Source organism: Daktulosphaira vitifoliae, unplaced genomic scaffold (assembly GCF_025091365.1).
Source record: "Daktulosphaira vitifoliae isolate Bord-2020 unplaced genomic scaffold, ASM2509136v1 Scaffold_5, whole genome shotgun sequence".
NCBI classification, from domain to species: Eukaryota; Metazoa; Arthropoda; class Insecta; order Hemiptera; family Phylloxeridae; genus Daktulosphaira; species Daktulosphaira vitifoliae.
This window is the reverse complement of record NW_026099576.1, coordinates 31,121,562-31,193,650: the sequence shown is the minus strand read 5'-3', so window position 1 is coordinate 31,193,650 and position 72,089 is coordinate 31,121,562. Positions and strand designations below refer to the sequence as shown.

Sequence of the window (72,089 nt, the reverse complement as noted above, 5' to 3'; positions counted from 1 at the left end):
AACTTCATGTAGAATGTGATATATCAAAGATAACTTATTTTTTAATATGCACATAAAACACCAAACTGTACAATCGTAATAGAACAATGACCGGGACAAATTTTCACAAAAATCATACCAAAAGAAAGCTTATTTTCATTAATTTGCTCTATAGAGACCAGTGTATTAACAAAAAAGATATATAAGTTTTAAAATGGAAAAAAAGTAACTTGGAAAATGCTTTTTTTTTACGGTATTGTAAAATTGTAAATATTTTCAATTATTTTTCGATGATATAATTATCAACTAGATTAAAATTAGGTCCTTTTTACATATTAACTATAAAAATCAATTTTGTAAGAATTAAAAAATTTCAGGAATTTTATAAGCTTCACATCGAAGCTAAAAATCAATATAACTTAAATTTTAAACTTATTGAAATTTTCTTTTTTTTTTCTCTCCATAAAAAAATAGAAGACTAGAAAAATATTGTTACAATTTATTGCTAATCATGAAGACTTTGTTATAAATGATATGTTCAACACTAAGAAAGTATTTTTAAGACTTTTATTTTTTACTTAAACTTCAAACTATGAGAAAATTCGCTCTGTCTCATTGTATGTGTACACAATTTACCCCGTATTCTTCTATAGTACATATTTAAACATATACTTAAAAAAAAAATTCATTCCTTGATGTCTGTACTATTTTTATTTAATCACGTTTTATAAAAAAAAAAATTAAAGTGTTAATTATAAATATTTTAAGGAAGGATTTTTGTAGTTTTTAATGTCTATCCAACAAGTATAATAAAAGGACGGGGGATTCACTTATCAAAAAATAGTTCTAGCTACCAATGACTTATGATAAATTAAAATTTCAATTTCACGATTGAAATAATGATTAACTAACGAAGGTTAAATAATGTAATTAAAAAAATTAACTTTCATTTTTTTTTTTGATAAATCCATATTTACAATTTTGATACATGTTTGCTTAGATGTAACGAATTATACAACTACTTAATAACTTTTTTTATTTTTTAGTAAAAACCACTGTACTACAATAAGATATTTGAAATCTGTATTAAATATCAATTTAATAGTAAATATAATATTTATAACTATTGATTTATTCTTGTATTTTAGTAATAAATCATAAAACTTGCATTCCTATTAAAGAGATAATTATTGATTTACATTGTGAAAAATCCAACAATGCTTTTTAAAAATTAACACTATTTACACATTTGCATTGTAGCGTTTTTTTATAATAATGATTGAATCACTGTCATCTATACTTGTCCCAACTATGCCGGGTCTCTTCCATTATGTCATGGCCCCACTTTGCTAGGGTGTTTAAACTTAAATTTTAATGTTTATTAAACTGTTTAAAATTGTAGCTATTATAGTAGATGAGCAAAAAATGAGGCCATGACGAAAAAATATTAGGTACGTTGAATTGATCTTTGGGTATCAAACAGGGGCGTCATATTAGTTTAATTTTTTTATAGGCATAGAGACTATTATATAGGCGGGACGTAGTGGATGGGTTTTTATCACTTATTTGGATGTTGAGAGACTGATGGGCTGTACTTTAAAGGTCAAATTGATAACACTGAATTTTAGGAACGTAAATGTACTCCGCAATCCTCAAATGACGCCCCTGGCTTAAAATAGTCTTAAACCAGTCTAATTAAGAAATATTTTGGATTAAGTAGGCGATTGTAAATACTTTTTTCGAAATATCAATTTTAATATTAAGTAATAATATTGTAATAATATATTAATGTTAAGTAATAATTTAAAAAAATGTTGTTTATAACAATAAAGATTTTATAGCAAATTTAATATTTTTGAAAAAAATACTGAAATAAGACACGTAGTTTTGATATTGAAAAGGTCATTTTGGGTCAAGTCGATAAACCGATAGTGTACACGTTTCTTTTATTATAGTGAATTTAATCGAATAAAGTCATCACTGAACTAGGAATGTTATAAAAAACGTTGTATTTATCACTGCGGCGTGTGAGACCGACTTGTAGGTTTCTTTGGAGCTGAGCAAAATATGCAGCACAATGCAATTTTTTCGAAATTCTTTATTAAAGATGACTAAGAAAAAAAAACGGCACCAAAAATGTGACTGGAAATTATTTTCCGGTACGTTCTGTTATACCGTATACAAACAATAAAAGATTATTTTTGGATGTACCTAACACTGAAAAAGAAAACCATTAACGGTTCAAATAATAAAAAAATGACGTTGGACCGTTTGTGGGGGAGCGCGACATCATTTAGGAAAGGTCGTGTAGGCGCCCGCAACGAGGGTCTTTCAGGATGGCTTTTTATTGTTGTTGATCATTTTACTAACGTTATCCCGCAGGTTGTCGTTGTGAAAATACTCGATCCAGAGTCTATCCAAATATTATAAATTTGGCGTATGTATTCCTGTCATTGTTTACACCGTTATAAGGAAATATGGCAGAGTTAGTCTTTTAGCAGGTAATCCAGGGTCAAGCCATTTCACAATGTTTAATCCTCCACCGCCAATCTCTCTCGACAACGGTCAATGCGTTTCATAATCTTCGATAATAATCGCAATGGAGTGTTTGGGGGAGAGGTTAATGCTTTTCCGGTTTTACAATGGAATTGACGAAGAAATGTTCACTAAAAATAAATAAAAATCCAGTACACGATAAGTTCTTGTGTGGCTGTTTTTTACGATGTGGTCGACAAATCTTTTAAAACGGCTAATGTCGCATAGCGTCGAAATCCATATCAAGACTTCCATGTACTATCTCTTCTAACACGTCGAAGCCAAATGGGGAGCACCCACGTGTTCAACACCCTTTCGACGCTTTCATAATTATACGAATGTGTACTAAACATTTTGATAACGAGGGACGAACGGGATCGTCTAATAAAAACGGACTCACTGCGGTAATTTCAAATATCGTGTAGGATGTAAAGTGTAAAGTTAAAAGAGCTGTTATTCATTCAAACTTTAGACTATTCTCATCAACACAAATTTTAAGAAATAATTGATTTAGGGAAATAACATGGACTTTATACACCGTAAAGCTAAAAATTCAGCGAAGAAGAAAAATCAAATCTAGTACAATGAAAAATTAATCTATAACCTTCAAAATAAAACTATTGACAGAAGATAGATTTTGAAACTTTATTAATACCAAAAAAAAAAAAAAGAAGATTGTTCTTTTATTAAAAAAACGGACTAATTACGCACAGGGAGTTCAGGGATTGTAGATTGTCAACCAATAACCTAATGTGATACATTATCTAAATATTAAATTGGTATCATATCATTTATAATAAAAATCGCCGGACATTATTGCGATTTTCTTGACGTCCGGGGTGAAATCGCCAGGCTCCCGCTGATACGACCACGTTTTATTACTATAACATTCACCGTTTTCTGTATGTTAAGTTTCTTGGACGTTTTTCACATTGGAATTTTTTAACGCTTCGTTCCTTATTGGTCACTTTGCCGCCGCGTGACCAGCGGGATATTTTTTAGACAGAATGCTTACACATATTGGTCGTGGTAAAAGTTACATTTTATACATCCGCCGACCGTCATGAGAACTCACACAGGTTATTCGTCACACGAACACAACTATCGACGATAAATGAAAGAAGCCTTGGGGACATCTACTATTCATAATTAGTGCTGGGGGTTCGAATAATTAATGCAATTTTTTGAAAGGGCGGGAAATCCTTTTGTATTTAATCTTTAATTTACAACCAGGAGAGAAACAAGGTGGACAAGTACATTTTTCCTTACCACTTGCTATAATCATAGACCGCCGAGCGGTAAAAAACGTCCATCGGAATCTCAACTGGATGTTATCAAGGCGAGAAAAGTAAAAACTACAAAGGAACCCTTGTACAGAGGTACTTTTAAAATGCCCAAGAACCGTTGAAGTTCGATTAAATAAATAAAACGAACTTATTCGTGGTTAGACTGAGACCGCCGTCGTAGTGTAAGGTTACAGTAAATTTCCATGAAAATCAATAGAGAAGAAAATCCTAATGTCGGCGTCGACAACGGCGGTGGTAAAGTATAATTTTATTACCAGTGCGTGTGTGCGCGCGTGCACTTAAAAATCGCCGCCGCCGTCGCCGCCTCCGCCGGTGTCAGTGACCGAAGCGTCGCGGCGCCCTGGGCTCGGTTCCAGAATGTCTATTTCCAAATGGTCGACGGCGGGGCACCGGCGCGAAATCGTAAATGTTAGATTTATTTTTAAAAGCTCTCGCCGTCTGACCCCCCCCATTACCCGCGTGTGCCCAAAAACGGCCACTAAAACACTGGCAGCCGGGCCGCCGAACTTGGTCGGCGGCGCCCGTCTTGCCATGTAGTCACACGTACATGTCGCCGCCGGTCGACGGTTAAATGTGTTACACGGCAACACCAATGAGGCTCATTTGGCACATAGGTGTATTGACCGTTGTAATTCACTTAAATGATGGGTTAACTTGAGACGCCAAAAGTGCTGTTAGAAGAAAACCTAATACATTTTGGATCCAACGACCCAACCCTACCCTTGCCATCCCTCTTGTGTAGATGTGTGTAGACTTTTGACTTAAATGGTCTCAGGATATTCACCGGCGGAAGGTTATACTTGATTGAACCAAAATAACCCTAACCTGGTTATGTCTTATCTTTTCATTAGAACGAATATTTTTTTCTTGGCAATTGTCATAGATGTTCAAGATGTGTAAACAATACACGAACTACATTACATGATAAATTGGTGAAATTATTCATTAAAAATTTTAATTAATTTTTTTAACTTTATATATGGTATAAAAAAGTTGATAAATATTTTTAGGTATTATACAATTCTAAAAACATTTTTAATTAAATTATAAAAAAATTAAAAATTGTTGGTAATAATTTTATATACAAGTTAATAAAATTGCTTAAAAGTAATTTGTAAGGTAAAAAAACGAGTCTTTTTTTCACTTCACACGAGAACTAAAAGAAACTTAAGATAAGTAACAGTACTCAGTTTCACAGTTGCTATATACTTAAGTTTGCATGTTAGAGAAATTTGTTCTGTTTGACTTAACAAAATTAAACATTTTCTTGTTGCTTGTTAAAATTCATAAGCTCTCAAAGTTTTTTTATGTTTTTTTGTGTTCAATAAAACAAATCCTTTTATTTAATTAAAAGAAATGAAATTTTAGTTTGTTCAATTCGAACGACTCAAGTAGAAAAGCTAAGAACTTATCAAGAAAAAAATATTTTTTATTGCAGTTAATGAATTAACAAATAACGCAACATTTATTGATGTTCTCAGTAATGAAATGCTGTTCATGGAATCAAAGCTAATTTTGAGATGTGCACTGAAACAACGTTTTAGGCGACTGACTTAGAATTAAATCTGGTTAGATAAAGAGATGACATTAACATTTTGGTTGAAATAACTAATCTTTTCTGAAATTTTTATACGACAGCCACTTTGCGGTACACCCATAGGAATTGTTAGAATCTTAATTACCAATTAGTGCTTAAATATAATTTAATTCAATCGTGGGAATAAAACTAGATGGACACACTGCGAATGACTCATGATTAACATTTAAAATAATTAGTGTAATTTATGCCCAAAACAAATATTTCCATGTTATCATAGCCAATTATTAACTTAAATCAGTTAATTTATTATACAGACTTCAATTTTACCAGAATCGTTGTAATTTCTACACACGTGAAACATTAATTTAGTTTTAAATAAAATCTAAGAATCTGATTGATAAATATGTGTTCAAAATATAATTCCATTCTGATTTCTCCTGTTTACGCCTCAGGCATTCCCGACTGAACACGATTACTTTATGAATAATTTTAGGATCATCAATGTATGAATTGCGTTCAAAGATTATGTGGAATTCATTTCACGTTTATTGAATTATCAAGTCTCTGTGTCGTCCCCTACTTTTTATCGTTAAAATGCGATGTTATTTAAAAAAATAAACTAACTAATTAAAGAACCTTTAAGATTGGATTGATTTACTCCGGACACAAGCAAGCTTTGGTCCTTCCTTTTAGTCAAACTAAGCATTCACTGAGTAAAAGTGAAGGTAAATATTGTTGACGATCCCCTCTGGCCTTGTTTTTCGTTGACAATGACGAATATCAAACACGAGACAATACTTGATAATGTAAATGACTTAAGACTAATGAATTTGAAAGCCTTAAACACATTTTCTGTTTCAGTTTCTCTCTTAAGATTCATTAAACAATATTTTTAGCCGTATATTCCTTTTTTAACTACACAATCATATGTTGGAAAATTATCTAATGAAACTTTAAAATATTTGCTTGTAGGAGATGGCATTTTTTGCAAATGCCATTTGCAAAAGTGACTTTGATGACTGTAAGTCACTGATAAGCACATTTAAACACTATTTGATTTGCTCATTAAATTTTTCAACTTAAAAAACAGTTGTTGTTTAAAACATAAAAATTGAACAAGTCGTTTAAATTGACATACTATTGCATAATGTAAACACGAATATAAAAGCAGTATCGATAGTATTTCTATTGACTAAAAGTCACTTTAGATCAGTAACAATAAATTAGGTTAATGAGTAGTCACATTGAACTGCAACAATAATCGTATACAATCGTGTAGCAATATTCATATTTCTTTGTGGTTAAACAAAGTTAACAGTAAGTGCTGATACGTTTATTGCTCAGTAGAAATGCACGTCATTTATCAGAATGATAGTAACTTCAAAAATAATTTCATAATATAATCGATAGGCTAAAAACAATAGAATAAAATGTGACTGAGGGCCTTTAAAATAAAAGTACACGTGCAAATCGGCTCGCTGTTGATAAATTGCTATTTTCGTGTTTTTGAGTAAATATTATAAAACATTATATTCGTGATAAACGCGCATTCGTCAAAATTGTTTAATTCATTATTTAAATTATTTTGTTTGGCTGTACACCGTTTAAGCAAAATATTAACAAACTGAATGTATTTGTAATTTAAATTCGCGAAATTTACATGCCACTAGGTTTTTATATTTATAGTCTAACTGTAATTCAAAATATATGATCATCGACTGTGCATACCTTCAATTAATATTTCGAAATTGGCATGACCTATGGCACCTATAGCTTGACTAACGTACACTTGTGATGATATAAACGACATGAAAGCGTCAGTGTCAAACTCGCTTCAAAAGTATCGAATAAAAATATTTCCGGACATTATAAAGTTTTGAAATTTCCTGATGAAATGCTCAATTCATTTCTATGTACGCTATTCAACGCTTTTAATTGTTGCACAGTATAGATTGATTTTTAGGAAGACACGTGGCTCAAAAGTCATATTATCTGCATATTTTCAGTAATTGAAAATAAATTATTGATATACAATGACTTATAAACTATAGTTAATTTGGTTGAATATTTTTGTATAACTGATATTTATTGTTAATTAATTTTTAAATCATAACTATTGATTCCATTGGTCATCATCATTTGACATCACAATCGATTCTGTTGTAGTTCGTACTAGACTGATATACAACAATGTTTTTATGTACATTTAATGCTAAACTTTTAAGCAGACAGCTGATTGTGTATATATTTTTTTTACAAATGTATAATGCTACATGGGTTTTTATGCATAAACAGGATGAGATTCCGTTGATATGTAACTACAACTATACGTTTTTGGAATAAATCGAAGATGTTTTATATTTGAGTCGTAATGATTTTTTTTTGAAAACTTTATACACGCGGTAGTTCATGTTAGTTGTGTATATTTAATTGAAATAGCGCGTATAAAAACTTGAACGTCACATTTGTACACGCGATAAGCTTAATTTTACCTACAAAAAGTTTGTTTTGCAATCGTTAAATTATCAAAATACAATTTGGAATGTAGGATGTTAATAACTGTATGGCAAAGCCTTAATAGAATCAGGGCGTTACATATTAAAACTAATGCAAAGCGTCAATCACTAAAATAAAATAGCAAGTGCGACTTTTTTTTCCCTGTATTTATTTATTACACGTGCCAAAATTCAGTCGACTAGGAAAACATTCAGGTTAAAATAATCCGAGGTCATTGTAGATCTACCCAACCAAATGTAATTAATTTGTATATGAAAAAAATGATTCATTTGAGGAAAATTAAAATAAATAAAAGACTAGGGGCAATGACCAACCTTCGGTCTTTTAGCGTTTTGACGTCTGACCTATCCTCGAAACGCACCTGCGCAATGGATTCGAGCGGTTTAGACGCGACAACCGCGTATACCTACACACCAGAGGGATAGACGGAGGGTAATATCAATATTTTCCCATGGCTTTAGCCCACGTTTTCTGCGACAGGGAACCTCGGGGGGGTCAACAAACCCTGCAGTACATGAAAGCCGGCGATTTTCACAATAGCAACAAAGCGTGGGACGAATTCAAAAATAATTTCTCAGATACATCCGCGCGCGTTGGGGCTTTTGGCTGGGGTACCTGCCTACTGTACCTACAGAATAAGAGCCGCGACAACAGATCGGCTTGCGAGTTTACGCTCCTCTACACATACGACAATTATTGTACTGGCATTATTATTACCAAGTCTACTGTCTACGGTGTGGTATAATCTTAAACGTCTCAAAATTATTGTGTCGACAACAGGTGAAATATTTCATCGCCCCACTCGTCGGATATTGTTTTTGTTATTATTTCAATTTGTGTAGAACTGAATGGCAGTTTGATCGATAACAACACAACGATCATATCAACAAATGCCGTAAAGTTTATTTAAACTTTTATTGCAGAGTTTTTTTTAAAAAGATTTTTTAATATAAACTTACACGCATAATTAGAGTAGACAAACTAATAACAAACAAACCGTTATTTATCTAAAAATAAGCGTGTATTAATCCGATTCATTTACACGTGTAATATAATGTAAAATGCAACACAGTCTCGTAATTTGACCTTTCCGTGCGCAGCGTTTGTGTTTTCTTATGATATTTGTTTATAAAAGTGGCGGTTGTTGTTACAATAACACATTTTTTCTGTCCACCTAGGGCGTTTCTGAAATCTATACGTACAATTTTTTTCCTTCTCTTTTTCCAGCCGCTCCCAGACGGATTCGTATGTCACAATGGATCCGCCGCTACCGCCAAGAAATTTACACGGAAATCATCGGCGGAGGTCCGTGTGCCGCAGTAAGCGAAAAACATTTTTTCTGTGCCGTCGTTTGTAGTCCATTATTGGTGAAAACAACACTTGCCTTCGTATTTTATCCGAGGCAAAGATTTTTGTCAAAAATTCAATCTGACCGAATTGTTTTTGAATTCACAAGAACGCTGATAGTCGGAAAAAATGGTTTTAATGTTATCTGCAGAACTACACGGATGTGGTTAAGACCGTTGCACCCTCTGATTAGTCGTATGGGGCGTCGAGTGAAATGAATTTATTTTTGAGTACCCCACAACCCGTTACAGCCGAGTAAAAATAAACCGCGTCTAGTCGTCATCCTACAGATCAAGGGTTACACCTCGAGCAAAGAAATATGACCATTGGGTGGGTGTAATACTAAAATAGACATCACTTCCGATCGGTTGAAACGCTTCCTATTCAAAAATAGAATGCGTTTGACAAAAAAATGATCACAGACCAAAAGTAATTTATGTGTTATTTTCCCATCTGTTATTTGAACGTAAATCAAATGTCGGTTGAAGCACGAGTGTTTTCACATACAGAATTAATAATAAGTGTATTACATTTCATTTACATCGTATTGCAATGGAACTTGAATGGTTTTTTTTATAACATTTGTATTTTTACGTCCACTTGACTTACATCGATAACTGAAAGTTGCAAACGCACAACCTTTGAATGTATTGACAACAAATGCGTTCGATGGTCTTTGTAAGTCTCATACGCAGCCACTATAGGTTAATGTGGTTACATGATCGATGTACGTGAACATAAGGTTTCTCTTAAAAATTTCGAGTGCAGACGACAGGCACTTTGTCTAAACCCTGCAATAATGTTTCTGGATATATTTTTATGCGTTTTCCGTTCAAACATCTTTCATGTAATTCATGTAGATCAGATTCTATTTTATTCTTCCTTGATTAAAAAAAAAACAACCCGACTGAACTCACAGTTTTTACAGTAATTTTATTCTCGTCGTAAACATATACATTGTAAATGAAATGAGAATGCAGTGTAATCTTTAATCGAGCCATTTATACCGATTAAAAAAAATCATTACTTTTGATGTTTTTACATTTTGGTGTAATACGCCAAAGTGATTCGTAACGTATTGAAATGTTGTACAGTGGAACAATTTAAGATGGACACGGGCACGTAACAAACATTAGTCAGCATAGCGGATAACTTTTTTTTATGTGTTCTTGAGAAAACGCGGAAAAAGCGTTTTTGTGATTAACATCGGATGTAATATCGTCAGGCGTAGGGGGCCCGTCACCGCGGCGTTTAACTAAAACGCACCGACGTTGTTTATTGAGAAAAACGTACATTGCGATATAGGTAAGGGTGTGTGTATTATAAAATTGTTTTTGTCGTCATGTCCGGATTCTTTCTGTGTTGTTTTCGAACCCTACTGTGCTGTTGTGGCTGCCGAAAAGAAGTCGAACTGGTTGGACGGGCAAGGGGGTGTGAGTGACATCAGAGGGGTGACATGCGACGCCGCACCGTGAGAACACACATATGCACTCACCGAACTACAGAAAAGACCTGGTTTGGGGTTGGTGTGAGAATATTATATTAAACACATACCGTTCTGGCACAGTGATACCTTTACGCGGTGTTGTTGCGGCAAGGTGCACGTGGTGGAGGATGAGGTGGTAGTGGTGATGACGGTGGTGGTAGCGGACGCCGCGATCTCTTCTTGGCGTTTCACACGGGAATTGGCTAGCTTTTATGCGGCGGATATTTTTTTCAATAGAACAATGTTGGAGAGTAGACATCTATTGTATTCTGGAATTATGTTAAAAATAGATAGTACACAGATTGCGAAATTTTGGATAACCATACCTTATGTGAACAGTGTATTTAAAAATCTGAAGAAATCAGTTTTTATTATTAATAATATGTTTTTAAATATTTGTTATTCTTAATATTGATTTGTTGGACTGCTCTAGATTATTGATTTAAAACCACCACCATATTCTATTCAAATGTGTATCGTTAAAATTGGATTTTTAAAATCTGGAAAAACTAAGTTATAAACTGTTGCAGTATATGTGTTTCTAGAATATATATTTTAACAAAGAAGTGCAAATAATGAATTTCTCATCCTAAATGATTATTTTTATAAAACAAAGTATAAAAATTTGGATAGACTTTTCAATAAGACTTTTTATAGACTTTGCATCATTAAGGTGAATTACACTTCGGGTCTTAGATTTTTATTTTTATAATCACACCATTATATTAAAGAATAAAACATTTATAAAAAATATTTTATCAAAATTTTCATTTAACATGCACAAAATCACGATTTCAATTAAATTTAGTTTATTTAAATATTTAAACGTAATAGTAAAAAACACTCAATGTTTTTATTTTTTATAAGATGACATAAAAGTTTTAATTTGGATGTTATTTTTTGCTCTTATGATATTACAAATTTATTGTAAAAAAATTAATCTAATCCAATGTAATTGAATAAAAAATGTATAGTAACTCAAAAGTATACCATAAAAATGTATCAAAACTAGTTATATTTTAATGACTATAGTTAAAGTGTAATTATTTTGTATAATAAATACAAATTCATCACTAATATAATTTCTTCTTTGACTATCATTAAACCATAGCTTTGTAAATCTGCTTAAACAAATAAATTATAATCAGATTCAACTTCGAGTTTAAAATGAATACGTATAATAAATATTAACCTTTCAATTTCTTTTGAAGTCACTAAAAATATACAATTTTCAGGTATTGAAAATTTTATATATAACGTACAAATTATTATAAATATTTTTTCTCAAAATTCACATTATTTTTGTGGTGTTCTTTCTTCAAAAATACAATCCTGTAAGCTATTACCTTTATTATCTGATTTAATAGTCTTTCTTCATTATTTTTTCCTTAATGTTCAGATTAACTTGATATGCTGTATAAATTTAAAGTAAAATATTATTTTCTAATTTATTTTTATATAATACTCTTAGGGAAAAGTTCATAGACTGTGATATACATAATTCTTAAAATATGCTATGAAGAATATTTTTTCTGTTTGATTTGTAGTTCAATATTCCTTAATGACAAACATTATGCGAGCAAAAAGACTAAAAAAATCGTCAAATGAAAAGTAATACAATTTATGTGAATGAGCCATTTAAATTAACAAGGGACATTTACTGATTGCTATCTCTTTTATGTGTACTCTAAAAATCAATTTAGTAAGTAGGGCTTTCTCCTAATCGACACAGCCGTATAATAAACAGCAATGAGGTAGTTTTTCTTCTGTCCGAAGCTATTTAAAAGCAGTGTACATATCTGCGCAGTGGTGTATTTAGAGGGAGGGGCACAGGGGCACGTGCCCCCCCATTGACTGAGTCATGTAAATATTTTATCAAGCAATGTAATAATGTATAATATCATTATAACATAATAACATGGACTTATGAAATGTTAGTCGATTTAGTTGTCTTGTGGAGCAAAATTTGACTCCCACACAGTTGTCTCGTTAATGTTATTACCTAATTTTGAAGTGTTTATTATGTAGAGATACAGACTGTATTAAAAGAAATATCTTATTATGTAATAGAACAAGGAAAAAACGTTTTTCTGGGAAAATTACTTAGCGTACTCGGATTTTCAAAAAAATTTTTTTTCAACGAAAATACTCGGTCAGTAGACTCTGGGAAAATTATTGGTGAAGGTCGGAAAATTTTTGTCGCTCGCCCGCAAGAGTTTTAATATTTCGACCGTTTTCAAGAAAAACGCTCGCTGATGCCATCGTTTTACGACTTAAGGTTTAAAATTTTCACCAGACCCACCTAATAATATTATTGAGATGTGATAAAAAAATCAAATCAATCCGTTCATTTTTCACCGTTTTATGACCTTTTTTTTTTATTAAGGACCTAATATCCTTTTTTTCTGATCATCACTTTGATTTTTAGCAAAGAAATTCTATAGCATTTTTAACAAAGTAAAAAAATATCAAATACCCTCCTAAAATAATTTCTGTATACGCCTAAGGGGAATACCTCATTAACAAAGACGAAGCCTAGTATTTATTAATAAAAATGGTTTCAAAACAAATAACAGTTTTTTTTTCAAAAAAATCTAAAATATGTGTCAACAAATTTTATGAGCAAAAAAGAAAAAAGTCGTTTTATGGTACCTTATTCATGAATATGTTTTGTGCCCCCCCCCATTATAAATTTCTAAATAAGTGTATGCATAAGAAAACGTAATTTTGTAATCACAACGTTCAAATAATAAACAATTATTGTATAAAATATTTAATTTGATGGCAAGTACTTTATGGCATATTACCAGCAAATGTATAATTTTTCTGTTACTCGAGTCTTGATTTTTCATCACACACATAAGGACATCTGAAAAGTACAGTAAATAAGATTTACCGTCACAACTAAAGAGTCCCCTAATAAGTAGCGGTTTAAATACATCAAAAAGTACTATTTTATTAATCGAAAAAGAGTAAATTAATTCACGATTCACATAATGCAGTGGGATTGTATTATTTATTTAATTTCTACAATTTTTTTATTTATAAAAGCGGATTATATTTCCATGCATAAATATCACATTTTTATTATAATATTTGCTATTTGCAAAGTGTTTAGGTTGACCTCAAATTAGGGACGTTGAGAACTACAAATATATTGCGCCATAATTACATATCGCATGTCTATTTATTTCATAAATTTAATTACACAATTTATGCGTTTTCAATAAACGTAAAAAATGAGTCGTTAGTAATCCTACAATATAATCTGACAGGGATAAGCGTTTCGCTCTCCAGTACACGCAAATGATTTATGCGATTACGGTCTCTTTCGTTGTTCAATTTGTACCGTTTTCGCGTATTAATTCCATTGTCTTAGGTTGTAAAAAGAAACAATTCAATTGCATACTACAACGAGTCTAAATGAAATACTTGGTCTAAATAACCAATAATATGGGACTGTTGAGCGTGGGCCATACCTAGAATATATTAATAACTCGCATGTGTTAGAAAATTCAAGGAGATTATACATACGAGTCATAACGTGTTAATGGTTTATAAAAATTCAACTATACTTGGAGTTCAACTTGTATAATAGTCGACTTGATTTGTGTTCGGGGTTGCTACGTTTGCCAGATCAATGTTAATGTATCCGTAATTTTTCTTTTAATACTGTTAAAGTTATTACACCTAAACATTAATTACATATGTTCATCACTTATTTATTCATTTCTAAATTTAAGTTTGATTTAGAAATAATTATAGTAAATAATTTCGAAAGTAATTAATTATAATGTATTTTATACATTTATATTGCTAAAATAAGACAAAATAGACTATTAAAATATTAATATTATTATTTTTTTATAGTGTGATCAAATATGGGCACGTGGTTCATAAAGCACATTGTTAAAATGTGAACTTGAATAACCACTGTGGCGATCATTTCAGTTCTTAATTATTTTTTTAAATGGTGGTATTTTAATCAATTGAAAAATGCTCAACAAAACATATATAATATAAAAATGTGATGTATGGGCAGTTACTATAGTACATTGGGACTTCGATGCCACCAATGAACTTTGACTACACCCAAAGAAAAACCTCAATCAAAATTGAAAGAGAAATTTTATCAAGGGTTTATGATAATGTTTTATTAATACAAACAAAATAATTATTCTTATGAATAATTATTGTTCAAGACAAGAAAAAAAATATCATATTGATAAATATATCATTGATTCAATAGTAATGATATATTTATCAAATTGAACAATGAATTTATTATATAGATCGAGGTTTTTCTCTGGGTGTATATAAAACGAACCCAGTGTGAAGTGTCAATTAATAGTCTAGATTAAAAGGAAATTTACCTCAGTATTAAGATTGATATAATTATAGATGTAGCTAAAAAAATTCGTAGTATCTATAGACCACTATTTTTTTAAACAAGTTTAGATCATAGACAAGGTAAAGAGCTTCTCCTGCTTATCGATAATCTTCTTTCACCTCGAAATGCAAAATATTTGTGGGATTAAAGCTACCATAACTTTATGCCAACTACGCATTTTAGAACAGATATACATAATACCAATTCGGGCTATGGATAACTAATTGTTTATAACTGACTGTAAGACAAAATAACTGACGGATGGTCACAATTGAGGTGTAAAAATGGTACTCTAAGCTGCCAAAGGAGTGGTCAATTTTTTGATTTATTATTAAGGTTTGGAATTAATCGAATATTTCTTAAACTGCAAAGGCTGCTATCATCATTGATGAAATTCATTTTTTCTGATTAATATCATTAACTATCAAGTAGCGTATCAGTCATCATTGAATTATATTAACTTTAAATGCGAAGTCCTAACATTATCGTACCGTAATCGATAATACTATGACTTTTTTCAGATTAGTTTAAACTCAACAATTTAGTTGTAAACATTTGTAAAATATATAAAATAGCATTCTAATACTATTCAACTACAACATTCTGTGTAGTGAAAAATCGACCAAGATAAAATTTTGTCGAAAAATGTCTGTTATCTTTATGTTGATTATTCTTCAACGTATACAAAGCATGTGCCTAAAAATATAATTAAGCTCGAATCTTATTTTTTATTGTTTATATTTTTGTTTTTCCAGCACAACAACTGCGTTTTTTAATCAGATAATGAAGATATGCATTCGTTACAGTGAACATTATCATCGTATGTGTATTCTATTGCACCGCACGTCGTTTGATGAAGATGACAAAGTGTAGAAAATATTCTTGTACGTCGAGCCTATGTGTGCTTATCGAAATCGCCTGTAGGCCTTAAAACTGTTTCGTTGTTCTTGCTGTACCACAATTGTGTTAGGGATAAAAAAACGTTTTTTTATTAAATTTTTCAGATATGAAACACGCAAAATAAATTCATAATCATGTAAATACCTACGTCGAGTATATGAAAGCTATAATTGTTAGTGTTTAAGACGTACACTGGCGAAACTTAAGATTTTTCTGAGACGTCTCGTTTACTTATCTGTCTGGATTGTAATTATTACATAATGTCCGTATGACCTGTGAGGTTCTTTGAAGGACAATAAAAAACAAATTTTAAGACGATTTTGAATATATTTCAACAAAAAACCTCTCAAATGTATAAATAATAATATTGTTGGCGATGATGATCGTTTGCAGCGTTAATACGCCAATCACGTCGTTCCGCTCTCTTTTTGTCTAACAATATTCAATTTTATTATAATTTTTTATGAAAATCATTATTATAATAACCGAATTTCGCAAATCCACCGAAAGCAATTCAATTTTACAAAAATATACTGAGTCGGTGAACAAATTTCATTTGAATCGATTAACTCGGCAAACACTTAATAAAAAAAGAGGCTAGTGTAAAAATAATAACTATAATTTAAATTAAATTAATAACGAACAGTTATATTTATTTGGACGTGTACCACCTGCCGTCCGTACACATATTTTAGTTCATAAGGAAACTCGAATAAAATACAAAAGTACAATGGACGGGACGAGTCTTGTTCTGAGCCCCAAAAGTCAATAGGAATCAGTGTATTGGACGAGATAATGCCCTTTGCCATTCATTGTTGTTATTCTAACCTTAAACACGGTCGGTGTATGTTTCTTGTGGAGCAAGGACATATGTCGGTGGCCGTGGAAATAGTGCGGTTTTTCACGGGCAAAACACCGTAACGGGACGCAGAGGAGTTGAGGTAGGTGCGACCGGATTTCTGGATGGATTTTCACGGTTTTGGCGCGAACTGAGGCGATTGGATTGAACGAAGGGAAAAGGAAATGCGTCCCGGGGGCCGGAAAACGTGGGAAAACTGCGGACGGTAAATTTGACGTTGCTGATTTTTGCGAGAGGCGTCCATTTTGTTCGAATCGCGAATAGTCCGTGACGTCACGCAAAGTATTCACCAACCTACACAGGGCCCCCCGAAACGCGGTCGCCGCACCACTACTCTCTTGACAGACAGTGCTGCCTCGTTCCTAATACGAAAACCTAAAACCTAACCGCTCTCCCCGCCCCCTCGCTCGAGCCAACGATGTACAGACCAACTGCACACCGGGCCGCACACGTGTTTTGACAAAACATGATTTTTTTTTTTTTCGTTTTACACAATACGGTTTGGCAGACTAGATTTTTACATTTTCTTCCCTACCCCGTTTCCTTCCACCTACTGTGTTCCAAACTCGTATATATTTTTGCACAATTTTTAGTCGTGTACGGAAATCATACATGTTATACACAAGCCCGTTGGCTGCGGTAACCGCCCGGTATGCGACGACGATGGCGGCGGTCGTCTCGAAAGACAACGGGCAATAATATTATGTATGAATGTGTGTGAGTGTAGTATTAAGTTCACCTATACAGAGCCCCCGGGCTCGGTCGGACTCCTAAACTGTGCCCCTGGAGTCGTGAACCTCGCGTCAGCCGTTCAGCAGACAAAAAAAAATTCGCAATAATGAACAAAAAAAAATTTTTGTTCGCCTTAAATAAAATAAGCGTTACACTCCTTTAACAATAACTTTCCAACGGTTAGAGATTTAATATTAAACTGTTCAATGAATATTTTTAACGGCAATCGTGGTTTCTTGGCACACTTATCCCTCTCCGATTGTCCTTTTTTTACTTAAACCCGGCAATTAAGCAATGAAATTTCTGACCGGAGGGTCAGCCGATCAGAGACGTGATGGTCGAGAATCGGTGTGAGAAAAATTGAAGAAATTAATGAAAAGGGATGGCGTTCAGAAAAGTATACCAGAAACCCAACCCAACCGCTTTACTAGCCATTGCCCGACAAACGCAATTAAATGACATTGTGTTTAAATCCTTTATGTGCCGCGCCAGACAGTTTTCAAGGCTTTTTCAAGAAAAACAACTATGCAAGTCGATCGTACCGGTGTCTCCATCTGATGGTGGCCGTCCAACCGAATTGCAAACAGTTTGCGAATCCATTAACAATGCGATAGGTCGCCCAGGGTGGGACGGTAAATTGCATGCCGCCGTCCAATAACAAAACGCATCGTCATCGGGCGGAAAACCAGACTTTTCGCCAACATGATTAATTGTAAAACGCCATTACGAAAATAATACAACGTAATTAACGCTGACTATTTTGTATCAGACACGTTTTCACTTTTTTTTTGTCCAATTCTTATGAATCACATTTCATTAGAATTCTGAGAAAATCTAAATTTATCCATTGACCGCAGCTATGTCTATTTTTTATATTTTTATAAAAGTTATCGGCCGATATTGGTATTAATCGGTGCATGTAATTTTTTTCTTCTTTTGTACGCATCTTTAACTTGATTATTTGGATCATCAGACGGTAGTCTCGTGTCGATCGACTTAAACAATAGTCTCAGTTGAACGTATCAAATCTGTTTCGTACTGTCCACCAAGACAAACGGTCATCTCTTAAGAACGCAGTAATAAAATTAACAATCGCAACGTTATAAATTATAATAATAACAAAAACAATGTGAAACAAATTGTATTAGTCGGAGTGTAAATGGCATAAACAATCCAAATGGACATAAACCTGACTAGACAATATTTGCATTGTTCTGTTGAGTAGTATTTTCTTGATTCTAAAAGTGCTAATCAATAGTCCGCTTATGATTAAACTAATACATAGTTTGGTCAACGATTATGTACCGACCAGTAGAAGAAACAAATTTGTTTTCCTGGTGCAAAACTAGAGAATAATAAAAAAAAATTTTTTTACAGAATAAAAAACTATTGATGGCGTTGAACGACCNAGTTTGGTCAACGATTATGTACCGACCAGTAGAAGAAACAAATTTGTTTTCCTGGTGCAAAACTAGAGAATAATAAAAAAAAAATTTTTTTACAGAATAAAAAACTATTGATGGCGTTGCACGACAATACCAAGAAAATGTGCACATGGGACAGTTTGCATTTTCAACAAAGGGAAGATGTATATAAATAATTTTCTATGTGTATTTGCGCTTCAATGATTAGTTACTAAACAATGTACCGATGTTAAAATTCGTAGACGATCTGAAAGGTGCTAATTGTTCTCATAAACCATAAACTTAATATATTTTATTTACTTGACGTTGGTGTGAAAATATGCAAGTCTTAAATGTCTGAACAACATATTAAAAGATTGACTCTAATATCTACAAACATTTATCTCTCGATAATTATAAGACCTTTTTTTAGACATTTGATACATCAAAATAACTATAGTTAATTAACTGTAGTTAAAAATACAAATAAAAGAATAAATTCACAGCAAAGTGTACTTGACGTTTATGAATTTAGTCTATTGATCATTTCAAATTCCACGAGTTCAGCGCTATTGATTATTAAAAAACGTTTATTAAAATTTTAAACGATAATTAATATCTTTATATTTTTTATCTTATATTTTTCGAACCCTCGTCCTCCTTGACCGATTGTCGATAAACATTAAACATAATTAATTGAAAGAACTAATGCAGCAAGTGTGAGAAATTTCTGAGTGTTGAGATGAATCAAACGAAGGAGATTTTAATAAGCAAATGATGAGCTCCGTTGACTATGATCAATAAAAATGTCATAGAAATAAAAAATGTCATTAAGTAAACACTCTGTATAAAATTGTACAACAGCATTTTATTGGACGAAAAACGTTTCTTAAATAACAAACGATTGAATCAGGGAAAATATTCGAATTTTTTATACGAAGTACAATTCTATCAATCCATAGATGGTAACGTCGTTTAAAACATTTATTAATAATTGATCATTTATAGTTCAACTCGTATTTGTATAGAATGAAACTGATATTTTATCGTAAAGTACTCTTAAAGAACCACTTCTTTAGAAAAACAAACTTAGAGTTTTTTTTGCAAAATTACTACTCTTATGAACATGGGCGTTCTCACAGGATAAATAAGGGATAAAATCGCCCATAATAAAACTAAATAAACGGTCAAGATTGATTTTGAAGGGGTAATAAAAAAATTTTCTTATGTATATCTACCCAAAAAAATCCTTGAAAACACTATTAATTATGAACATGAGTCTTAATCAAAATGCCATCACAAAAAGAGCATAATAATATTTAAAGTTCCCTGAAAAGTTTATAAAAACATTAATGTTCTTATAAAAATAAAAATTCATATTTTTAATTATTAGTCTAAAGAAGCGTGTCTTTTTTACATTGAAACTTTAGTTATAATTATTATAGTTCACTATAATTTCAATAGTACAGTTATGAAGATATGACAAAAATATGTAATAAAATAATACTGCGTATTACTTAAGTTGTAAAAAAAATAGCATAAAAAAAGTAATTCTTTACTGTCATAATAATGCTTTTTTAATACTTTGAACTTTTTTAAAGTCTGAGTGCAATAGTTAAAATTGTATAACAAAACATATCATGTTTTTGGTCGATCATCCGATTTATAAATATAAGTCACATAATTTTGTTTATGCATTTAGATGGTTTCATAAATTTTAATATTTCTATGGTTTCCTAAATATACACATTTTTATGGCTTCTTGATATTTGTGCTTTTCTGTGGCTTCGTAAATTTTAACAATTCTATGGCTTCTAAATTTTTTAAAATTTCAAAGGCTTGTTAATTTTTAAACATTTGTATGGCTTCTTAAATTTTAAAATTTCTATAGGTTTTTAGATTTTATAAATTATTATTACTTTTATGAAGCTATGAGAATATATAAATGATAAAAATCAAATTTCTGGCTAAAAGAAGTCCTGTATATGTATAAAATTCATAAAGACAATAGTAAATTAACAAAGATAGTAATAATCAAGCATAAGAAATAATGAAACCATATTAGTTATAGCCATGAATTGACTATGTATAAGTGAAGTCAACATTTTGTTTTAAATTTTTAGTTAAACCAACGACTTGGTTAACTTTATCATTATATTATTTTTAGCAACCAATTGTTGTATGGTTTAGCAGTGCCTATTTATAAAAAAAAAACACTTCACAGAAAATTTGCAATACAAGTTTCTGAGCAATTTGAAAATGGTTTTTTATGTGATTCCCTTATTTTTTTATAAATTAGTGAACCTTAATGACTAATAAAAATAATAAACTTAAATTTTTGTAAAAAATACTGACAATAAGACACATGAGTTACACAAAATTAAAAATTAATTTTTAAAACCCTTTCAAACGAGATGACAGTCTAGTTTTAACTTGAATTACTTGTCAGGTGTTTTAAGTCTACACACGACAGCTGCTAATAGATATAGTCTCCTAACTGGAAAACTCGAAGCTACAGTTATGTTTGGTTTTTTTTAAAAACGATTCGCCAGTAAATCGTTGTATATCGTACTTTTTACACCCAAAGAAAAACCTCAATCAATTTTGATAGAGAAATTTTATCAAGGGTTTATGATAATGTTTTATTAATACGAACAAAATAACTATTCTTATAAATAATTATTGTTCAAGACAAGAAAAAAATATATCATATTGATAAATATATCATAGGTTCAATAGTAATGATATATTTATCAAATTGAACAATGAATTTATTATATAGATCGAGGTTTTTCTCTGGGTGTACGAGATGTTATAACACGTTTATAACAAATTTCATTACAATTGAATTATTTTTTATGCTCAACACTGAGCATGCGGCTTCTTTAAAATATATAGTCAGATAATTTGTTAAGAAACTGCTATAATAATTTTTACAAAATTAATGACTTTATTAAATTTCTTTGATGTCTCATAAAATACTATGTAACATGATATTATAATTGAGTTTATATATGTATATAAGTCACTAAATATAACTAAACATGTATTGGTGTGCGCTGAATAAACTACACACATTTTAGGGTAATATTTTTTTATTTGCTGGTAATTGCCTGAAAAATTATAATTAAACAATTAAAAGAGATGTATTAATGGATTTTCGTTGTCTGTTGGTCAGACGTTTATTCCATTAAAAAAACCATTTCCAAAGTGTAAATATTTGTAGGGAAGAAAATAATGATGACTTAGATGCTTAAAAACGGTACTCATTTATCACCCTGGGAAAAAATGCTCGCTTTCTGTTCAATATGCTGTGTAGCTTATACTAAACAAGTTTTCAAATGTTTAATGTCAATTATACAAACACGAAAAATAAAATAAATTTTATTTTTAAAAGTTTTCGAGGGAAGTGACGTACAGTTGGACGGTTTTGCACACGGACGAGTAGAATGGATTTTTTTCTATTGATTTCCATTAATTGTAAGCGAATTAAATGTTAGTGACTCCGTATGGCCATTTTAAGTGAACGAAATGACGAATTGGTTGTAACAAAAAAGTGATTAATGATAAGATGTCTCGTACAACGTTTCCGTATTCGTATACCAACTGTGCATGTAAAAACTCTATATATAGATTCTTTGTTTTACTAGTTTAACAGTTTATCAACTAGGAACAAGGTTAAAGGTAATTTTTATCACAAAGATTAATTTTCGATACGTGTTGTTCGGGCGGAACATTAGCATATTTTTTCACCGTGTGTACTGAATGGAAAAAAAATAGTTCGGTCGCCACAACTTTATAACATCCGGTGGTGTTGAGCGTATACTTCAAATGCTAAGGCGTCGTCCTCGTGTACTTTGGAGGCAAACTCCGATGAAGAGACTACGGAGCAACTGGTTTTTTTCGGTCGGTAGAGTGTAATAACGAATGTGCGGCTTAAAATACAACGCTGAGGACGTCCCAGAACAATTCCCAGTCCTCGGCCCGGTGCATCTGGAAACGCTTACACGACCGGTACGCGTTTTCGAATGCCGCCATTAGGTCGATTTAAAATTGGCACGTTAGGGAATAATAAAAACGGCTACGTGGAGGCCATTTAAAGGGGAAACCCGAATGACGCAAGTGAAACGGTTTGGAGACAGCGTTCGGATAAGCCGTTGCTGCAAAATATCATCACTCCGGCACATGTTAATTAATAAAAAATACAAATGACGTTGATACGTTTTCAGAAGGCAGCAGTTTGTATTTTTTTTTCTCTACGTTTTTATCTGTTTTCTCAAAGGTTGCTCCCCGTGCCGGCCATTCGGTACTATTGTAACACCGAGTTCATTCATTAATAAAATATGTACTTCCCGGAACCATAAAAATCACAAGCGCGTATGTAAACTCGGCTTGGCCGTTATCGCGAAATGACGGAAATGACGTCACGATAACGCGCATAGACGCCCGCCGGAGGCCAAAAGGTCCTACTCGTTGTACTGTGGTCACCATCACACGTTTCCGAACGTTTTCCATCTAGATTTGATTAAACGGCGTGCGTCGTCGATTTGCGCCGACTATTCAGCTCCTCCTTGATGACAAACGACTGCACATCCCGCGTTGTCGAAATGTCGCAATACTGTTTTTTTATCGGACTCGATCGATCACAAACACCTGCGACCGTTACAAGGGCAAAAACGCATCATTGTTCATCACGCAGTATCTTCAAAGTGTGTCATTAATACACGTTTGTTCGATGTGACGACGGAGGACACGAGCCAAACCGCATGTACCCTGCGACAGATGGTTCGCGCCCGCCAGTGTCAAGGTGGTCGCGCTTATATAAATACATATATACATCATCATGGGTACGTATACCACCATAGTATATTTAGAAGTGAGCAGCAGCAGCAGCAGCAGCAGCAGTAGTAGTAGTAGTAGTAGTACTAGTAGTAGTAGTAATAGTAGTACTATGGTTCGCGCCGGCGGGCATATTATATATATATATATATATATGGTAAATAAGTTGCACCTTGTGCTCTGCAACAGAAAAAAGTGCGTCTGAAAAGAAAGAAAACAAAACGGGAGATGGCGCGTACCCGTGTAATATAATAAAAGCAGCTGCTTCCGCGGTGTCGGAGGAGACGCTCGAGCCCGGACGCAGTGCAGCTGCTCCCGCTCTTCCTGCCGCTTGCATCTTCGGTCCCGTTCTGTCTTAAGAAAGCAAAATCCACAATACAACTACTGTCGCTACTCACTAATATGATGTGTTATTATGCCTATACACACTACGGGACAATGTCAAACGCGTGTGAGCAGCTCACCCTGTTATTTTTTTCCTCCGTTCGACATTACACCCTCTTCTCTCCCTCCGTGTCTCGCAGATGTTTTTCGAGTAAAAAGAAAATGTGCGGTCGCGTGAAAAGACACGAGCGCGTGCCGAGAAACAAACCGGAACCGGCCAACGCTATCATCGGCTCAGGATGAGGAGGCCAGGTGCTCGCAGCCCGTTCCCGCCATCGTTTTTACCCGCCAGTTTTTTTAAACGCTCTAATACGACGTGCTAAAAATACAGTATTTTACTCGGTTGAATTCGCCTCTTACCTCGCGTACTGAACAGCCGCTTTGAATCCAAAAAGCGTCCGGATAACCTATTCGAAGAAGAAGAGCTCGGCAATAGCGTACGCAGATTTGACTTCGGCGGTTAAATGTAAAATACATATATTCATAAATTCACGATTTCAAGTACTTGGTTGGAAAAAAACGTGTAGTTCCTTGCCAAAAGCTAATTAATACACAAGACGATTTCACAGAAAATCACGTTGGAAGGGTTGTGCATGAAATAATTTATTATCTTGTAGCCGCAAATTTATAACTGTTAACACTAAGACGTCATCTCACGTGTGCGACCCAAAGAAACCGTTTGCTGAAAGTGTCATCGCATACGACCAAGGCGACATATCAATTTCGATGTCGACAACTGTTGGACAACAACCCATTGAAATGGGTTGTTTTTATGTTAATTGCCGGCAACCAGTTTGAGATTATTTCGTCAGTCTACTCGAAAAGTACACGTACGTCTCGATAAATCGTGCGATTTTATTAAAAAAATGCGTGTTAAGATAACTAGTGAGTAATTAATCAATCGTCCTCCATTCCTCCGGCCAATAATTGAATTCGAAAGCATTTCCTTCCAGTCGACGCGTACCGACTCGATCGAATCAAGTGCGGTGGCGCAACCGAACTGAACGAGCGCCGAACTTGGTGAATTTCCAAGACACGCGTCTCTGGACAGTGTAAAATCGTTCGTATTCCATGGCCGTTGCTGTTTCGTTTTGAGCTACAGAATTTACAACGGAAACTATCGTGTAATGGATTACACGTTAATTGTTTTTATATTTAGACGACGGGAACGATAGCGCCGGAGATATTTATTAATATTATTTAATGACTAATTATCTATTTTAATAACACTCGTGTTGTGTAATAAATGATATTATGACATCAATTCTAATGTACACAGGAAATAATTTACGCGTGTGATTAAGATCTGAGGGAATTATTTTGTAGTAAACAAAATTTCAATGGCTCGTTATAATTCATTTTTTTCGTGTGTACAATTGCCTCTTAAATTATTTTACATGCACTAGTAGTGTAATAATTTTTAATAGAAAATTGTAAAACTAGACGATTTGTACGGGTCATAAAACTTCCTTTTGCTCGGGGCGTCGGCAGAAATTTATTGAGGGGGGGCAGCCATTTCATTACTCTTTGATACAATTTCGTTTTTGTTATTCTTGAAAGATAAATTAAGAAATTCGACTAGTTAATTTTGTCAGTAAAATTCGTTTTCATTAACATATTTGGGCTTTGTATTCTAGCCTGTCATAAATAAAAAATATTCGGTTATAACTTGATAAAGTAAATGTATATTTTACGAATTTCAAATTAAATTCACTAAAAATATATAGTTTAAGTTATCAAATATCAAAGCAGCAAGTTAATAGGATTTTGAGCCTTTTCATTTACTTCAAAGGTTACATAACATAAATAGTTTTAAATTGTTAAATTACATTAGCGTCGTTTCATATTATGTCTGATTATTCAAAATCTTACACATTTTTAGTCTTATTAAAATAGAAAAAAAGGTCGAAATACACATAAATGATGAACGTTTTTCACGTAATTGTGAGGACGACCAGAGGGTCACGAAGAAATATTTTAAAAATATAATCCCTGTAAACTGTAATGTTTGTTTACATCCCACTCATTTATTAAAATGGCTCGAGTTTTTATGAACTTCTTAAGATTTATTAAACAGTAATTATTTTGAGGGGACAAGAGTTGGTTTGATTTACGTCATGCTTCATAACAGGAAATTATAACCACAAATGTCTAATTTTAGAGTAACATCTCCCAGTCGGTACAGTAATTAATTACGTTACAAGTTGTGACTGCGAACATGAAGTATGTACACGCCGAATTCAATAAGTCACCTTCGGATCCGCTTTTATGTCTGAGCTTCGGTGTTTCTTTTAGGACCAACGTGATAATATTTTATTTAGCTAGATTTATTTTTCATTTAACTCGACCAAACTGTTTACCAGTACAGCACCCTAATTCATCACTATCATGACGAGTGGCAAGACACTCGTGTCCTCTATTACTTGTTCTATTATTAAGTCCTCGGCGCATTTAATATGGTTTATACATACTGCCAGTCTTTATAGTCAGACAACAAATACCTAAACAAGCTTTTTTTCGAGGTAAACGTGGAATAATAAAATCTAATTGTATTCATAATTAAAATGCAATTATTTTATTACTATAATTACAACCAGAGAAAAACCTCGATTTATATAATAAATTCATTGTTCAATTTGATAAATATATCATTACTATTGAATCAATGATATATTTATCAATATGATATTTTTTTTTCTTGTCTTGAACAATAATTATTTATAAGAATAGTTATTTTGTTCGTATTAATAAAACATTATCATAAACCCTTGATAAAATTTCTCTTTCAATTTTGATTGAGGTTTTTCTTTGGGTGTAACTTTGAGCTAGATATTTTTAATAAACTGGGCACCTTGGCTTATAACTTTTCAGTACTGTACTGAAAATTTTCTACGAGTGGGTGGTGGCTAGGCAAAATTAATAGTAGGCTTTGGGGGCTAAGCCTCATAAAAAATTTAATTAACCCTCCAAAAAGTACTGAAGATACTGTCTATAAAGTGATATAAAAATATTTTTAGTTGTAAGATAATTATCAATAACCCTCAAACTGATTTTCGTTGGAGATCAAGAATGATCTCCCCCAATTGCATTATTAGAATACAAATATTATATAGAGATCAATCATTTAAAATAAGTACAAAGTTATTTGAAGACTATTAGATCGTGATTATGTGGCCTTAGGCTGGGGAATTATTTCTGTTATAATCTGAATTGGTCGAATGTTTAAATGAAGGGGAGTAATCCCTAACTTCTTAATTAATTTATACGTTAAAATTTTAAGTATTCATGAGAGGTCGTTGATAATATAACTCGAGTATAAATAATTTTGAGTCGTGGCTTTCCCTTTGGTCTTAAATTTCTAGCAAATTCCCTGTTATGAAATTAACATTAGATTACATTATAAAGAGTCCACTAATTTCCTTACATCTGTTTAGTATTCCGTTAAATAAAATAATCATTGGTAAATATCTTTCCCAAATTGGTACTAATTTGTGTTATTATTATTAATGTGCATGTATTTATATGATGGCATAGTTATCAGAAGTGCTTCAAAAATATATTTAAAAAAATGTCCGTGTAATAACAACCTTATGTGTTCTATGTTAAGGAACCAAATGGAATTAATGGAAATAATTTTAATACTTTTATGATTTTGTTTTAATGTAAAATGATAAACAAGTTTCTTTTAATAAAATTTACTTTATTAGACATAATTTAGTTAATATATATTATAAAAAATTCCAGCTCAATGTGATTTTATAGTTTCAACTTAATTTTTAACTTATATTTCTTTATGGCCACTTGACGGGGGGTCGCTTTTGGTTAATTACTAAGTAAAATAAGCCTAAATTAACTAACTGAAGGATAGGAGCATTATTTTTGACCGGCTAATATCCCAACAGCAGTTTCTATAATAAGTCAAACAACTGTTTAATTATATTCGTATTACCATTTGTTATTAATGTGTACGACTCTTGTTTTTTTATCTCTTTCAAATTAAAATTTGTCTGTGGCTAGCATACCTACAATGAAACAATAAATAAAAAAAATGTCTTTGTTGACTCGCTCAAGACTTATAAAATAAGATAGACGTAGATCAAGAGAATATTTTTTTAATTATATATATACTTACCCCAAGTAGTTGGGATAAAGGCGAGTAAGAAGAAGAAGAAGTTAAAAATAAACCCATTAATAAATGGAATAATTCAAAATTTTATTATTTAAAAAAATAGCGCTTAAAAACTTGGCCTAATTTGAATAAATTGATATAATTTCAGATGTTAGCATCATAAATATTATCAATTTTATAAAATATTGCTGATTAAATAAAAGTTTGATTTTTACTTACAACTAATATCCCGAAAGGGCAAGTGGTCAGAGACTGACGGTTAATAAAATGCCTTAATGTTATTTTAGAATGTATCAATTTCTGAATTCAATTTAATGTTTATGTTGAATAATGCTTTGAGCTATTTAGTTACTTATCTATTCACAATTGATAAAGTATTTCTTAGAAGTGTGTCCACAGGAGTTGCTCTGTAATGAATATTTTATCATACTACTGGAAATGACCAGCACACAATAAAAATAAGATCCATTTCAATGGTTGTGTTGGTTTTTTTTTTTATTAAATATTTTTACTCGACATTCGTAAAGCAAAATTTGTTGATTATATTTAATACAATGTTTTTATGTTCTCCTTTCTTTCTTTACGTCAATAACATTTTAGCTTCTCAAGCCTCTAAATATTATTTGAAATTTGAATATGAGATATTAATTCTATACTATAGATAGAATATACTAATTCCTAATGTTTTTTACGCATAAAACAATTATTTAGATATAGTATATTGCGTAAAGCTTAAATTATAAAATTATGGATTTTTATTAAACGAGTGAGAGAGTTATGAATGAGATAAGGAAAAAAATATGTTTAGATAGGTTTTATTTATTTTCTCTAAGTATGGTTCCATTGGTCAAAATCGTTCACAAGAAAACAGTTTTAAGTTTCAAGAACAAAAAATCCGGTCGAATACCTAAATTTTTTAGCGTTTGTTTACTTATCATGAAGTTGTTTATCTATATTTTAACGATAAACGCCGCCAAGAGTCGTTAGTGTCAGACATTCCTTAGATATCTGGCGCGTTATGTTTACAAACTAGCAGATACGTTTGTCGGAGGAATTCATGAGAAACTGGTACACAGTTATCCGGCGAGTAAAGACGACGGGCACTTCCTTATGAGGACTTAGGACTTGGATCCATCGCGGGGGTTATCTTACCAGCGGTTAATCTCGGGGAATTCCGAGCGATTGTCCTCACGCATCCTTATGGAGAAACTATACGGCAAAAGAACACTAACATGCGACTTCTTAAATTACTCTCGTTGCCAGCGGTCGTCAACAGTACAATTGGCAGTGCTATTGCGTAACGCGTTTCAGTGCATTCAACGGCCCGTGTCGTATTAATAATCGAGAGATGTCCTTACTGTCTGTTATTGTACACCTTCGTGTTGAGCAGCGGCATAAAATGTCGGTCGGCAAAATGTTTTTACACGACTCCCGATGCTGTTTAATTGCCGACCGCAATTAGATTACAACGTGTAACACAATTCCTCTGCCAGATCCAACCGCCGGCTGGCTGGAGGAATTTATTTTTTAATGCGGTGTCCGCGCCAAGAATACGTTGATAACAGGAAAAAATTCCGGTCGGAGCTGGCACATTTTTCCGGGAACCGAGGGACACAGTTAATTTACAACCGGAAACGAGCGAAAGATGTTCCATGCCGCCTGGTCGTCCACTCGATATCGTTATTGGATTATTTACGAACGGAGCAGCGCGTACTATTCGAGACATCATAACCACGTGGACTCGGTTTCCTAGTAAAAATTAAAAAATCCAAACGACATAAACGCGGCTGTTCTTTTTCCGAACGATATTTATAAAATGCAACGGCCTCGGAAGTGGTTTAATGTCTTACGCGCATTGCCCCGTCGATACACCGGCAAAACTTTCATTCCGATGGCGTTTTATCACATCCGGTCAGAGCATTTGTTTTAGTACACGTCAGACGACGGACCACCGGCGACCGGGATCGGCACAGTGCAAAAGCTTTGTGAAAAGGCCATCGTCGCACGGGCAGCCGGTATTAATTACCGGACATTGTGCGCCCAACAAACGGGACGACCGGTTCTGTCGGGTGTCGTCGACATGTCTGACGGGTGTTTTTGGCGATTTCCAACACGATTAGAACGTGGACGATTAATAACAAACCAGTTTTTTTAGTTATCGTATTCCAACGGAGTCGGCGGTGGTCCAGCGCGCTTTATTTTTACATTTATTGGTTGTGTTATTCATCAAAAAATAATTTCGTTCATTAGTTTATCGCGGGTTCAAACGGAAACGGGTAATTCGACACATGACGTGTGAACGGTCGGAAAAATAACCGACCAGGAACGTGTTTACCAGATACCATAATGGTCCAAAGTCAGTTTTGGAGCAAATAACTAATAAAAAACACACATGTACACAGAGAAACGGTTGTTATCGCGGCGACCGTTTCTCTCGTTTTTGCAATACACTCGCTCTGCGCGTGCGAAGCACAACAGTTGACAGATAATAGTAAAAATACACACACACGCACACGAGACATTCCGAAGGAATTTTATTGGTTTTTTTTTTTATTTTTTATTAGATTTGTAGGTTTTATTTTCAATCCGCTATGTATTGGTTTTACAATGATTTATTGTTCCAAAGAGGTTTCTTGTTGTTTTATTTAGTATTTTTTTTTTTACATTTCAATCGTTCCTTTTAGGGGCCCCGAAAAAACTTCTAAAAATCTATTGTCAAGTTGTCGTACAAAAAACGGGTTAAGAGTTATGAAAGCGTACACTTTTTTCCACAATGCAAAATGCAATCCACCCGGATCTGCTGCCGTACAGTGACGTACTACACAACACTAGAAAATAGAAACTAATCGTCTGCGTGTCTATTCTTCTGTACACCGTTTGATTTGAACTGTTGCCGTTTCGTTTGACTTTTGTCCGTTTCTCTCTCTCTCTCCATCGAAGCTTGTGAACGAATAAGTCGTGTCGTTTCCGTTGGGTGCTCGTCGTGTTGATCACAATCGACTCGAAGTTTTGAGTGTATATGATTTTTTTGTTTGGTCGTCGGCGGAGTTTAATATTTTAATTAAGTCGTTAAGACCAATTGAAATGTTTAACCACCCGACGGGCAGTAGAAGAAATGCTCAACTGTGCAGCGAAATTATTGAATTAGAAACAGCTAAGCTGTTGCGAGGCCGTTTCCAATGGAATCACCGGAGATTCTCAAACGTTTAACGCGTTATTCTCAATGACCTCAACTATTTTGTGGAATCTGGCGGTGTCCAAAAGGACACGGGAAGAGTTATTTTAACGAGGCCCTAAACCATAAATTACAATGTTTATATTGTGCGCAACACCCGGTTCGGTGTTTACGGTATTTACATATAAAATAACTGAAACCAGTCTCTCTCGACCGACGGAAACAAATGTTTTTTTTTTTTTTTACACATTTGCGTTGTACTGCCGTTTGAGCAGATTCACTGGCCCGTCAACGTTTCCGTCAGCGCTCTAAAAATAATAATACCCCATTATGTTGTCGGTTTTTCGTCGAGTAAAACACGCATTTTTATATCACAAATATTGTTTGAATTCAAAAAAAAACAATTAATTAGCGCATGTTCATTTAGGACCAGAATGTTCCGGCACAACTCATCCCAACGGTCGTTACTACATATGTTTAACTCGGTGTGATTCTGGCGGTAGTTGACCAGACAATTATCACAACTCCGATCGTTCGACACATACAACCGCACTGAATTACAATAAATCCAGACGTTTTCACTTTTCACGTACCGAAAATCATTCCTCCGTCGTGTGATTAATGAACGATTGCCATTCATGCAAAGAGACGTGCACTGGGTTAAGGCACTGCATTGGCCGATCACGTATTGTGTGTTACACGGGGCGATAGGTTCGGTTGTTGTTTTTTGCCTGTAATTGGCTATCGATTGGCCGGTTACCAACGAGACCGCGTACTTGTAATAGTTATTTTTTCGTCGATTTCAACTTAATCAATGAAAATAAATAGAATCGCAACTACTTGCCGTTTCAACAAAATGAAAACGAAACGAATTTCTAGTGTTCGGTACACTCAGTTATCGGCTTAGGGTCAAGGTAATAAAAAATAACAACGTTTTAATGAACTTTTTTCTTTTACAGTAATAAAATGTTATTGCACCGTCGACTCGGCGGCGTTCATTTACAACATTGGGCGAGACAAAATTGTTTTTGCTTCTTTAATTTTCTTTTAACATCAACGGCTTTTTTATCTGTCCAACGCTAACGACTAATTTTTCACGTACTACTCGCTCGATTTTATTTGTCGATATCTGCCAAGGCTGGTCACCGGCTGATACGCGACGGGTCAATGCTTCTGACGGAGTCCCAACCCGACCGAGACCACAGTTATCTATAGCGTTTAAACTCGGTGGCCAGTTACTAGTCATATTGTACCTGCTTATGACGTGCAATAAAATGAGACGTAAGAATAAATTAATAATAAAAAAAAACCTACACGCGGTGCCAAAAAAGGAATAAAACTACACTGACACACGTCAGAGACGCGATTTTGAATTTTTTTACGTAGTAGGTCAAATGAAATGTCACAAAGTTGGAAATGAAAGGAATGCGGGGGCGCTGTGAAATGCGCTGCAGCGACAGGCCTGCAATCGTCTCCTACATATCGTCGTTGTGCATTGAACGTACATAAAATAATAACAATACAACACGGACGGAGAGAACGACTTTGTCGTTGAAACGGGCCAGCGAGGTTAGGCGAAGGCAAAAAATAAAACTGGCGACGACTGATATAACATGTATATGCGATTAAAAAAATGTTTTCTCCTTTTTAAACACAACAGCTGCCGTTGCCGCCGGTTCGAGTAGTGTTGGTGCCGTCGTCGCGGCAGCAAAGTCGTCACCGGAAACGCGAGGTCGTTCACCCGACTCCGAGCCGCCTTCCTCGTGTTCTACATAGCTCACGCACACATCACATCCACCACGTATTACTAAGCTCCTTTTTCTTCGGCGGCCTCAACCGGATACGCACAATATACACACACAACCGTGTACACTCGACCATATACACACACACACACACACACACACACACACACACACACATATATATATATGCGTGTGTGTCTACCATGCAGCGTTGTTCCCGATGCCCTTACATATTATTACTGTTAGCGAAATTACAGCACACGTCCGCGTGTTCCTCCACTAGGTTGCCATGCGAATATGCGTTTAACTGACGGTCTTTGCGGCGGTAGACGAGCGACGTCGGGGAGGGAGTGAAACTCGGGGAAAACCATGTGCGACGGGAAGGACAGGGGCGGAACATTCTGACCTAGGACCACCGTCGTTACGTGGGGGCGCACGTCACGCGAACCGGTCGGGCGTGACGAGAATTCTTAGGTGGCAGCGACTGCTCCATTTTCGATTTCGCCGTCCGAGCTTTACCCTATTCACCTTCAAATACCCCAAGACAAACCGACCGGAAACAATTGTCTACTATAAATATATATTTTTAGCGACTCGTTTTTTAGACAGTGGATTCTGCGAAAACCAATGACACCGCACTAAAATATTTTTGCTCGTGATTTGTTCACTGTTCAACGGGTCTCGTTTTTTTATGTTTTTTTTTTTCGTAAATGCAAAATCATTTGGTTTTTAATTTATGGCTGGGAGGTTACTGCTAATAACTTTGAATGGAGGCAGTAAACTCACTTCTATGTTTGCGGACAGAAATCCTTTGCTGAACAAATCTCTTGTACTATAGTTAAACGACATTGTCAATTTGTGTTTTTTTTTAACCATTAAATGTACAGTGTTCAAGGCTACTTTCAGGATAATATTCATCTTCATCCCGCGATATTTTCTTAAACAAATGTCGCTTTCTTTTAGTCCGACTGGCCGAGATATATTTCAGGTATTATTCAGGTATATATTTAGGTGTTTCTAAATTTTTACTAATTAATTAAAACTTAAAATTTTAACAGGGGAAGAAAAAGTAAATAGATAAAAAATTTAGTTTGATAAACTTTGAAAAGTGACATATACCACTTAGGCAACAAATCAAATTTGTCTCTATCGAGTTACAAAGAGCTTATTAAAATATTATACTGTGCCAAGCAAAATGTTCACGTGTTATTCCTAATTGGTATACTGAAAGTGAGAAAATAACTAATACGGTTTTATTAAATAAATCATTTTAAGCATCTCCACGGAGACATATGAATTAAGATTTTGCAAAAACTTAAATATACTCTATGAAAACGTTACCGGTTGATAAATGAAAAAGGAGAGGTTTTATAGAACATCGTAGTATCAGAATAGTTTTATAGTATAATTGTATATGATTTATTGTCAAATAATAATAATGGTACATACAAAGTTGTATCTATGTATAAATAAAACACTAAAAAAAAAAATGTTTAACGTAGAAAAAAATCTTTGACTTGATACACCCCCTGACGTCGTCAACCGAGTCCCACGTCCAGTGACATCATAACGACAAAACCCACGACGCAACACCAACTGGCCAACTTTCCATTGCCGCTGCAACAAATATATCATAGAAAATTAGTCATTACAATAGGAAAACGATATTACGATGTATAGGAGTGTTTTGATGATTAACGAGCGGGAAGAGCGTCAAGTCGTTTCCGCAACGGTAATGTCGTTTGAACGCGAGGAACAAATGGAAAACGTGCGGTGTTTTTTTTATCGTTACGGCGGCCGAGGAGCGTTTGGCATTGACACAAACCGTTCAAAGGAAAATGTACGCGTGGGAGTAGCGGTAATGTAAAAGCGTTGACCGCATTGGACGCGCGATGATTGCACCGAGATCGCACAAAGAGCGAGTAAGGTATTACCCGTGTAGTATTCACCGCGAGCAATGCCGTGCGGAGGAAAAATCGTGTACGCCGTTTGGTCGGACCGCGTGATAACCCTGGGACGAACGTCACGTCCCTGCGTTACCCGTGGCCTCGGCGGCGCCGTTTCGGTCACAAGGCCACGGCTGGACGGCTCATGCATCGAGCCCGGTGATCTGGTTGCGGCGGTCCATTCATAAAGCATGAGCGCCGGACGGTCCGCACAACAGCAATAGTAGTCGGCAGAGGTCGCTGGAGGCGCCTGCCACTGGAGTGCGCGCACCGCCGCTGTGGACAGCCGAAGGAACCGCGGGCGAGAGAGAGAGAGTGGTGGTGCGCGTGTATACGCTGCATTCCTGGCACGAAGAGATTACATACCATAGGAGTTTTACAGTTACATGACCCCCAGCGAGAAGCCATTGAGATATTATGTATACACGTATTATATTATCATCGTTGTACGCGCGAGTGCAACGGAGGCTTCACGGTCGCCACGAACTATAGAGAAATAGACAAAACTAGGCGGTTTTACAGGCGACATTAGTAGATTTTCAACACGGTTTCTCGAGTGTTTTGGGTGTCGTAGAATCGCAGAGGTAACCGACATAACCACGAGAAACACTTACCTGGAATTTGACTCGGGTATGATATCGTTGACGACCACGTAGATCATGGCGCCCGCGGCGAACGCCAGTGCGTAGGGCAGCAGAGGTTGGATTGTGGATACGGCCAATATGCCCAGTAGGCCTGCAACGGGCTCGACCATTCCGCTAAGTTGACCGTACCTGCGAAGAAAATAAAAAATGACCGCTATAAGTGTAGATTTATATGGTATTATAATGTATAGGATGAAAAAATACGATTCCGGAGGTCGAAAACGTTTTTTTATAGAGGCACATTTGATGTGAATATAAAATTTAAGCGTTGTTCGCATTTTTTATCGTAACAGTACTACGATTACTTGTACGTTACAAAATGCACACTTGTAATTATAGATTACACAATTTCAATAATTTCAACTTTTATTCGTAAAGGTAGGCAAAATAATCAAAAAAACAAAACGCTGTAGAGAATTTTGATTTTTGTTGAAAACATTGTGTGTCCAGCCAGATGCTGTACGTGTGTGTGATAATTATTTTGTAACACGTTGAGAATAAGCAATTTCTTTGTACACAACCCGTCGAAAGTCCGTTCAGTTAGCCTTAATTTGTACAGTATAACGGACGGCCTAAAACATGTGCGAGTTATTCGCATCTTATCTCTTTTTTCTCTCCGACGAACAAAAAATGTGTAGAACATAATTTCATACAGAAAAAAAAGTAAAACAATAATAAAAAATGTCTGAATTTTACATTCACGCAGTGGTCATTACTTCAGATCACCGTGTTCGTTACAAGTCTACACTTTATCATCACGTGTATACGAAAATCGGTTATCAGAATTCCATGCGGCGCATACGTCAATTGAGTGCAGCCGATTTTATAGACAATTCGTATTTATTTGGAATGGAAAGAGAAAATTTATAAACGCGCAGAGTCAAATGTAAAAGGTTTTTATTATTTTTTGCAACGTTCGACTTTTTGATTTATGGTATTGTGGTCGTCGGCACGCTCGAAAGTAGAAACTTACTGCGGGACGGAAATCCGGATTCCCATAATAGCGACTTGTAGAATGTTTATCTGTCCACACACACACACACACACGAAACTCGGCAATCAGTAATTAGTCGAATGCATTTATTGTGCAAGCTTTGTTTGAGTAGTATATATGTAATTTTGTGTTTTGTTTTTAACGGTAAAAACCACTATTGATTCGTTAAAGGCATTATTATTTTTCAATATTTGTTTAGTCAGTCGACGATTAAGTACAAAAAACAGCAGTCTCGTGTTGGAGGCGTTAAAGGCAAACTGACGTCTTGTTGGTTTTACGAAATGCTGTGCGTCGGCAAGCGTGACGCGGTATGAATAAAACGATTAACGTGTCCGCAGTACACGAGAGCAACATATTGTTGTAAAGGTAAAGAAACACGGTTCAATAGGTTTTTTTCCTTACCAAAAGCTTTTCCATTTGGAACATCCGGCCGCTTGCAAAGGAAGACTAACGGCCAATCCTTCCGGAAAGTTTTGTATGCCGATTCCCATGGCAAGGTTCCTGCAACAGAAAAATATAAAAAACGTCATTAGTGTTCAGCGGGTGCGATATTTTTTAGGGATATTTTATTTTTCACAACATCATAACTCGGCATCACAGCGCGAGCCCAGAAGCCGTAAGACCCCACGTCTCAAAATGATAGTTCGGTTTCATGTGTGTGTGTGTGTGTGTGTGCATGGAAACAAGCGAGCAGACATTCTGGGAATGCGCGGAATGCGGTGGATAAAAATCTCGTTGTCCTGGTTCAACGTGCCCACAATCGCCGAGTACGGCCTATAGCATAAAATATATTATATATATACACTTGACATGAACGGTGTGATTTTTCTCCGAACGGCATTCACGAGCCGTTTGTGCAGTGTGCAACAGGCACGAACAGCATCCAGCTCCGTGGGGATGACCGTAAACCCTTTTCGGCAATAAAAATAATCGGCGTCACGAGGGGCCAGCCCACATGAATGAACCACTCTCGTTTTAATGAACGAATGCGGTCAAAGTCTTAACAATGCATTCAAACCTATACACGATAATATTACAAATTATTCGTCTGTAGGCAAGACGACAACGATTCTCGTGAGCCAATAAAAATATCGTTAAAATCATAACTATAAAGGCGTCATGACTTTTGTGGGACAACATAAACGTTTCGAAGACTTTCTTTGGTATCGGGAGGTATCCACTAACCATTGAAGAGATCTTACAGAGGACTTCAACACCATACCCAACAACTCTCATAAGCCACTGCGCGTCCGGACGGACATTAGGTATGAGATGTCGCGGTGAGAATGAACAAAGAAACGCGACACACCGTTAACAGTAACGGATCTGCAGTGGCGGCAGTCCAAGTGAATGAACCGCGTTTAACATATTATATGGTGTGGCGATTGATAAGTTTCTTAGAGAGAGTGCCTGTACAAGTGTATATACATGTAACGCCGGAATGTCGAAGAAAGAATGGAGCGAAAAATATGTACACATACACATATTTTTACACAAAAATGATGATGGTAACGATGATAACCCTTCACCTACATTATGAACGAACAAGGCTCAGTGACCGACAGTTATTGATAATAATAATAAAAAATAAAGAAAAAAAAAATCGCGTGGTTGCATAACTTCACACGGGTTGGCAACGCGACGGACTCTCATGAATGGGCTCCTCTCCGGCGTAGTAAAAAAAAAATACATACATACATATATATATATATAATTATTGTATAATTTAAAGAACACATTTCCGCTCGATAATACACTGTAGCTCCGAGTGACTTATCCGATTTTGTAAATCCTTTAGTTGACGCACCACTCAGATTTCGCATGACCTCGTACGTATAAGCTATGAAAAAAAGTTATGTTCGGCAGCTGTCTTTCGTGAAGTAAGTACCAAAGAATTTTCAAAAAAAAAAAAAGTTAATTAGATAAGTAGTGTTGTCCAAGAACAGTATTCTCAGATAATTAAATTTAACATTAAAACCGTTTAAAATACATGTTTTATTATCAAAAAGCGGTTTTGGGCAATTTTAAAACGATACTTATAGATTTATATATTTGACAGACTACGGTAATGTATGTGCCAACGACCTAAAAAAATAGAACAGCTGTTTTATCGCAATTCTCGCACGTGGTTATCGCTTACTAGTTGCGCTTTGTGAGAAATATGTTATTGACTTGTCTTGAACCTATTCAAGTACAATCGAATGACATTTACGGTATAAAATGCGACTTTTGCACGTCGCTAATTTATCAATAAACAATTGCACGTCGTAGAAAGTGTAAAATATGACAGTTGACGCGTCCAATGTATTAGGAGGTGTATTGGGTTAATCTCATTGTTTTTTACATAAATTTTTTCTTTGTTTGATATTTCGATAATTTGTACCGAATGGATAACTTAATATTCATCACGTCCAACGACTCCGCGACGCCCAGTCTTTTCTTCTCTTCTTTCAACAGATTTTGTTCTTTCGCATTAATTCGTGACCGAACTCGTAATGAACGAGGTAAAATAAGTCACAGTGAAAATAAATAGCGCTTTTGAAATGTCACGTGCCATAAGTCCAACGGGAGTACACACTCTCTTCGGGCTATATATATATATATATATGTACATGCCAGATTCTTAACCGAAAACATAATTACGGTAAGGTGATGAAAAAACAACAGGAGAGGAAAAAAAAGAGACGTCAACGGGAAATATTCACAATCCGTAGATTAAAAAAATCAAAAACCTATTGAGTTTTATGGTTCCCTCCGTATGCTCGTGTACAGCTCTTACATAATAAATCCGTTTGGAATACTTGGTGGTTCAACACAATAGCATATGCAGCTTGGTCTCTGTCTTCATATCTTCCTCCACACCTTTCACGTCGGACGTGATGCATTTCGTACGCATATTTCTCACGGGCTACACGCCTCTGTACAATAAACCAATACGCCGTGGTAAAGATTTTTTGTTTAAAGTTTTTACACGACACATTAGACTAGAAATATATGAAAACGAACGGCGAAATTTTGTAGATAAAATTCGCTGTTATCTTGTCGTTGACAAAATGTTTGATTCTTTCAAAAAAGTTGTCTCAGACGACGATTTGCGCACACAGTGGAGTGTGTGGATTTAAAGATAGGGGAAAGATCTCGAGAAATCCGATCAATTTTACAGTTCTCGTATAACTATACGGAGTGAACGTGCGCATAGTATAAAAACGATTTGTTTGCATGAATTCTCTCGACCAACACCTTTACGTGATAATTTTAAACTCGAACGGTCGGAGTTTTGCACAAATTTAACTTTGTCTCCAGCCATAATATTTGTTTTGTCGATAAGTGATATCCATCGAACCGCACAAAAGTATGTCCACGGCTTGTGTGTATTTATCACATTGTTGTACTTATAATAGTGGACGAAGAATGTATGATTTATGTTATGTCAAAAAGTCGGCATAATATTTGGTTCATCGAACTAACTAACAATAGGTCTACGCGATGTCAGCAGGCAAATACTGATAAAATGACAAATTACGAAAAAACCTATCACGCCGTCATGGATGATAAGGTCCGTGCGGGACTGATAACGCCATGACACAATATGATGGTTTTTATCGGTTTCAAAAACAAGCATCAAGTCTCCTGAACAACATATTTTATTCGTTGACGAGGGTAAAATTTGATAAGTTTGCCTTTAGACTAAATTTTGTACCGTTAGAATGAGAGTGAGGTGGCAATCGATAGTGGACCGAGAATCAAAGGTTAAAAATGAATCCGTCACCCATTTTAGGAAGGAATTACATGCTGCCCAATTCAGAGAGTCTTGCGATAGGTCAGGAATGAATTCAGAATATTTTACTTATCTTAGAATGTATCAGTAAGTTATACAAGCACAGGACATAGGTAATATTATGTGGAGGTAAAACCATGATGAAATGAATGAATCAATTTCATTAGGCAGTGAAGTTGGAAGTCACTGTTTAGAATGCTTTTATTTCTGAGGTGTCAACGTTTTTCATTTCAGAATGTAAATTTAATTCACTAATTAAGTAATTTTTGGAACTTTTTATATGACACGTGTCGTATGGTTTTATAATCTAGACTGTGGTAAGTTTTTTATGGCTCTCAGGTCAATTTTATTTATGCAATCTACCACGTATAAATGCAAGAATATAAGCTTTAAAAATGTGCATTCACAAATACAAACTGTTCAGAAATTCCAAATGTAGCGTGTAAAAAATACCTCGAAAAATAACAAATAATTATTCAAAAATATGTATAGCAACAATATACATAAACCAGTTTTACCACGAAATAAACAAAATACAAATAGACAGGATAAATAAAAAAAATAACACATATACACAAATGAAAATTATTCTAGATACCTTAAAGTAAGCGTTGTGCTTACTTGCAAAACTGCTCGGATTTTGTTTTCTAAAGTTATCAATCTTAATTTATAAATATGTTACTATTTATCAACTTAACGCATGAATAATTGAAGTTCTCTAAATAATCATTGAAACAACTATGCACAAAAATCCAATAATTTAGAAAAAAAATCAACAGACAGGAGTTAAAAAAAAACACTTTAACTGTTTTATTATAAAAGACCTCTATGGAACAGCAATGAAAATCAATCATTATTTAATTAGTAATTTTAAAGTTAGTCAAAAAATTAAATACTGATAGCTATTTTTTTTAAATGATAATATCTATCAATAGGATCTCAACATCATAGAGCAAAATTGCATCCGTATTAAAAACTAATAATTTTTTTTTTATACAAATTATTTACCAACTAAAGCAAAAACTCTAAAATAAGACTGGACTATTTGGATGGAAACTGAAACACCACTGAATGATATTTCAATGAAATATACCAAATTAATCATCAACATTGACACCAACTATTTAGGTTAATTTGGTTTTGTTTATTGAAAATGATTTATGCATCGTATCATAAAGAGAAAAGCTGAAAGTGCATTATGTTTTAAAAATTAATTATTTTAATTTAAATTGTCGTGTTGCTTATTACACGAGTTAGTTATACTTTCTTTTCTATGATATACTGACCGTACAAGAATTGACAGGTTGTGCTTCAATAATTCACTACCCAAGAATTTACCAACTGATTGTCATTTATTAACATAGTCCAAGGGTATTTAATTACAATGTCACCAAATAAACCGCTACATACAGATTCCTATCAAAGAATTTTTAGAAAGTGATTTTCTTTTATTTAAATATTGACCGGTTTCAATTTTTTGGGTTACTTTTAATTTGGCGTGCAAAGCTTTTTCACGATGTCTAGAAATATAATGCAATTTTTTTTAGAATTTTTCTTCTGCTTCATTAATCAGTGGCAAATTTTTTGTCAAAATCTTAAGCGTTATTGATACATTAAAGACTTAAGAGATCATGTGTAGATTCAAAAATCGTTTTCTTTTATAACGGTAAACGTAATTAAACCTTTATTTTCATTAAAAGTGTAAATCTTTATTTTATTTTGCCTGGAATTAAATCTTCTAAACTATAACTTACATAATTAATTTTTAACAATTAATTATAGATAATGATAGTATGTAATACAAATATTTAAGTACTGATGTATTATCGGTTTGAATTAATAACACAGATAATGACACTTTTATATATTAATAAAAACAAATTATTTGACAAGTAATAAGTGAAATCTATCCGTTTCTTAAAAACGGATGATGGAATTATTTTTATTAAATATTAAAATTAATAAGACTCGAGTAACACACATGAATTGACGAACTCGGTTAGTACATTCCTTAAGAGGGTTTCATTGAAATATGATTCATAGTTAAACACGACTATTTTGCAAATACTTATTAACAATAAACATAAATTATATTTAAGGATATAAAAATTACGCTATTGCAAAATAAAAGAAACGTATCAGTACCTACACAACAATCAAACATGAATGGCGATTAGGGTAATAAAAGTGTTATGAGCCATGAAGCGATGGATGAAAAAGTTTCGAGGGACAAAAAAGTCGAAGAAAACAAACATTGGAATGTTGTTGTGGAGTAAATGAGGCAGCGATGAACGGCAATCGTGGTGGATATCACAGTGGGAAGAGTATGCGTGTTGTGTGCAGCGAGATGTTGGCTTTAAAAAAAAACAAAAATTTAAAATAAAGGGAGAGAAACAGGGCAAAAGAAGAGACGGTGTTGTGCAGATGAATCGGCGATGAGTTCGGACAAGTCGAAATACGATATAGGGACACACACACACACGCTCGCATGATCATTGTATACACACGAGGCTGTGAGTATTTGTACGTGAACGGGGCTATGTTGTGCGTCTCGTACCAAGGTCAGTGGCCGAAGGAATGCCGTCGTTATGTATGTACCAGAGCGTGTGTGTGTATGTGTGTGTGAATGTACGAGCCGCCGCTATTTTGTGACCACAGCTCTTTGACATTTTCACAACACATTGTTTCTATACTTTTAAGGAGCACTAACTTGATCCTATTTACAATAACGATAAATACAATAACGGAATTTTAGAAAAAGGAAATCTGTTCTTAAACATCGAGAACCAACACTCGGCTAACTCAATTCCTAACATTTGATAATTATTTCGCGCAAAATGTTCGGATTTTTTTACAATGTTGGCCTTCCCGAACATATACAAAGCGGTTGTTTATTCGGGGATTTGTTGTTTTTTGAAATCATAGTTTTATACCCATAATATTTGTTCTGTTTTCTAACCTCATGAGATACTGGCAAGCGACAATTCAAACTGATTAAATGAACATTAGAAGATATAGGTAAACATTCCTTGTAAATTACGCGAATTCGCCAGCAATCATTAATGAATTTTTTATTTATACTACTAATAAGTACCTTCCACTAATCATGAAATGTCAATGATTTTTAAACCTCAAGCACTTCAAATTGGCATTGACAAATACTTTTAATTACTTTGAAAAATTTAAATGTTCCTAAAATTTAGTACGGCGCTCTCTCTTAAATTAAACATGTTAGTTAACACGATTTACCAATCCAGAGTGCGTCCACGTGCGGCTCTAAATGTGTACAATTAATGTAAAGCAGCGTCATTAAATTTGCTGTTCACGACAGCTAAACACATAAACATTTTATCATGACATATTATTGGCATCTTTTTGCTTTTTTATCATTATTTTCACGAGCTATTAATATTGATACGCAAAATCCAACGGAGGCAAAAGTCGATTAACTGAATATTTGTCCTACGCGTGGGTTCCATTACACGCGAAACACAATGATCACAACGAATACAGCCGTAATTCGATACACGAATAAATATTTAAATAAATCAACTGAAATTTATACATAATCCTTTTTGTTTAACAGTTATAACAAAAAATAATTAGCCGACAATAATAAAAAGTACAAATAAATAGAGAAAATTTTTTGTGTAATTATAAAAGTATTATCAAACATACATTGGTAAATATGATTAATAAAACATCGGTATTATGACTTAAGGATGTTGGAATAAAAAAAAGCTAAAACATTGTCAATGTTCAGCTCATACGAAGTAAGTACCTTCAATACAACGGCTAAAGATTACAAGGTTCAAACAAACACTTTTCGATTATTAGCTTCAAATTATTTTGTTCAAATTCCTTTACAATTGATTACTAATACATTAAACACACGTAAATTGGATTAATTCAAGTCATAAACTACAATTCAAAACTAAGTATATTAATCTATTTACTATTAACTATCGAACGAAATATTACAATCGATTTGTGTAGATTATCCATCGTTATTAAACGTGTACAAGCAATGTGACCACATTTTTGGATCATATGAAATCATGGCGATGTTTTGGACAAGCAATGAAGATGATGAAAATTACTTTGTAATGAACAAATGTGAATATTTTCGAAACAATTAATATATTGCACGAGAATATTACAACGAACTAAATGATTTAACAGATACTTATTTACAATAAGTAATCAGACAACAATAAATAAACAGTTACAAATTCTTTGTACTGAAAAAATAAAAATAAATTTTCATGCTACTAACAAAATAGATTATTTTATCACGTGTTCGTGAAAAAAATATTTACCTAATCTATGTAGGAATTCAAAAAGATAACAGCATCACTACAACATGTATTGTGAGTAGAGTTTTTATCGGAACTCTTCTTGAAGGGACAATTAATCATAAATTGTTTTCAAAATGAAAATAATTTTTTATGCTAAAATATTGCTGTAATATAACAAACCAATGTGAAATTACCTTCGAAATTTTACTAAAATCGCCACAATACATGATTTCAATAAGCTGTTTTTTGGGGATCAAATAAGTATGTATTCAATATAATTATTAGTAATAATTTCATTTTAGATGCACGTTGAATATAAAACAAAGAAATGAGTAATGTTTGCAAAAAATATTCTTAGACTTAAAAAACTGACAGCATTGAGTGTGTTGTTTTGTTTCCATTTTGTTTGTTAAACGATTCACTTAAACTCGCATTTTTATTATATTTAGCAAGGAAATCAACATTTTTCACGTTTTCAAAAATAATTTGTTAAGGTCAATTGAACCAATTATAAGATTAGTTTAATTATGACATATTTTAAAAATACCGACTAATAAAAATGTCAATTTATATTTCAAGTGTTTTTAATATGTTTTAATTTACTTTGGACTATAAACTTAAATAAACACGCTTTGAGCGTTAGTTATAAATTATTTTGTAATTTAAACTGATCACAACTATTATTTTATCATTTGGAAATGTAATTTAACTACGCGGATGTCGAATGTTAATAGAGTACAACTGCGATGTAATGTTTAATAATAGGAAGTCAATCCGCGGTTTAAAAAATTTCAGTGCAAAGTTTAAACACTTATTCAGTATATGATAACAACATATTAAGTTTTATACTAGTAAAATGTTTAATAGGAATCATTTAATATTTTACTAAACGAAATTTTGCTACATGTCGCAAAATTTGAATTATGTGTTTTCCTATAGAAAATAATAATTTGTCGTCCTATAATCATGTTACACTGTAAATAACTCATACTAACAGGACGGAGAGATTACTACCATCTAGAAAAAATAAATTAATGTGATATTGTACATCAATGATACATTTTACACAGAGTGTCTCAAAAGTGGTTCAAACAAATTGCATAAAGTTCCGAACCCCATTCATAATTATGTTACAAGAATTAAATCAGTTGTAATGAGCAATGTACGCAAAAAAGGTTTTTTTATCGACCATCATCTCAACAATTAAATTAAAAACATTCTGGTATGACATACTTAAGTTATGTGCCCCTTCCGTGAAACTGGTGGGAAAGTAGACAGTGAGTGTTTGGGACTTCTTTCAAAGCTTTACATAAGAGCATTCTACGTCAAATATTTCTCCAACAAAACTTTTCAATTAGATTGATTTTCATTTATTATCCATAGACCTGAATTTGATTTAAAAAATTATACATTCAAATGTATTTGAGAATAGTAAATTACTCTCTAATCTACCACCATAAGAAACAGAATACAATCAAGTTGCTCATATCGTTACTTAAATTTACAAAAAGCTATCCATTCATAGTCGACAACTGGAATGATTGTAGGAAATATGTGGTGTGTAAATAATAATCTCATAAACAAAAACGAGTTACACTTCGATAGGAATATTTTGTGATCGTTAAGTGCACACATGGTTGACATTTTTTGAGGAAAACAAACGCGTATATATCTCGGACGGGTCGGTTTTCATTCATTTGATAGGCATCACAGTATGGTTAGTAACTAACTGGGTTATGAAACGTATCAAAAACGATGTGAATGGGCGACGGAGTTCTTTATCAGTTTGTCAAAACCGCGTTGCAATGATGACTCTTTTAGATTATTTAATTTTAATTTTCATAAAATGGAATCCGTTTAGTGTGGATTAATGGTAGCCTGGAGAAAACGGATATATTAAAATATTTATAGCCAACAAAGATATAGGAATTTAATGTTTTACACGCATTTACAATGCATGTACACAAATATCTACTTAATATATTTTTATGACCACAAAACACGCTTTTTATTGTTAGAAAACATATTATTATAGTCCTTTGCTGCAGCTTTTTTTGTAAATTAAAGGTAACTTATCGTTATTGAGCAATAAATTTTGAAATAAAAAATTCATAATGAGCTTTTTAATAAAATGCAGTTTTTATATTTCCTCATAAATACTCAAACGTATAAATGACGAAATCAAATATTAATTATGAAAAAATTATTGGAATTTCATTGTAGTAATCAAACAGCTATGTTAAAACATACAATAAGTGACTCATTGAAATACCAAGATCACAAATTCCAGTGTAATTTAGTCGCAGAAGGATTATTGCCTTAAAACAAAATATATTACATAATAAATATATATAACAAAAGAACCCGAATAATACTTAAAAATGGGAATTCGCATTTGCAATATTTTACTAATTAATTGTTTGCTTTTATATTTTTAATGGAATTTTTATAAAAAATCATACCGTGTAAAACTTGCACAGTATAATTTACAGTCAATTTAAAATGTACTAAATGATAAAGTTGGTGAATCCGCGACAGACGTATGATCTTAAATTATTTTGTATTACAGACAAAAACATTTCAAGAACTATTTTGTTGAAAAACGCTAATTAATTGGCTAATAGCTAAAATGAAGTTGTATTCTTCGTGTATTCATTTAACGGTTATTCATTAATTAAAAATAATGAGTTTTTACTCAGTTTGTACTTTATAATAATGATGAATTAATTTTAACTAATTAATAATTATAACCATACATTAAATGTATACAAGCTGTATGTTTAATCTGTGTTAATTTTAGTAGTAACACTTTCTTATTTAATAGCCAACGTAACTCTCTATTAAACAGTACAACAAATATTCGAAATATTTCATTGTTGATAACACGAACGATTCGTATACATGTCAGCTGATAATCAACTTAAATTATCATATTTTTAACTGGCAGTTCAGATTTTTGAAAATTAAAATATCTACTAATTAGGGAGCTTATATAAAGTAGGGCTTCGCGATTAAAGATCATTTTATGCTAAGAAATTTGATAAAAAATGAGGAAATATTGAATATTGTCTTTTCTAAAATAATGTAAGTATTTAATAGAATTCTTTAAAAATCTGAGTAAATTTTTAAACCATAATAGACAGATAAATATTTTTAAGATGGACGAAACCTATTGGTGGTAGTAGTGTTCCGTTCTCACAATAGTTTTAAATTATTAAAAAACCATACATTATACACAAACGAGACACTAAATGTTAAACTTGACGAGGTTAATTTTGTATGACCCGTGAGACCGATTAGTACTTTAGAAATTTCGCCAACTGTTCGTTCTTCAGTTCATCATATGTGCAAAAATACACTAAAAGAACTATTCATACATGTTTCTAATACTTAAATCGTAAATTGTCTAACATATATTAGTCTTTTAAGAGTAGTCTCCGATTGCTTTATTGAATGTAGCTAATACATTCAATAGTAACAAATCAATGTAATCTATTAATTTTTAATTCCTAAAGGAATAGTTAAAAGTTAAATAACATACACTAGCTGATTTTATTCACTATTAATATTTTTAATTGTTAATACAAAAGCCATTTTAATGAGTTTGTATTTATTAATTTGAAAAATTGAAAATGAGACATAACTTAACACATGTAAAAGTTACACTATTCATAATTTTCAATTATACAAAAAAAAAACTTTGTAAAAAAATACAAAGATAAGTAAAACGATTTACTTTCGTTTTTTTCTAGTAATACATGGTAAACTAACGATACGTTAAATTGCTATTGTAATTGGCTAGGTGTTATTCTTTGATAAGTTCAACTAGTTAATCATTTTTTCTTTCATTAATATTGTGTTGGCCAAGACCGTGTTCGGGGCTCGTAAAAGACGCAATAAAGGCTTAAAATGTAAGTAATAGTGATGTGTGAAACTGAGCTGTAGTCGAGTATTTTTATGAATTCAAGTTAATGTAACATCCAAATAAGTATCTGATGGGAGCCGTTAATGATATATAACATTTAAAACGCGACAAGAGAACATGACATCAATCTAGACTTGATAAGGACCTCCCTTATCAGATCTAGGTGGTGACCAGAGCATGATAGCAACCACCGGAAGCGCGGAGAACATAAATAGCGAGGCGACGGCGACGTTCTCTACACATAGTAGTTAAACCGCTAGGGCGCCTACGTTTTGGCAGATTATGGACGGCGACCACCGTCCTCACACAATCCGGTAACTGACAACTGGGTGGATTTAAATGCGTCACGAACAAACGACGCTTCCTTTTTACACAAAACTTACCATGGGATTTAAACACAATGTAAGAAAATACTGAAGCATATAACCGGTCCTATAAACGAAAGCGAGCCAAGGAGTTACCGAGGACCGTTGGCCAGATAAAGAACGATATGTACGGTGGCGAAATTTCGGGACACGCAGACAGCATTAAAAATAATTAAATGCAACCCGTCGTCGCGCATAAGGGCGGCGGCACTGAAGTGCCTGGACAAAAGAAGGCAGACAGCAAAATATGTTAATAAATATACGCATTTTGATCGATAACGACATCGATTGTTTGACCACTACCAGTACAGTGTGTGAGAGAGAGAGCAGAGCGCGGCGAGCAGACGGACAGATCCTATTTGGGGAATTAATACGGCTAAAACCAGATTCTTATTTCTCCCCCTTCCTTCGTCTATTTATTTATTATTATTATTTCTTTTTTTATGTTTCTCCGAATCTACTACTGCGTTAAATGTAGTACATAATAATATTAAGTACCCATATACGTGTACCTGCGACAAAACGGCGGCCACTTTGCCATGGTGTTCTCGCGCACACGACTACTCCTTCCCGTCATCGTATCAGACAACATATACACACACACAACAAACTAGTTCATTCCCTAAACAAGCCATGACAAGAATCTTTGGAATGCTCACATGGGTTCATACATAACGTTCAATAGAAAACGCGGACGAGAAGAGTTAACTGTATACAATACAATATAAAGCGCTTTGAAATCACACTCGAAAGAAATTATCGTTGTACACACACACACATATATAAGACACATGCCCGTGGAATGCTTCGCAGCATCGTTGTCTGTCGTGCGTAAGCGCTCGAAAATAACGTGTACATGGCGCCCCCGTACCGCTAAAGAATACCCCTTTCATTAACAGCAATCACAACGCTCGTACAAAAGGAAACGAGCAGCACCCGATACGACTTGTACTTACAATCCAGACACGTTGAAAACGGTCCCTTGAAAACGATTTAAAAAATACTATTCCTAACACGTCCAACATGAATGGAGATGTACACTTTTGATCCGATCAAATCGCCTCGGTCAGAAAAACGTGTAGTCAAAATCCAACGGAAATTAACAGAAAGGCGTTTGATTAGATTTAGAATAACTACCGTAAGCTAATGTTCTATAGGGTAACTAGAGTTGCATAGGAAAACATGCGAAACAAAATGAACCACACTTAAAAAATAGTGATGAATATAAGAATAAAACCAATCAGGAATGAATCCATTCAGTTTTTGTATAACATCGTTCTCAATGAAATACAACATATTGAAAGAGGTGAAATAACAGTAGTCAATTAGGAGAAAACGTTAATAAAAACTGTCCTAGTAAAGCCTCCGCGGTGCGATCATTATGGTGTAACCTTTCAGCAACCACGCAACGGTAATGATAACGACCGGAAGGTTCATGTAATTGCGTGTGCATTAGAAAAATGCACCAAGAAAAAACACAGTGACAGTGCCAGAAAAGGCATGTATTTTAGATTTTAGCCATGCATTTCAAAATTCCCACGAAGTATCAACAGATTTCTACACTAATTTTACTAAATTTAGTAAGTCGACTGCAACATTATCGATAAGTTTATTCTTGTATGCAGCCAGAGTATATTGTTTTATTCATTATAAAAAAGACTTTCAGAGGCAAAAGTAGTCCTTTTAAAAATAAAACTTGGTCGAATCACTAGATATAAACATTATTTTGACGTAGGAAAAATGTTAACGCTTTATTTTGTTCAAGAAGTATGGTTTGATGCGGTTAAAAAGTGTTAAACCTATTGAAAATTCTAAACATTTAAGGTATGATGAATAACAATTCGGTTTTGTATTTCTATTTTGCAGGAGCGTTAAGAAGTTCGGTTATATGAGGCCATCTATGATATTGGATCTCCGGTGTGATTTTGTAAACGATTACTTAAACATTTTAGGAAACTGAATTCAGCTGCTAATGTTGAAAATTTAGCATATTTTCTGTTTTTTACATCAGTAATAATGTGTTATCAAAGGGTAATATTATTAATCGAACGATTAACAAATTAAATCATAAGTTTTCGAGTTTCTTTTTGCAAACTTCTGACAAAACCACATATGACCGCCAAAGAACACTAAGTTTCTGTCGACCTGGATATTCTAATAAGACAAAGTACGACTGGCTAATAACAATACACCATAAATTTTACTGCTTACAATCATAATAACACACCGCATAATGGGTGGAGTGAGAAATACAGAGCTAGAAAGAGAGAGGGAGATGAAGATGAGACTACTAAAGAGGGCGGCGTTTGCAGCGAAGGGGTTTCTGTCAAAGCGTGTGTATATAATATTAAAAAGGCGAACGACGCAATAGGAGAGGAGAGAATAGGGGGGAACCGGTATACGGCGTGATTGCTTGCATTCCTGGCAGCTAGACGTCGTCCACCAGCTTGTGAACTGCTTTTTTTCTGAGAACATGGCAGCGGGAGTTTACACGACACGGAGAGGCTACTGGTAGGTTCGCATACACCGACAACTTCTTCTCTTATAAAATTATTTTAAACTACGAGTGAAGCTTTGTAAAATATTCAGGGACTTGTCACAATATAAATTTACAAAAATCGTTTTCTTTTTCACATTTAGAGTCAGTATATTTTTTATACCACAAACAACTCAATAATTAACACTAAGTAATAAGTTTTGTTTCTCGAATTATACAGCATTCGCAATGAAATGGTGTACATTTTATTTGTTAAGAATTAATCCAAATTAGCTTTATTGTAAAAATGATCCGAAGCTTATTTTAGTTTGTTTAATTTTCAGCGAATTACTTGGCATGCTGTGTTGTATTAAGCGACTAAGATGTATACATACCTTTTTTATAAGACTCAAATTTCCTCAATTTTCATCTCAATTCGATGTGCAATTTTGCATCATTAAGAAGCAATTAACCTAATTCTGATCTTGAACCCAATAGATAGTTGATTCCGATCATTGCAGATTTTTAATAACCGTTATCTGAAATAATTAATCTTCTTCAATCGAGAACCATATCATTCGATGTACGATAAATCATGTATAATATTAAGTCAAAATTCATTCGCCAAGATATTATTTCCATTAGGAATAGATAGACAGATAACTATTAAACTAATTAATATGAAAAAACAAGCAATCACATTCTCACAGAAAATCCGAAGAAATCAAATTCTTTTTTTTTAAGAGTACTATATATAGTACAATGGAAAAGTAAATAATTTAAATAAAAGTAGTAATAAGCAAGTCATGTTTTTGGGAACATCTTGAAGCGTGCCTACATATATAACATTAAACACTGATATATATATTTGTTTAATCTTCTAACAAATCAAAAATTCATAATTTTTATTTCTTTATCACCAAAAGTATATTTATGATACATATTTTGCACACTAAAATTTATAAATTTTAAACCAAAATTAATGCCAAATATTCATTTGATGATAACTATTAAATAGTTTCTTAAAAATCTATAAAACATTTTCTCAAGACATAAACCTCTTAATTAAATTAATATTGTAATTACTATTTTTTTTCAATTGAAACCATCACTTTCAAATAAATTAGTCCAACTGATTCAATTGAACGACGACATAAAAACAATATTGTCTGAAGCACGAAAGATTTTTTTTTAAGTAGAAAGCATATGAAGTTATAAGAATGAGCTTCAATTTATTTCGTGTTTTTAGTTCACAACAATAATTTTTAAAATTATTTAACATGTTTTTTATGCATGCATTACTAAATTCTTTAAAGGGAATATCGTAAACCTAAATGGCAAAACATCCGGATTCTGAAAATAACGGAAAATATACCTAGTATCTTGCAGGTACTCTCTAAACAGCTTAAAAAACCAGTAAAATAGTTTCGACTTGATAACGTTGAACGTTCCAGCATCATGGCGTATCATCTATATTAATTATTCATTTATATAATATAAATGTTTATATACATATATACACCTATTATACTGTATACGATTTGGAGAAAGCAGAACAGACAAAAGGAAACAGTGCGCGGCAGTTAATAAAAGAAAGAAAATGGTGGTCAAAAACGTGATGAAATGAGGTATGAACCAGCATTCCAGACATAGTTAAATACATACACACTCAAATATATATGTAGATATAAATATACACTCATACATACATATATGTATACTATTTATATACATAAATACAAATTTATATGTATATGTATGTACACAAAAACGCACATAATGGTCGATAGTGGAACGAGCTGTTGTCGTTGTTGTAGGGTAGAGAGGGTTACATTTAACGAAGGAAGGGGAGTTATATGCGACGGATAGGTGCACCTGCTGGCGCTCTGACAAAACGCCAATAAACCTGTTTTGCCTTTTTAATGTTTTAGACAATCACACACGTATAATGAAAAAAATGCTTTTGGCTTCAAAACATACACTACACGTGTTTGAATGTATCGAATCATCATAAGGTAAACCTAAAAGCAAAATACACAAATCCGTTTCGGCTCTAGAAGAACTTGACAACAAGTAATGAAGTGAGTGGAAAAGTGTTTTTGTTTAAAATATTATAACGCAATAATTAAAAGAATTTGGAATGAACGTTTAAGATAATTTACCGAGCCCCCCAAGACTGTGTTCAATGATAACGGCGACACTCCTTAGAATACTTAACTCACTGTTTAAGCGATTACTTTCTTAAAAGTATGCGCAGACCAAAAATAATAAATTACACTGTGGTTCAAATGTTCTTAAAACATACGGTACGAAATTAACTAGTTAATAACGTTTACTGGACAGAGTATTGTACAATTTTGATTATGTATATTAAAAAAATATTGATTGCGTAGTGGTTGTAAAAATTTTTTTAAGAAAATTTCATGGAACAACTACGCAGTCACGATTGTTTTTATTTTCGTAATCATTAAATTATATTACTGTATACAACACGAGATATAGTGTACTATGATTATAGTGTGAGAACAACTTTAGGGCGAGCTCCATATTTGGTATTTTGGATTGTTTTTCTAACAATTTTATTGGACAAGATTAAACGTCAAGGGTCATGAAATATCCCTTTTACCGCGAATAGACCACCCGCATGTTCCTTCGACGATATGAGTTACATTCCCCCTTTTCAACCATCGTAAATCTTCAAAAAATGCTGTATAACAAAAATAATTATGTTATACATTTTAATAGAAGGATCCTTTATAAACCTTTAAAATCAACACTACATCCAAAATTCAACAAACCGTAATACTATGTAAAAATCATTCGAGTAAAAAAGTTAAAACGATAAGTAAACAATGACTTTTGTTATTAATATTTTAACAAAATAATTTATATCAACCTTACGTTTACAAAACAACTTAAGATGTAATTAATTTAATTTAATTGATGAATTATTAAGTTTACAATAAGTGACTATTCACTTTATTATTATTTTAAATTGATAAATCTGATTTAACTTATAAACACGTTATGGAATATTCCTACAATATTAGGATATATATAATTGTACTATTTAAAATGTACATATTTAATTGATGTCATGCATATTTATAATTAGTTGATTGTATACTATGTCATTAATAAAATTGAAAAATTCTATCATCAATAATTAATATATTTCAAAAATTGTAAACTAACTAACACAGAATTACAATTTTTACACAAAAGCAATAACTTATTAACTAACTCAAAAAAATTCAAATAAAAATATTATGTTACAAATTTGTAAACTATTGTATTTCTATAGTTGAGAAAATTAGTTTAGAAATACTAAATTGAACACTACAAAAATGTTTCTAAATAAATATTGTAAGCAAATTATCATGTGTAAAATGTCACTAATGACTATTTCATATTTTTTATAATATGAAAAATTTATAACGAAAATATACTAAAATTTCTAGTAAAATTTTAGTTATACCAAATTAAAATTTATATTACTTTATATTTCCCTGATACACTTAACTGATATATAAAAAATAATAATAATATTCAAAAAAATATTTTTTTATCCTGCTAATAGTTAAGAATAAGAATATATAATTTATAAATATTAAAAAATTGCTCTACTTATAAAGCAAGGATACATTGATAAGCATAAATTTTTATTATCTAAAAATGAAATTGGACCATATTATGTCCAATATTTTAATGTCAAATATTTTGACCATGTTCTATAATGTACAACACAATTTACAAGTTCAAATTTAATGCTTTACGTTTTAGAATTTGCTAAAAAAATAATCCAAAAAGATACTTAAAAAACATAAAAGAGTACTTCAAAACATTACCACCAGTATATGGGTTACTATAACTTATAAATCTTGCATTTTTCAAGAGTCAATGATTTATAATTTAACAGAATATACATAAAAATTAACATTTTTTTTAGAATACTTGGAAAAACGTTTTTCTAATTTATAAATGATACGATTGAATGTGACAGATTAATAATTCCAATTTTTTGTAGATTGTAGAATACATTTTAAACATAATTTAGTAATTAAATATATATATATATATTAAGGTATTTTTGTTTTGTTAAAAAATTTAACAAAATGATAATTTATTCTTTTAATAATTCTAAAAACCAGAACTGTTTAATTAGACAATTACACATATTAAATTATTATTAAACTTTCAAGATTTAATAAGGAAAAAAATTAATTTTCTTCTGCTGCATTTTAAATTTGTATTACATCGATTTAGTTAGCGTCATCTACTGGTTAATAATATAATATTGGTATTATTTTTTTAATTTAGCAATGGTGTATTTAAAAAATTACAACGGAAGGACAAAACACATTTTTTTTTTGAGATAAGGTACAATAAAATATAGATGACCTATTTTTTTTATCATTCATAATTTTTTTTGGTTAAGATCGCTACATAAAAATCGAAAAAAGAAACACAAAAATACACAAAATATGTATTGAAAAATTATTATTTTCAACAAAATAGTACTTTAATAAACTTTTTTGAACAAAAATTTGTTATTTTTAGTTTAGTTTTGATTTTTTTTTTTATTTTTTTTACTATATAACAGGCATATAATTAAACATTGATAAGGTTAAATTCAATGTATTTATTAGTAATATGAGATAACGTTTCTGGGACACCTTACAAGGCGTTGAATTTTAATCCACGAGAATTATATAAACCTTAGATGATTTATAAAATTAATCATTTGAAATGATTTTTCATATCAACCAACATTTACAAACACGTGTTGTTATTATGCATAACCAAAAAAAAATTGAACATGTTTTGAATTTTATTACATTGTTTGATAAATTATTAACATTGCTCCTGTGTCCCCTGTAAATACGCCACTGAAGAGCGATTCACTATAATTTCATTTACTCTAAATTTATACTTGAAAGCATTACAAAAAAAAAACGATAAAAACCGAATTTTACTTAAATTTCATTTCGGTATAAGGTTATTGTTTTTGTAAATAGCTGTTGACAAAACCGTTTTTTTTAATTAAAAATAAATAAACTTAACCATTTAAAAAAAACTTATCGTAAAAAAATTTTCAGGGAATCTATGAATAGACTGAATCTTTAAAACCTAACTATTTTCTTATTTTTTTAATAGTTAAAATATTTTTATATTTTCTTCAAAGGAGATTAGATCAAAATTACTACTGTTGTAGTAATAACTACAATAGTACAGTTAAGCTTTTGTTTTATATACATATCAAATTTTTTCTCTAGTCCTCTAAATAAAAATTAATATGTTACAATTTTTATTCTGAAGGAATTATTCACTCATTTAACAAGCATCTGCTTTTGTTTGTTATCTTATAATAGTTAATATAAATAATACTTAATAATAGCGCGACTATAAAAATACATTTTCAATTTTAACCAAACTTTATTAAAATCAATTTATTATTTATGTATTTAAACAAAAATATTAGTGTATTATATATTAAATATAACCATTTAAACTAATCAATTATTAAAAAAAATATATATACATTTATGTCAACACATGTTATTTATCATAGTAAATATAAATATTGTTATTATTAAACAGATTCAAACTACTTTGTATGTTTTAACAACTAAGTAAAATATTTTACCCATGAAGAATAAGTTAATAACATTTTTATTTTTTGGGGATTTATTTCCCAGAGAACTGATGATAATGAAACCCATAAATATATTTTTTGTTGATGTTTTAATGTAGATTGTTGTTTATTATTTTCTTTATGAAGTCAAATTTTGAATAAAATGTTACAAAAATTAATACCTACATACAATTTTTTCTCATTATGTTTAAAATGATGGTAAAATACATAATTTATTAATGCTTAACCATGAATATGCAGATTTTTTTCATTGAAATTATGTTAGAAATTGTTGGCAAAAAGTAACTTTTGGTTTTCTATAAATAGAAAGTAATTTATAAATTTTGTTTATGTCATTTTAAAAGGACTCAAGTTTATGCAAAAGTTTTTGTTGGAATATACAATTGCATAGAAATATTTTTTGTTTTAGGAGGAATATATCCCTTTAATACCTCCAATACTATAATACCAGTTAAAATCCAGTACTAAATTTTGAAGCCTATTAATATAAATGTTTATTTGATAATGTCTTTGGAATAACTTAACAAAATCTATAAATGCATATAAAATCACTCTCTAGCCATAATGATAAAGAAAAAAGGATTAATTAGGTGTGAATTAAAATATTTAATAAATTTCTATACATGGAAAGATTTTTAAACTATAACTCAATTAAAAATATCTTTACCTGGCGCTATTGAATGTTGATGATGGGGAGGAATTTACTGCACCAAATGCTATACCAACAGCTAATCCTTCAGGAATATTATGAACAGTAATTGCTATAACCAATAATAATATACGTTTCCAGCTACACATTTTTACATCTAAATCGCATTTTGTTTCTGTTTCTGTTGACAATTCATTATTTTTTAAATAACGCTGTCGAGTTACCCCTATATAAATTTAACATAAAAGTATAAATAATAATAATAAAAATATATTGATAAAACTATCAATTTTTTATTATTTAAATAATAAGAAATATTAAAAACAACTAAGAGTAATTTAACTTGAACGATATGTGACAAATTCTTAGTTGATAAGTACTGATAATATTAATATGTTATATTATAAGAGATATTTTATGACTGTAACTTGTCTAAGACTGAAATTTAATATAAAATATTCATGATATAACAGTAAGCATTTAAATTTTTTGTGTCCGAATACAAACATAATAACTTATTAAACATTTATTAAGAATTGGCCTTAAATAGAACATTTAATTTATAATGGCTTTTATAACATTAGTACAGTTACTATGTTCTTTTTATTGCATTATTCATTGATTGTTTTAAAATTATTTTTTTTACACTAATTAAAATCAGTATATATTAGTGATAGGTTGACTTCTACTTGATTCAGAGTAGTGTATTTTCAAGATAGGATAATCGACATAATATTCTTTGTTGGAATAAAATTTTAACTAACGGCGTAGTGAACATAGTTCTAAATAAATAGGCACTTGTTCAAAGCTAAAAAAAATTTAGGTGAGTGAATGATTGGATGGGTGCTGAATAATAATGCTACTGTAGATCATCATTTTAAAAATATTTGTTTTCTTTTTAATTAAGTATTTACAAAAAATTATCCTTTTATTTTACAAACCAAGTTAATATTAATAATAAAATAACAGTTATTAAAATGCTCACAATATGAGTTAAGTATAAATTAAAAATACCTTTAAGTGTTGTTATTTATTTTATTTTTATAATTATTTATTTAGTGAAATGTAATTTCTACAATATTATATTATTTATGTAAATTCTGACTACAGGAAGTAATTTAAATTTTTTTTATTTTTATTTTATTAGTTACATGTGTATATTTATTTGTTATAAAATAATATTTAGGTCTATCCTTTATATCTTATAGGGGTGTCAACTTTATTTTTTTTAAATGTTAGATTGAGTGTTAAACCAGCTTATAAAATAAAAAATGATAATAATAATAAAGAAAATGACTCGTCGACAACAATTTTTGGATTAATACATTTTAGTATTTAGGAGGGAGGAGGAGTTCGTCCAAGAAATGACTAATGATAAAAATAACAGCATCTGCGCTTCACTTCTAGTCTATATTTTAAAATACTAATAATTTAATAAATAATCAATTTTAGAATAAAATGTTAGAAATTACAAAATATTTTCTCTTATTGTTCAACTATACCAAAAAAAAAAACTTACAATCTTTGTACTGTTAAATCAATCATTTTTTTAAAATTTTTCTTTTTCGGTGTATAATAAATACTTTCTATAATTGAGATGCTCTAATTTTAATTTTTACTTTTTTATATTCTACAACTTTGAAATACATCTAAATTTTTTTTTAATTTACATAAATAATGAATTTCTAAGAAAAATAATACATTCATTTGAAAAAAATGCCAATTTTTTTTATTGTAATTTAAAATTATAAGACCGTAAAAATAAATATAAAAAGAGATAGCTGACTCAGCTAAAGAATGCCTCAATGTATGTTTAATACTATAAATACACCATTTTTATTCTCCCATAGCAATCCAGAAAAAAAATTTGATGACCTATTATTTTCTCATCAATATTTTGGTAAATAACAATATTGAAGAAAAATTTGGGTTGTAGGTGGTATAATTTTATCTTGTCCTTAGGAAAAATTTCACCTATCACTTCCTTAACTTCATTCAAAAAATTTAATATTGAAATACTTATTACATAAGAATTTTGATAGCAAACTTTACTTTCCTATAAGAATTAAAAATAAGATATTCTTCTTCCTCGCCTTAATACCAACTACTAGGGGTCGGCCATCTTTATCCTAAACTTCCATTTGACACAATCTCCCACATCATCTACGCTCACATCAGCAGCCCTCCATCTCTTTTTTGGTCTTACTGTATCTCTTTTTCCTTCAACATTCATTTCTATAACTGTTCTTACAGCTTACACGATTCTTTCTCCTCATAACATGACCAAAAGGAACTAAAAATAAGATAATTTTAAATTTTGGTCTTAAATTATTTATTCTTTTAGGTATTCTTATATTTTATAAACAATAGAAGTTCATAACTTCAATACAAAATAGTTAAGTACCGTTTGATTGTACATGAGCTGGAAGTAAAAAACTTAAAGAACTTAGAACCTAGAAATAAAGAACTTATGACAACAAGAATAATAGTGATTTTTTAGATAAAAATTACATTATTGGTTGAACTTTGGGACCCCTTATATATAAATTGTCAGGGCATTTTTTTTTTTTTTTAATGTGTGTAAAATAACCTTTAATTTAACATGTATTTAAAAGACATATTATTATATTATTTAAATTTAGAAAATATGTCCAGAGGTCAATTTCTTTTTCAAAATTAAGTATATTTTAAGATCTTTAAAATAAGATATGTTTAAATATTTTGGATTTTAAAAATATTTTTAAAATTCAAATAAAAATAGTTCTACTTTTTATACGTATACTTAATTTTTAAACTCTCCATATAAAAGGGAAAGAGTCAAATTTTCAAATAAGGTATATCAAATAAAAAAAAAAACACATCATAGTAAAACCAATATCTTCTCAGCTTCGCATCGAAGCTAAAAGTGCTCATAAAAAAAATCTGTATTGATCAATACATTTTTCTAAAAGTTAGTAATATAAATTTGAAATTAAAAATATAAATTGGACTATTTGTATAAAAATTAAATAAATTTTTAAAGAATTTTATATAATTTTCAAATGTTTACAGACTTCAGTTAATGATTGGATTTCCTATAAAATATGTTGTTGGCAATACAAATGTCTTAAGTATTATTAATAAAAATTTTGCAATAATTCCTCCAGATTAGAAAAAATTCTTTCATTAAATATGATAATTAATAATATGAAAATTAACTGTTTCATAATAACAACCTTTATTTTTTAAAATTATTTCTCTTTATTACAATGACTAAAGGGAATTCTGTCAATGATAGTTTAAACTAGATACATTTTGTGATCTTTTGACATATTATTTTAGGAGTGGAGTAATCGTGTATAGTGCTACAAAAATAACAAAACAGAAAACAAATAGCTTCTCAGATATGCATAGAAGCTAAAAAATGTTTACCTTCAATAGAAGACGAAGACTTTAATTTTTCATTATCAGTATTACTATCAGTAACTTTTTCTAAGTCATCACATTTAAGCTTATACTTGCTACATTGTTTTGCTTCTAAAAGAAAAATAATTAATTTTGATTAAGTACAAATTACCATTAGTGAAATATTTTTAAAATTACTTAATTTATAATTAGTTAAGTTAACACTCTTTAATTTAATTTTTAATTTTTCTATGAAAATACTTAGCCATTTTATTTATAATGTTTTATCAATTAGATAATTTCAATATGACTCAACTATTTATATCATGAGGAATTTCAATAAAATATCAAAAAAATTAACTATTATAAAAATAATTTTAAAATACATTTTTTATAAAATCAATTGAATCAACTGATAACTTTATAAGATTTTATATAAGACGAGAGTATAAACTTTTAAGTTTTTACAATATTTTACCAGGCATAAGAATATTGAGAACGTCCATTTCATAAGATGATATCACTAGATCAGATATGAAAACAAAAAGAGCACCAAAAATAAAACCAACTAAAGCTGGAATAAAAGCAAATTCTCCATTATTTCCATAAGCATGATTTTGTTCAGCCAGTTCAATGGCTGGTGCCAATAATGACCAATATGATGCAGCAATCATAACACCACTTGAAAATCCTAAACTGGCATCTAATAATTTTCTCTGCAAATAATGAGTATTATTATTTATTTATAAAATTTTAGAAATAAAACAAAGTAATATAAAATTCTTACTTGAGCACCACTAAAAAATAATATTAGACTCGATCCAATAGCAGTCAATCCCCATGTAAAAAAAGTCCCTAAAACAGTCTGAATAACAGGATGAAAATTGGGTAGCATATTTTAATGTATAATTACAAAAAATAGTAATTATCTATAAAATATAGTATAATTGTCATTTATTGATGTCAAACATGATAGTTTAAACATACGTTGTTTTTAAGTACTAAAATGAAATTTATTTTAAAAAAAAGTGTAGTGTTGGTGTTTATGATGTCAATGTTTACAAAACATGTAATGCCGCTACCGCTAGTTGTTATCTAAATCATATGTATCATATAAAAAAATATTAGATAAGAGATAGTAGATGTTAAGTATAATTATTTTTAATTTATTAAAAATCTTTCTGTTAAAAAAAAACTATCTGTTGAAATAATCACATCATAAATTATGAAATATACTCACCTTTTAATGCTATTGAAATGTATGTAATCATGGCTAGGCTGATGTACTTTTTGGTACAGAAATGTATATTTAATTTTGATTAACTTTATCAAGTATTGTAAAATGTTATCGTCTATGATTAAAGCTATAGTAGAGTCTTCATAAATTTGTAACTAAAAAAACAGAAGTCTGAATTTAATTTTATTGAAATTTTATTTTTGATTTTTTCATAATATAAAATTTAAGAAATTGAACTTAACCATAGCTGGGCATTAACGTGTTAAAAACTTTAAATGTTAAGTTAGTGTAATTAAGTTTAGAAACATCTTTGGGAGTTTTAACTTTTAATGTAACTACACACGTTTTTAACTTTAACTTCAAGTTCATTGCAGCAATGTAAAAATTAAGTTAATTTTTTCCAAGTTTCTTTTAACATAACGAAGTTAATCAAATTTATTGACTTACATAATATTATGTTTAATACATGTACAATAAGTGTACTAACTCGCCTATCATTAAATTTTGTATATGTGAATTTTAATCTAATTTTTTTTATATATCTATATTAATAATATGTGTAAATCAAACACATATTAATATAAGCTTCGTCAAAAAATTATTTTTTCAACATAAATAGTTAATATTAGTACGATTTAAGTATTTTTTTGATTTTGTGTTGCGTAGTTGATAAGGAAAAGGTAAAAAGTACAATTGACTAGTCATTAAAATAGATTCACTAGTAGGTTGTCTTGTGATTCCTATCTTACTAGTTTAAAGTCATCAATCATACGAGCAATAAAGGCTTTTTTTGTTCCCTAACATGTTTTGTATTAAACATTTTATCACTCCACTTCCACAATAGCCTATCAATATAATTTAATATTTTAGGAACTCCCTGAAAAAAAATGTATTTTTTTAATCTAATTATTTTTGCATAAAAATGTATTATCTCAATATTTTAGGCAATATGACTTGTTCTTTTCAAATTCGACTCGAAGCTAAGAAGGTATTAGTTTTACTATGGTGTTTTTTTTTTTGTGACTGTTACCACTTTTTCTTAGCTATCACCGAACCCATTTCTTTCAACAATACGTCAAAAGATCACAAATCGTATATAGTCGAAGATATTACCGTCAAAAATTGAAAAAAATTCCCTCAATCTCCGTATATGGGGGAAATCTCCAAAAAAATTACAAATTTAAAAATTGCTAATTTTCAACATTTTATCAACTTTTTCAATTTAACTTTTGAAAGTGTTTTGGAAAGTCTGACACTTTTGTATATATCTTAAATTAAAGCTATTGTAATATACTTTATCATGGAAAAAAAAATTTCGGACTTTATTTTGTCTTCACGGTGAAAATAGCTACCGAATGCTATTTATGTGTGAATATTCTCGATTTTGTATTTTTTATTTTTAACTTTATTATGCTATAACTTTATGAAAAATGTATAGATCAATACAATTTTTTATGAGAAATAATATTTATACTCCTCTTTCATTCGACATACTTAATTTTAATCAGAATATAAATAAGGAAATAGCAGATCATAAAGCTTTTGGAATAATACACCAATTTTTTAAAATTAAACACTATCTAATGATTTGCATCGGAGCGTTTTTTATGATAGTGATTTTAATCACTGTCACATATTATTATACTTGACCCAACTATTTCACGCACGTCACTACTGTGCCGTGACCCACCTGTGTTGGGGTTTTTATGTCCTAGTTTACACATGCCGATAATACTTTTTTATAATTATTTTTTATGATGAATAAATATAATTTTAACTGATTTATAAATTTTTAAAACCATTAAAAGTAATAAAACCGTAATTAAAAAATAAAATCCATAGATTTAAAAGTTTGAGCTTTCTATACATTTTGAAGATCAAATTTTTAATTTTGTCATAGAGCATTCGTAACAATTCAACAGTCCATGTTTTTTATCAAATGTTAACTTCTTAACTGATAAATTGTAATAAATGTTCATAGTTTGTTTTACCATAATCCGTAGGTATATCATCAGCTGTAGTTAGAATGGGAACCATTTTTTTATCACTTATTACATAAAGCTTATGGGATAAATTGTTGGCCATCTTGTAAGAGTGATAACACTTTAATAAAGAGTACCTTATATCTTATTTAATCTTAATCACTAGTAACATTAATAACTTTGAACTTCTAATAGTTTTTCGATTATTTTCATTTGTATTAAATTACTCTAACACAACTTTGATACTATATAAATAAATACTACTAAAATATACAATTTTTTAATAATCATGGCTTTGAACATTACAGAGATGTCAGCACTACGATTCTTTAAACAAACCTTTCAACAGGTAAAATATGTACACTTATTGCGTAATAATTTTATTGTATTTTCATTAAATTAGTTACATGAATTGTAATATAAATTATTAAATTATTTATATATTTTTTAGCAAGCTAAGCAGATTCATGTTTCTGCTATTTTAACCAATAAAGAAGTTTCTGATAAAACGCCTAGAATTAAGCGTGTTCAAGTTTATAGATGGAACCCTGAAACACCAGATGTAAAACCTAAATTGCAAGAATATAGTGTTGATTTAAATACGTAAGTATATTTTAATATTTATAATCTTAATTTAAGAAGATTCCCCTTAACAAAATGCATTTTAATTCATGTTTATTTCTCAATTTTCTTTTTATCCTTATTGACAAAATATTTTGCTAAGAGCAAGTACTTTAATACCTTTATTATAATTTTAGTTGTGGACCCATGGTATTGGATATTCTTATTAAAATAAAAAATAATGAAGATTCTACTTTAACATTTAGACGATCATGTCGTGAAGGTATTTGTGGTTCTTGTGCTATGAACATAGGTGGAGTTAATACTCTGGCATGTATTAGGTAAGCTTCCTTGTAATGCATTACTTATTAGATTATTATAATAGCAATGAATACAAAATAATTGAGTGGCATTGCTTCAAGTACAAATTATAAATATTTTGACTTACTTAGCCTTAAACTAAGTAAACGATAATATAAAAAATACTATTATTCAGTTTGATTTATGAATTTCTTGTTGTAATTTATTATTTATTATTTAGTGCCGTTAATCAAGATTTATCCAAACCATTGAAGATATATCCTCTTCCACATATGTATGTTGTAAAAGATTTAGTTCCAGATATGAAGTTGTTTTATAAACAATATGCTTCTATTGAGCCATGGCTACATAGCAATTCTACTCCTAGTTCCAATAAAGAACATCTTCAACATACTTATGACAGAGAGAAACTTGTGAGTTAAATAGTATATATTTTATAGTTAAAATATTAAAGACCATCTTGGATATTCTTTAATGTTTAATGGAATAATGACGTTCATATTTATTAAAATCACTTTTTATCAAAATTTATTAGAGAAAAAAATTCAACGAAAAAATAAGTAATTTATATATTTTGAATTATTTCCAAAAACACATGGTGTATAATATAAACAACAAAACGTGTCTAAATATTATTGTTTGATTAACTTATTGTTATTAATTATTTGTAAGTATGATAGCAACACATATAATGACCATAATTCTTCAATCTTAAATAAAATGTGCTAAATATTCTAATTGAAAAAATGAATTTACAATTACTCCATTTGTTTAAATTTACCCTACTTTAACCTATTTATTAAATTAATACTTTTTTATTTTAAAGGATGGGTTGTATGAATGTATTTTATGTGCTTGTTGCTCTACATCATGTCCATCATACTGGTGGAATTCTGAAAAATATCTTGGTCCAGCTGTTCTTATGCAGGTATTAAAATAGTACAATTAAAATTAAAAGCTTTTATTATGTGCTATAATTATAATTTAATTATACATATATAACATTTTAAAAATATTATTTTAAAGAAATATTTTGTATAAAATATTTATAATTTTACAGTATTATAACAAAATATTTTTTAGTTTTTTAATGCTTATAATATTGTTTCTATTTATTAAGATAATTGATTTTGTAATATTATTTTTTATCACTTCTAGTAAGTATTGAAAAACATGTAGTAAATCTATTCTCAGGGATGTCATTTGGGAAGGGCCAACTACTTTTGAACTGGCTAAACCAAGTCAATTAAATATTATAAATAAAATTTAATAAAAATCCAGAGTCTAATTGTGGAAATTGCCTTTTTATTAAATCAAAAAAATATATACTTTTTAATCATTTTTGATAATTAATACATATTGGTCATTTTAAAAACAAAAACGTTTTTACTACTGAGATAACAAGAATTATTAACAGTCCAGTTAATTGTTTTCCCATTATCAATTATAATTTGGTTTTATATTTTTATACTAAAGTTTACAATTATTTATTTGTACAATACTACTTAAATGAAAAAATATAAGGAATTTTGAACGAAGCAAGCGACTTTGTAAAATGATGGACCAGTTAAAATTTTGTCTTAATTTGGTGTATTCGGAAAAATTATTGTCTATTTTTATTCTTTTACCAAAATAATTATCTATTGTGCATAATTAAAAAATAGTGTTTTTTGTATCAATTAAAGTTAACTTGGTGTATTTGACCCTTTTTCTTTATAAATATTCAATAGATTTAATTCATTAATCATGATTTTAGGCCTATCGTTGGATAATTGATTCAAGAGATAATGCAACAGCTGAACGTTTGGATAAATTGAGAGATCCATTTAAAGTTTTTAGATGTCACACTATTATGAACTGTACTAAAACTTGCCCAAAAGTATGTATTTAATAAACTTAACCTATTAGGTATATTTGTAAAAAATTATTTTATTTCTTTTAGATTATAGTATTATATATATTCAATTAATCTTGTTTTTTTTCTAGGGTTTAAATCCTGGAAGAGCTGTTGCTCGTATTAAAACACTTTTGTCAGGTGTAGCACAGAAAGAAGAACCTAAAGCCATTACGCAATAAAAATAGTTTAAAATATTGGCTAGTATTCAATGTAATCATTAAAATATTAATTATTTTTTTGATTTTACTTTGTATTGATAGTTTATTGTGACTATCAAAATAACTTCAGAAATCAGTGTAAATTTATTTTAAATAATTATTTAGAAAATATAATGTTATTTATCTCTCTGAATTTTGTAACTTATTACTGCATTTTTAATAACATCAATTTCAGACATTGTTCTACACTCGCTCATCTTTATTAAATCTAATAATTTTTGTTTATAAGCATTATGTTGTTCTTCTTTATAATTAACTATAAACTTTCTAGATTCTATTAGTACTGTGCCATTATCTTTTACCATCGATATTATTTTTGGGTTCATTTGTTCAAAATAAGTATGACCACAATATATTATGTCAAAAAACTGTTTGTATCTATCGAGTTGTGGGTAATCTACCATAGCAGTTTTTGTTATAAATTTTACTTCTACATCATTGACATTAATACTGGGGTAACGTTCTGAATAAACTTTGGCTCGTTCTATTTCTAATTGATTTTCTTGAATTTTGATTTTAGGTAATTCTGTGATGATTATTCCTATGTTATCATTTTTACCTTTGTGTATATAAGGTTTTTGATTTTCAATTTCATAAAATAATCTCGTCAAGTTTCTTTCTGTCAAATCGGTAGAGCGTTTAAGTGGTTGCATGTTTCCCATCTTTAACATATCTTCATCTTCACAATCTAATCCAAATGATGGGAAAGGCCCATTTAAAATATCCCCATAATAATTTACTGCGACTGTTTTTTCTCCATCTCTAGCTATTACTAAGGCAAATGTATAATTAGGGTCTGTCGAGTCAGTTTCTAAGAAAGTATATGCAACCCCTGTATTTCTCCAATATATATACTCTTGACTTGTTATTCGTTTACCTCCTTCAATATAATGAAGAACCATGTGTAAATCCCAATCAAAACTGTTATTTCGGTAATCATATCGCTTTCCTAAATAATTTCGCAATCTATTGTCCCACATTTTACTAATATTGAAACCAGAGTTATTTTTCCAATACTTAAATATATTTTCAATTGCATCTCTCTCCTTATATTTGAGTGAATCAAAATTTAACATTGGCAAGCAGTAATGGTTAGCTTCGTTATTAGTGATTACATCAATGAGTTGAGCTGATTTTTTAATCAAATAATTGTTAGTGTTAGGTCTCACTAGAGTGTTCCCATATAGTTCCATCCAAGTACGTACCTGAGTAAAAAAAAAAATTAAGAAATGTCTATATTGAAAAAATTTATTACACTATTTTTAATAATGTTTCTATTGTAAAAATTCTACACTTATGCCAAAAATGTAAGATTTATTCGTAGACTAGGATACCTTAAAAGATAAGCTAAATCGGTCGATAGGTTCTAGTGCCAAAGAAATCTGTTGTATTTGCCTTGCATACATTTCAGCTACAGGCTCATAAACGAAAAAATTGATCCTCAAATATTTATGATTGTAACGCTTTGCAAGAGTTTGTAAAATATGACGGCTGTCACCAGCACTTATAATCAGTAAATTTAATTCTCCATTACCAGATCCATAAGACCCTAAATCTAAACATGGACTAGCACCCCAAAGCATTTAAAATCGGTAAAATTATAATCAAAGAAATAATATAAGATGTAAAAAAGACTTCAGTTAAATTTACAAGCAAAAGGTCATTGATAAAACACATTGATTTCCATAGTAACTGATTAATAAGTTTTTAATATACCTTTTGATTGGTAAGTGAATTGTTATTACTGTTTAGAAAGTAATAACTACCATTTCATTAGTAATTTAAAAACATTAGTGACACGAAGTATTCTAAGAGTTAAAAATGGATGTTGACACTGGTTTTGGAGTAACTACATTGTCGTAAGATAACAATAATTAACATATTAACTATAGTTAATTATGTCTGAGACGTTTAACTTGATAAAATGCGTTCAATGAAATATCATTTAAGATTCACGTCAAATTATTAACATAAATATAATATAATAATACAAATTTATTATATAGATTAAATATCTCTTAGAAAGCAATTACATAATGAGAAGTATTTAGTGAATAATATCACTGGCAAATACAAGAAAACGGGTTTCTATTGTTCTCATTGTTTGTACAACTGACGAACTGACTAAGTGTTTCCTTACTTACTGAAAACTCTATATACGGTACAATTTGAATAATATCTCTCATTTTTCGTTAAATAATGATTTTTTCATAAAAATTTAATTTGTTTTTATGAACTATTGTAAATATCAAGTTTAGTTAATTAACCACAGTAATTATGGGGATATGGCTGGTATGGAGCTCCTGAACAAAATTATTTACATGGTAAAAGTACATTTTTTTCATTTTGAGAGAGTAATGATAACTTTCTTAATGTGTATCCACCCCAAAGCAAAAACCTAATGATCACACTTAATTTTCTAATTCTTAATTTATTAAATAAGTATTTTAAAGTTAATAAACTAACAGAATAATGTATACACCAAATCGCATTTTAATGAAACAGTTTTTCAAATAAACTATAAAATACAAAAGTGCTACATTTTTCAAGCATATTATTTACACAAAAACACACGCATTAAACATTTTGTTAAAGGTGGAATTTTTCTTATTAAAACTTACGCCTGGTAAATATTTATAGGCAACTTACAATGCCTATTGCAAAATACCTTTCATATGCATACCTATGGGCGCACGGCATTAGTCATTATCACTAAATTTTTAATACCTAATAATAAGTAAGCGTACATCGTAGTTTATTAAATGAATGGAAAGGGAGTTATCTATACGTACTCGATTAAAACATTTTGTTTTGTTAAGTGATTGATACTTTCCCTTGTCCAAATTTCAAAAATATTTTCATGATCGAATAAATATTTATGTCGGTATTATTTACCGAGCTTTAAGTTTAATTCTATGATGGATGCAGAAATAAACAAAGAAGATCTTACCAAATTTAATATATCTATTTTTCAGTTACCAACTAGAGAACGTTTGTCATGTATGCTTAATGCCAAAAAGGTACTTCCTTCCCCTGAAAATTTTCCTAGGTAAGTTCTTTAAATTTTTATTAAATGTATTTATTTAATATTTGATTGCTTGAATTTTGTCTAGAGTATACTTGTGAAATCCAAAATTATCTTAATGAATATACACATTGTTTACTCTGGTGAAAATATTTACTTTTTTATTTATAAATCATTATTTTGTTTATTAAACTTCAGTTTTAAAATTAACCTTAATATTTTTCAATTCTGTAAAAAAATGTATAAACTTATAAGGATGTGTTGTATGTATTTAGATGTCATATTTTTTTATGTGTATTAATTTTGTTGATTATTGAACAAATAATAAAAATATTTATTCAAGCCAAAAAATTAGTTATAGTTAAATACTATTTACTTTAATATTTAATCAAATAATATAAGCGTGTTAAAAAAAGAATTGTATTCAGTTAAAATTTGAAAGTGAATATTAAATATTCTTAAACCTATTAATTAGAAATTAATTAATTTTATATTATATGCATAACATATAATTATTTAATTAATAATACAATTAATTAAATTAATCATAGAGATTGGAGAGGATTATGCACATTATTAAATTATACTATACCATCAGGATGTGATCCTATTGATCCAGTTGGAAAAATTTTTAAATTTTGTGAACATAAAGTTACCATAGCATATTTTATTCAATGTTTGGAACGGTTGGATAGATATGATGTTGTTGATGAAATTGAAGAAATGATTAGTAAGTTTGAATAAAATTTATTAAAAATTTAATGAAATATAAAAATAATTGTTTTAGAAAATGATGTGACAGCTTGGAAAAAAAAACAATTTTCTGTAGTAAACCCTGTTCCAGTTATAACTCACCAAGAAAATGATTCTGATATTATTACATTGGGTAAGTTTTAATGATTAACAATTGAAAATTACTAATTCAGTAATTTTTATTTTTAGATGACATTAATAGATCAACAAATGGACTTCCCTTAACAAGGTATGATGCATTTTTGTTATATGATGATGCTGATATTAAATCAGCCAGTGAAATTGTACAAAGATTGGAAGAAATTTATAATCTAAAAGTATAAATTTTTTTGTTTTGATCTTAAAAATTTGTACCAATTGTGTATTACTTTTAGTTATGCTTAAAAGATCGTGATTTAAGGCCTGGCATTATGTTTGAATATCAAGCAATTATAAGATTGATATCTGATCGATGTAATTGGTTGATAACAATTGTGTCAAATAATTTTCTTAAAAGTCCTTGGAACAGGTTTATTATTAACTATACACAAGTTTTAGCTATAGGTAAAGTATTTAATTTTTATATAGAAAGTAGGAATATAATATTTTTTTCCTTGTGTTTTGCTAAATAGCGTTTAAACACATTCAAAAATCATTTTAGTGTACTTGCATAAACATAACTTTAGGTTTGTAAAAATGTATCTCTAAAAATGTTTTTTGTTAGGTTAAGTGAT

At 31.1% G+C, this 72,089-nt stretch overlaps 4 protein-coding genes across 9 annotated transcripts in view; 2 read left to right on the top strand and 2 right to left on the bottom strand.

Moving 5' to 3' along the window:
- Positions 1-34,662: 34,662 nt before the first annotated feature.
- LOC126906918 (zinc transporter ZIP11) lies at positions 34,663-62,731 on the bottom strand. Of its 2 annotated transcripts, XM_050687863.1 has the most exons (8): positions 62,623-62,731; positions 62,170-62,247; positions 61,861-62,098; positions 61,410-61,514; positions 58,017-58,224; positions 37,254-37,352; positions 35,828-35,986; positions 34,663-34,884 (listed from the first exon to the last, which is right to left on the bottom strand). In XM_050687863.1, exons 3-8 carry the CDS (start codon positions 62,054-62,056, stop codon positions 34,806-34,808), a joined length of 846 nt encoding a protein of 281 aa, XP_050543820.1. In that variant the 5' UTR covers positions 62,057-62,098; positions 62,170-62,247; positions 62,623-62,731; the 3' UTR covers positions 34,663-34,805. The 2 variants fall into 2 exon arrangements, with proteins under 2 accessions (XP_050543820.1, XP_050543819.1); XM_050687862.1 differs by lacking the exon at positions 62,623-62,731 and having other exon boundaries at positions 62,170-62,460.
- A 2,012-nt stretch (positions 62,732-64,743) lies between these two features.
- LOC126906923 (succinate dehydrogenase [ubiquinone] iron-sulfur subunit-like) lies at positions 64,744-67,731 on the top strand. The gene is made up of 7 exons (XM_050687867.1): positions 64,744-64,950; positions 65,053-65,204; positions 65,360-65,503; positions 65,704-65,896; positions 66,310-66,411; positions 67,240-67,362; positions 67,470-67,731. The coding sequence occupies exons 1-7, from the start codon at positions 64,891-64,893 to the stop codon at positions 67,557-67,559; spliced, it is 864 nt and encodes a 287-aa protein (XP_050543824.1). The 5' UTR covers positions 64,744-64,890; the 3' UTR covers positions 67,560-67,731.
- Positions 67,715-70,342, bottom strand: LOC126906910 (dynein axonemal assembly factor 3 homolog). 4 transcript variants are annotated; one of them, XM_050687850.1, is made up of 2 exons: positions 70,220-70,342; positions 67,715-68,803 (listed from the first exon to the last, which is right to left on the bottom strand). In XM_050687850.1, exon 2 carries the CDS (start codon positions 68,789-68,791, stop codon positions 67,715-67,717), a length of 1,077 nt encoding a protein of 358 aa, XP_050543807.1. In that variant the 5' UTR covers positions 68,792-68,803; positions 70,220-70,342. The 4 variants fall into 4 exon arrangements, with proteins under 4 accessions (XP_050543807.1, XP_050543808.1, XP_050543806.1 ...); XM_050687851.1 differs by lacking the exon at positions 70,220-70,342 and adding an exon at positions 70,065-70,152; XM_050687849.1 differs by lacking the exon at positions 70,220-70,342 and adding an exon at positions 69,315-69,472.
- LOC126906915 (myeloid differentiation primary response protein MyD88) overlaps positions 69,809-72,089 on the top strand; it is a 3,136-nt gene continuing 855 nt past the window's right edge. Inside the window, exons 1-6 of one of the 2 annotated variants that reach the window (XM_050687857.1) lie at positions 69,809-69,922; positions 70,574-70,647; positions 71,175-71,353; positions 71,411-71,509; positions 71,566-71,693; positions 71,751-71,919. In XM_050687857.1, the coding sequence (XP_050543814.1) occupies positions 69,884-69,922; positions 70,574-70,647; positions 71,175-71,353; positions 71,411-71,509; positions 71,566-71,693; positions 71,751-71,919 (688 nt within the window). In that variant the 5' untranslated portion in view covers positions 69,809-69,883. Of the gene's footprint in view, positions 69,923-70,371; positions 70,648-71,174; positions 71,354-71,410; positions 71,510-71,565; positions 71,694-71,750; positions 71,920-72,089 lie in introns of those variants that run through there. The other variant, XM_050687856.1, reaches the window with a different exon arrangement.

What these genes read in the sequence shown, in the direction of transcription:
- LOC126906918 (XM_050687862.1), bottom strand. Translation starts at nt 62,277, where the DNA reads ATGCTACCCAATTTTCATCCTGTTATTCAGACTGTTTTAGGGACTTTT. An exon ending in TATTTTTTAGTGGTGCTCAA is followed by an intron (nt 62,099 to 62,169) that starts GTAAGAATTTTA and finishes CATTATTTGCAG; the next exon opens with AGAAAATTATTAGATGCCAG. An exon ending in TCTCAATATTCTTATGCCTG is followed by an intron (nt 61,515 to 61,860) that starts GTAAAATATTGT and finishes TTTTTCTTTTAG; the next exon opens with AAGCAAAACAATGTAGCAAG.
- LOC126906923 (XM_050687867.1), top strand. Translation starts at nt 64,891, where the DNA reads ATGGCTTTGAACATTACAGAGATGTCAGCACTACGATTCTTTAAACAA. An exon ending in GTCCAGCTGTTCTTATGCAG is followed by an intron (nt 66,412 to 67,239) that starts GTATTAAAATAG and finishes TCATGATTTTAG; the next exon opens with GCCTATCGTTGGATAATTGA. An exon ending in GTACTAAAACTTGCCCAAAA is followed by an intron (nt 67,363 to 67,469) that starts GTATGTATTTAA and finishes TTTTTTTTCTAG; the next exon opens with GGTTTAAATCCTGGAAGAGC.
- LOC126906910 (XM_050687848.1), bottom strand. Translation starts at nt 69,181, where the DNA reads ATGCTTTGGGGTGCTAGTCCATGTTTAGATTTAGGGTCTTATGGATCT. An exon ending in GATTTAGCTTATCTTTTAAG is followed by an intron (nt 68,804 to 68,932) that starts GTATCCTAGTCT and finishes TTTTTTACTCAG; the next exon opens with GTACGTACTTGGATGGAACT.